Genomic DNA, 59,081 nt, shown 5'->3' with positions numbered 1-59,081 from the left:
CCATGTTTCCCACCATTGAAGAATAATTGTTATTATTTAATTGTTGGTACATTTCTAATACATTTTTATGCCTAAAGTTTAGTTTGGTTTTATCTCATTCAGTCATTCATTCAAGAAGCAATTTTTATTGTTCTTGTGCGCACACCATGTGTCAGACTGCTAGGTGCTGGGGAAATAGTGATGAGCTTTCAGATAAGCCGGGAAGGATAGATTAAACAAGAAATTACCATCCTGGTGAATGGCTACAAAAGCAAAGAAAGGGGAGACTCCACCCCTTACCCCCCTTTAGTGAGCACTTAGAATCATGAGTATCATGCAGTCCGGGGCCCGTGTATTCACCTGTTTTCGTCAGATCATCTTTCAGACCTGAAGTGACCTGTCTCACTTGTCTGTAATCTTACTGGGACATATGCTATCTGTTTCTCCCCCTAGTGTGGGTTCCTTAAAGGCCAGGGCCCCCCTCGCCTTACCTACCACTATAACCCCAGCTCCTGGGTCAGGCCTGCTTCTTAATAATGATGCCCAGCACATCCGTCTTGCCTGGCAAGCAGTTTGTTAATACATGCGGGTTACGTGTTGTGTTCCTCAGGGCTGTGATGAGTGGCCATGACATAGTCTGTCAGAGATTCAGTTCATAGTCACATTAGTCACATAGTCACATAGTCAGGAGAGTTCCCAGCGGGTACAGTACAGAGCTGCAGTTTTCCCCGCTGGTGTGCCATTTGCAGTCTTTGGAGAAGTTGCACCAGCTAACTTCCTCAGATTGGAGCCAGGCAGCCTTGTGCAACTATTCGTCAGTGCCCAGATTTTCATGCGTGCTGTCATCACCTGCTGGATGTGTTCTCTGCATTTTCCAGTGACAGGACCCAGCAGGACCTATAGTCCTGAGCGTGGATGTGTAGCCTCTACTGGGAGCAACTGCCCACCTTCCTGAAAAAGAACTGGTGGCTTCCCCCTCCTCCCAAGCCCAGAAGCAACACCTCAGATCCATGGGTTCCTCTTAGCTCTGCTCTCCGGCATTAGTGGGCAGGGATTGGAGACAGTTTTGTGAATGTTCAAGGGGGAGTGATCAAGAATGCTGGAATTGTTGGTGGGGGGAAGGGGACCAGGAGAAGATTCAAGAGGTGATAGCAAAATCCCGGGGTCTCATTCCCTTTAAGAAAGAGAGATGGATGGCAAGCAAGAAGTAGGGGTGTTTGGGAAGGATCACCCAGGCATGCAGTTGGTCAGCACTTTAATTACAGGTCTAAGGCGTTGGGTCACTAATGAGTCCTTGCTCACAGATGCTGAAATGTCTGCCTCTGAGCTGGCTTCCTGAGCATTCTCCTGGGCACCGTCTGGAAGCTCTGGAGAGGGAACCTGCCTACCCATCAACCACTTCAGTCCTGAGCCAGCAGGACTTCCAGCCTTCAAAGCACAGGTACCAGCCAGGTGCCCCTTTCCGTAGCTGGTAACTAGAGAGATGTTGCTGAGTGTGCTGCTTCAGGCCAAGACAATGGACTCTTTCAGGGAGGCTTTTGACTGATCTGAACCATCCTGTTCTGTGGAATGTACAACTGATGTACTCCGCCTATTTGAAGTAGGGGAGGAGCCCAGCTATACAGTGCTCTCTCTTGTAGGTTCTCAGCTGTTGTGTTGGAGCAAGTACAAAACCTTTTGGAGGCAAGGCAAGGTTGTCTTCCATGTCCTAAACCTCTTCCTCCCCCCCTCCCCCACCTCCCTTCCTCCCCTTCTGATGTTTCTGTCTTTGTACAACTATTTAGACGCTGTATTACTCCTGATGGAGTCAGTTTCAGAGCCACATGAAGCGTATTAGTCATTTGCACCGTCGTGTAAATAAGTTTATGTGAGTCCCTTAGTGTCTTTGTGTCTTGGGACTCAATAGCTGTATGTATTATTTGAGGCATTTGGGGCATATGGATGGGTATAGGAGGAATTTGGAGCTTGGGTAAAGTCCTTTACCTCTAAAATAATACCTAGGCTATGATTAGGAATTTAGGAATAGTCCCAGGTAATAGACACTTTTTTTTTTTTTTTTAATGCTTTTAGTCCTGCCTCTTTAACAGAAGAATGGACATTCTCAGACATTCTGGATAAGCTTAAACATCATTTTGAGTTGTTGGTAGAGGAACTAACGTTCCCCAAATTTCAAAAGATGAATGTCCCCGGTGTTTGAAAGAGCATGGCAGAGACAGTTACGCAGGATTTCACAGGTCACACAATTAGGACCTTGGGCTCTTTGAGGCTCATTGGGGTCTTGCGAATTGTAGGGTCCTGGAGTCCTTCTCCTGGTGCTGAAGCAATGTGGTGGTTTGGACAGAAGCTCTCTGAATGTCCTTTGGTTAGGAGACAGGTTTGCAGAGGTCAGGATCTGGCTGGTGCAGGCCACAAGTCTGTGATTCCTGTGAAATAGGCAGTTGGCCTTTGTCCTCGTTTCTGACTCAGAGCTTCTAAAATCCTTGGAATTTTCCTAAGTGGCAGGGGTGATAGGAGCATCTTTTGTTAATCAACCCCACTTTCAGTCAGACCCAAGTTTACACTAATAACATGACTCTTGGTCACATAGATAGTTACGGGGCTGGTTGCCAGTGGAAACAACTGTGGTGGAACTTTCATCCCCACTCCCGCTGACCTGGATTGCAGAGAAGGGCTGAAGATGGAAGTAATCACTGGAGCCAGCGACTGAGCAGCCCATGTACTGACCCCTCCATTCACTGACAGAGACTCTGCACAGCAGCTTTCTGTTGCAGGTTGCGGAGCATTGAGGGCATGGAATGTCTGGACATCTCCCTCCACCCCAGCTCTGTGCAGTGCTTCCATTTGACTGTTTCCCAGTTGTATCTTTAAAATAAACCAGTAATAGTAAAATGTTTGCCCAGGGTTTGTGAGGCATTCTAGGAAATTGTCAAACCTGAGTGGGGATAGCCAGTTGGTCACAAGTACAAGCACAACCTGGGATTTAGAGCTCATATCTGAAGCTGGGGCAGTCTTGTCACCTGAGTCCTTTATCTGTGGGGTCTGCGCTGACTCCAGGTAGTTTAGTTTCAGAATTGAATTTCATTTTAAGACACCCAGTTGGTGTTAGGACTAGTTATCAGCAGTGTAAAAAATAGCCCATCCCTCAACCCAGAACTCGCTCATCTAGTGACACAAGGAGGTTGACTGTGGTGTGGAGAGAGTTGAGTCCCAGTCCGTGTCTTGTTTGTTAATTATGACCTTGAGTGAGGGAGAAGGAGGGCAAAGTGCTAAGAGTGGTCCTTTCTAAGTCCCTGAAAATAGCCTCCCTGTGGTGACCATGTTCTTCACAGAAGTTCTGATTTACTTCCGGAAGCCCTGTAGGTGGTGACCCACAGCTGTGGGATTGAGAGGAAGCCCACTGTGACCTACAGGCCCGGCAGCTGATTTCTTAGGGCTCATTACCTTGGTGGTGACACGGTCTCTTTGGAAAATCACCTTGTGTAATCAGCAGCTCGGCACAGCTCACTCTGTGACCTGGGAAGTTGGCATCAGCTGAGCGCACACCAAGGGTCAGGCAGGAAGGCCTCCTGGGTTCAGGCTGACACAATGGCAGCGTCACCAGGGCACTAAGAAGTCTTGAAGGAGCACAATTCTGTGTTCAGACTCATGCCAAGACTCCAGGTTTGTTCTGCAGACATTGTTCCACTCATGTCGGACTCCAGAGAGGCCTGGCTTCCAGGAATCCCAACTAGTTATTTAGTTTGTGTGGTCAGCCAGCATGCCTGGAGGAGTTGCTCAGAGTCTGTTGTTGCTGTTGCTTCTTTCTCAAGCCCCGCCCTCTCCTTCATGTGCGTGTCCTACCCTGCATTTTAAGTGTGCATGCAGACCGAGTAGGCTCTGTTTGAGGACTTGTGGGGTATTAGACATGTTCCGCCCAACTTATTTCTCCCAGAAGCTACAAGGCTGCGTTCACAACAGTCTAGTGAAAGGAATGTGGGTGAAGAAATAGGCTTCACCGTTGCTGGACCCTTCTCCCTCTTTGGGTTTCTTCACGAACTCTTAATCATTTTTCAGGCCTGGTCCAACCCAGTTGCCATTACAGAGTGTCTGACACCTTCTTCCTTCCCCAAGCAGAATTCATTTCCCCTTCCTTAGGTCTCATTGCATCTTTTAAAAATTCATCATAGTGTAGCTTTTGTTGTTGAGATATAATTCAGAGTATGCAAATTTTGACAAATAAGTATTTGTCAAATATATACAGTCATGCAACCTCCACCACAACCCAAAATTTCCCCACACACACAAATTTCCTCATACCCTTTTATAGTTAAACCCTCTCTTCACCCCCACCCCTGGCAATCTGATATCTCTCCCAGTGTTCTACCTTTGCAAGAATATCATGCAGATGAAATCATAAAGTGGGTATCCTTTTCAGTCTGGCTGCTGCCACTTTGCATGTGGCATTTGTTGTGTATATCAGTGTTCCTGCCTTTTCACTGCTGAGTACTCAAAGCTGCTCACCCATCGCTCTGCTTGGACCTCTTCCATGTATTCAGATATCTGGGTATTTTTCTGTCTCATTTTCTGGAGTGTAGTGATCTCCTCTAGGGGGTACAACTGTGCCTTTGGGCCTTGCATCCCCAGCCTGCACACAGAGTGCACTTGACAGAGTGTGGTGCTGGGGCAGTTGTGTGTCCACAGTGATCCTTGATCTTTGGCAGAGGGGTGGAGTGTCAGGACGGTCTGGAGGGCAGTAGAGCCCCTGCAGTAGCCAGGCCAGGCATGGGCTCTGGCTTTCTCTGCTGGTCCCTGCTCAGCCTCTGTGTTCAGCAGGTGAACTGGAAAGACACCCAGGGATGAGCAAGAAGCAGGCTTCTCATAAGCCATTCCTGCCCTCAATTTGGTGTTTGTGAGGGGTGGGGTGCCAGCATTTGCTGAAGGGTTCTCAGTGGATCCCCCGAATCTGCCTTCCAGGACTCCATGTCTTGAATTTGTGGGAGTGTGTTCCAGGTGTGTGCCTGTCTCTTTCCTCCTAAGCCCTCGTTGGGCCTTCTTTTCACTGAGTCACAGCTGCACTGGTTAGTTAAAAATAGACCTAGGACTCTCTGCCCTGTGACGCTCTGCTCACCTCCGGCTGACTCTGGAATGCTTATGCACACATTTGGAGGAGCTTGAGGTCGGGGACAATTTCTATTCTGGGATCTTCTTGCCTTGACTCCTGAAGCAGTAAAGGTAAGATGGCAGTGGAAGAGTGAGGACCAGCACATGTCAGACAGACTCAGTGTGATGATGGCTCATTATTTGGGAGACCCTGGAGTTTAGCAGTTCCTATCATTTGCTGTAGTGACAGCAACTCAGTTATAAAGCCAGAGGGTTAGAAATCAGACTGGCCAGGGTTCAAGCTATGAGTCCACTCCTTGCTGGCCGTGACCATAGACAAGTTGCATGGCTGCTGTGAGTATCAGTCTCTCCTTCATATGTTATTTGCCTCACTGGGGTGATTGTTCCTGTGTGTAAAGTACCTAAGAGGCCCTCGTGTATGGCAGCTGCTACTACACCACCTTTATTCTTGTTGTGTTCCCACCAAACATTACTTGGCACTGGACGTCTAAGGAAAAAATTATAGATTCTGAAAGGACACGGGAGTCCAAATGCATCTTCTAGTGCTGCTCACACCTCCTCATCTTTATTGGTCTTCAGCCACTACTGTGTCCTTAAATTACTTCAACAGCTGCCCAAGTAGGACTGGTGACTTGAGCCTCACTAGCCATAACTGAGCTTAAAATAGAGTCATGTCCCTTGACTGTTACCGGGGGCTACGCAGGCCCCTGGCTGGCAGGCCAGGCTGTGTCTGCACCCAGGCTGAACTGGACTCTGGGCGGCTGGAAGCCACGGAACTCCCCTCCAGCGAGCTCATTCCACATGAGGCCAGCCAGGCTCTCCTTGATCCTGAAGCCTTGAGGGTATGTGTCCTCAGCCTCTTGCCCCACTGCTGCCCGCCCTGAGGTGACTGACCCTTCCTCAGAGAAGGGAGCCTGGGGTGGGTGTGAGGCTGGGTGTGGGGGAGCCAGGAGTCTAGTGGGAGCCAGCACCTTAGGCTTAGCAGACTGAAAGTGGGCTGGACTCTCTGGCCTTTGGTATAGGGGAATGAAGGGAGCCATTGAGAGGCATTTGTAACGATGGAAAGTGAGACGGGCCTGCCTAAGAAAGTGAAGTAGGAGAAGTGCTCAGGAAGAAAAGGACATTTATTTCTTTTTAAGCCCCAAATCAGGTCATTGTGTCTAAATATAAGTGTGTCAGAGCCAGCCAGCGTATGCCCACAGAGCAGAGGACCACACAGAAAGGTCAGGTCCTTCCCATTGAAAGAAAATGCCCAGGCAGGGCAACTTTGTGCCCAGGGCCGTGTTCCTTTGCTATCTTGACTGTGTCAGTGCCTGTTTCCTCCATGGCCTCCTCCTCCCCCACACAGGTGCCACCATGGAGTCTGACCTCTGTTGACTGAACCCAGGCAGACGGCTCACAGTCAAGGAAGGCGGCCTGCAGCCAGTCACCATGGCTTCCTCCAGCGCGGAGAACCAGCTCCAGAGAATCATCCGAGATTTGCAAGGTACGGTTAGCCTGCAGGACGTGCTGGGTTAGGTTTTGATGGAGTGGTAGCTGTGCTGTTGCTGTTGCCAGTTAAAATCCATTCCTTTCATTTTTCATTCTCACTGGGAGTAATTGGACCCCGTGGGACACATGTTGAAATATTTGGGATCAGGTGTCCTCCCTGGTACAGCTGAGAGAACTTGCTGGGCCCTTCTCTCAGGACATTGAAAAACAACTCTATAAACAAAATCAAATACCTCTTTCTGAGTCCAGGTCTAATTTCAGTTTGCGTGTATGTGTGTTTTCAAGTTACCTGTTAAGTCTTTGGCTGAATCACGCGCCTTTGGGCACTGAGTTGGCTCATTTGGGAAGGAATATTTTCCCTCCCTCTCAGCAGGATGATGAGATAACCCGTCTTACTTGTTTTGCTCTCTCACCTGGTCCCGACTGGCAGGTGGCCTGTTGCCTGCGACACACTCCAGTTCCAAGCCTGGCTGTAGCCCTGTCTCCCGGGACAAAGGCAGTGAGGGTACAAGCAAAAAGTGGCAGCCTTGGGGCAATTTTTCCTCTGGCTGCAGAGCCTAGGACCTGAGTTCACCCTTCCAGGTGATTCTCAAGGGTCAAAATTTTGGCAAGTTTTCCATCTCCTATAATTCCCCTGGCTGGTCTCAAAGCCTCTGGAGTGCCAGTGCATTTGCTGCGGCACAGCCTGAAAGTGACTGTTCCTCTGCAACGCAGAGACACAGTGACACTCTGGCTGACACTGAAGGCCCAGGTTCCTGATGCTTCAGAGTAATGGCCACCTGCAGCCTCTCCTGCCAAGGTCCATCTTGCCAGAGGCAGCCACAGTAGAGTCCTTATTCTAAAGGTCAACTCAGTAAGCTAAAAATCACTTTCTCAGGTTTATCTTCTATTAGATAGTACTTTGGACTTCTAATAACTATTATTTCCACGGTGTTCCATATGTGTCAGGCACTGCCATGCACATGTCTTGGGGATAGTAACCCAGAGAGTACTCACATTTGGTCCTGTGTGGTGGGAGCCATTATTTTTCCCATTTTGCAGATATGGGGGCAGGCACAGAGAGGAAGTGACTTCCCTAAGCTCACACATCAAGTCATGGTGCCAGTGTCTATGCTCTTTACATCAGTCTACTTTCAGCTGGAATATTAGGTGCTTTTATTATTATTATTATTAGTATTATTACTAGACACACACAGAGGCAGAGGAGTAAAATGACAGCCCCTGCAAATCTGAGTCTGCCACCAGCTTTCTGCGGTTTCGCACAGAATAAGTCATCTTTTGTAGACTTTGGTGTCTGAATCTGAAAGATGACCTTGGGGCCCAGAGGTCCTTACTGGGAAGGAAGACAGAGAGGAAAGAGAGGAGCTGCAGGTAGAGCTGATCCAGGGAGGAGGACAAGCATGGGCATGTGTTCAGTTGCCCCCCGTGTACCCCAAGTACTAACTGCACATGGTCATCTGAGGCTGTCAGCATGGCCTCTGCTGTGCCCACAGAGCACTTTGGTGGGAATTCTTCCAAGTTGGCACTTTCTCCAGACCCTTTCTTTCCTTTGTTGGTTACACTCTTAATAAGCATACAGCTATGAGAGTGGAGTGGATGGTGAGTTCCTTGTGCAGTTCTCAGCCTTCACACCTCTGTGGGACAGCCCTGATCTTCCTGGTGACAGCAGTCGTGAGGGCTCTGGAGTCAGGCAGGCTTGGGGTCAGCTCCCGGCTCTGCCTGTTAACCCTGGAAGGTGATGGACACGTGCCTCCATCTTCCAAGTGTCGTTGTTTCCTTCATGTGCTCGGTTTGATGATAACACCCACCTCTCAAGATTGTTGGGAGAAGAAAATACCTAATCATGGAAAGCTAAGCTTATTCATAAGTAATACATTTGGATTCTCAGAGATTAGAGTTGAAAATTTTCCTATTTCATATGCAAAGACTCCTTTCAAAATGTCAAAGAGATCCCAGATCATGTTGTGAACACTTACCCAGCCCGAGGTAAAGGAGGAAGGCTGATTGTCCTTCCCGCCTCTTGGTGCCAGCCAACAGCAGTCACTTGTTGGAAGAATCAGTCCCAAGAACCTCTTTTCCCTATTTGTTGACCTTTGCCCGAAGGGTCGGTGTTGATTAAATTTTGGCCAGAGCTCAGCTTCAGTGCAGGGCCGATCTGCTCTCTAACCATGGTGCCTAAGAGGAGAGCTTGGGGCTCCTCTTCAGTTTTTCTCCCCCTACCTTCCACCTTTCTTTCTCTCAAAGGATTGTCAGAGAAGATGTTTTGTCCAGCATGTTCCATCTCAGCTGGAAATATTTTTCCAATTATCCAAGACCAACTTTTAGCAGCCCCTCTAGTCCACAGCAGATACCCTGAGTAAGAGTCAAAGGCGGCTTTTTCCCCTTTCTTGCAAACAGAGATAAGTCATCATAGAACTTAAGAGATCACTTTGGCGTCAGAAAGCCCTTGAAAAAATCAAGGTTCTCATTCTGGCTGTTTGACACCCACAGTCTTTGACCAAGTGTGTTGACCTCAGTGTGAGTTCCTTATTTGTAAAATGGGGTGACAATAACAGACTTCACTTGCATTTTTTTCATATTTTAATAGCTCTAAAATTGTGACCATCTTAAAATAACTTATTAAAATCTTAGCTTTGTTAAAATAAGGCAAATCCTGCCTCATAATGCTGTATTGAATAAGAAAGACATGCAGAGGCCTGGCCCCTGATAGGCACTTAGTTAACAGAAGCAGGTATTGTATTGTTGTCTTTCTTGGAATTGTTATAATTTTGCACCTTGTGGGTCTTCTTGAAACTGGACTTACCTCTACTGAGCAGTAGGGTGAGAGTGAAGAACAACAAGAAACATGACCAGAATAAAGGGTAACGCTTTCTAGAAGTCAGTATTAAGTCAGTATGATCCATCCACAAAATAGTGTGTGCGAATAACAAGGCCTACCTGCTGGGCATGGAGGAGTGACCAAAACTGCGCCCATCCGTGAGCTGTGGTAAAGTTATCGTGTGCTCTAAGGGTTTTCCATACCGCCCACTGTGAACTTACATCACGTGGTGCACCTACAACTTTACATTGCTGAGGGTCTTTGTTGTCGTTAACCATGTACTCCTCATGCTTCCCAGGTTGCTCTGCTTCTCTCTTTGAGGGTAGTCTCCATCTGTTACCTGTGCCTGTTTGTTGTCTTAAAGATGCTGTGACAGAACTAAGAAGAGAATTTAAGGAAGCTGGGGAACCCATCACAGATGACAGCACCAGCTTGCATAAGTTTTCTTACAAACTTGAGTATCTCCTTCAAGTAAGTTATTCCTGTAAACTGTTTACATTTGCCCTGTTGTCTCTCGTTTCCCTCACGGTGACTCATTAGCATTCAGGATGTGATACAGAAAACCACATCCAGGCCACTAAGCCCTCTGGTTAGACTGAAGGTCAGAGCAGTCCCCAGCAGAAGCTCAAGTCTCCAAGTACAGTCCTCTGGGGATTTGGGCTGTTGTCCCTTACAATGGCTTTGGGAATCAAGAACATTCTTTTGAGTTCACTTCATCCTAAGACAGGTCACAAGCTCACTTAGCCGGAATCCTAACTTTGGGGTAGTTATGCCCTATGGAATCTCCAGACAGATATGGATATGTCTACACATCAATTATACATTTTTCCAAGATTGTGTGGGCTCGCTGATAATTATCCAAAGCCTGTTTTAGAGCCTGACTGCTCTAAATATGGTGCATAGACTAGCAGCATCAGCATCACTGTGGATATGTTAGGAATGTATTCCTGGCCTGCCAGATGCATATCTCTGGAGTCAGCCCAGAAAGTTTCTTTTAAGAGGTTCATAAGCAGGGGCCTCCCTGGTGGTGCAGCAGTTGAGCGCGGGGTTGCAAAGCTGCCCGCAGCTTCTGCAATGCCGATTCGATCCCCGGCCACCGGGCGAGGGTCCCACATGGCGCGCAGACCTCTCCTGATGCCCGCTGCTCCCCTCAGCAGTGTACTTCGGTCCTTCTGCCTGTTCTGCTCCCCACTCTGGCTCTGGTGAATTCTCTCACCCTCCCGCGCTTCTGACTGTACCCAGTGCTTGTATAAATAAATAAATCAATCTTTAAAAAAAAAAAAAAGAGGTTCATAAGCAGGGTAATGCTTATGTCTTCTTGAGTCAAGCACAGAGCTAGAGAACTCTGCAGGTGTGGATAAATACAGGCAACTACAATAGACAGGAAGGAAATGGACTAACATGTCAACTTGTTATGAGATGTTATCTTTGGGTGCCAGTATTAGGCATTTTAATTTTTCTTTTCTTTTTGGGGGGTGGTTATTCCTATTTCTTAATAACAATGTGTGCAGATATGTATATCTACTATGTGCATAGAAGGAAAAATGCTGTCAAAAGTTATGCTATAGAAAGATATTGCAGTATAAATTTGAACATCGTTAGTTTGCAGCATCACATCCCAGCACAAAGCATATAGGATGTGAGCCCAATGGAGGAGATACCACCAGTGTGTTGACAGACTCAACCTTTATATGCCTGTTGAACTGCTTTTCAGCTTTACATTGTAAAAATACCTGTGGATTTTTTTTCTATTAGACCAATTTGGTTTCAAATTTGACTTCACTCATAGATGACACTTAATTTGAGTTTATTGCCTGTGTATTAAAACAATACTGAAACTTGAGTAAGTAGGATAAAATATCATAACTCATTTCCCTAAGTTGAGAAAGTTAACACTCTCTATGTTGCCCTTAAGACTTTCATTTGTATGTTTTTAATGTGTTAATAGCAACTTTGGTGGCCTTCCACCCAACTCTAGCCACAGAGATCCCTTCAAGGGATAATCTTTTTGGGAAGCTGCTATTCCTAAATCTCACCAGTTGTATGACCGTAAGCCAGTAAACTCCTAGATTCAGTTTCCTCACCTGTAATTTAGAGATCAAAACACCCTCATTTGTCAATAAATAAAAATAATGCCAGTAAAGGGCCTTGCTGGGCAATTAAGAAGCCATTGTTCATATCATTGAAAAGAATGAATGAACAGCAGTGTTCTTCTCTCTGTCCCTTTCCCGGACTAGTTTGATCAGAAGGAGAAGGCCACTCTGCTGGGCACCAAGAAGGACTACTGGGATTACTTCTGTGCCTGCCTGGCCAAGGAGAAAGGAGCCAACGATGGAATCCGATTCGTCAAGTCGATTTCAGAGGTAGGTGAGATAACCATCAACCTCATATCTTCCTCTCAACTGCCTTTAAAGCATCTCTGGCAGCCAGAGGAAGGAAGGAAGGGAGGAAGTGAGGGTGTACAGATGGTGGAGAAGTGAAGGAGTCTAGTCCAGCAGTGTCCACTGTTGCTGTGAATCGAGCTCAGGCACATGATCTGAGGAGCGGTTCGATCTGACTGTGTGTTAGGCCACAACCCACACGCTGCCTGACAGGATAGGTTGTTCCCCGTGGCCTGCTCATGGTGCTCCTGGATGTGTGCAGCACAGGATGCTTCTACTTTGTAAGAAAGATCAGTTTCTTAGATAAAATTCCAGAGTCTGCTAGGCTGCTTTCCCTTTAGTTGGTGCAGGAAGCTTGCATTTGAAATGAAGAGAGTGATGTGGGATCTCAGGAGACGTTTCTTAAAATGCCAGCATCCTAAACAAACTCCTGTATTCAGTTCTGAGCCCCTTGAGTGGATGCCATGACTTTGCTGTTTCATAACACTGTGTAACAACACACACACACTGTCTCTATCACTCCTCCCACCCATGAATCTCTTTTTCTTATCAGCCTAGTCATCTGGGAGTGAAGAATTTTACCTATTAGGGAGCAAGTAAACCCCTAGATATGGACAGAAGTCCTAAAGGATTTGCACATTTTCACTATCTCATCAGTAGGCGTGCTGCTCGGCTGGCGTCCCACAAAGGCCAGAGTCACATGCTCCAGGAGTCCCCCCCACCTGTGCCAGCGGCAGTGGATGGGTTTCTTCTTACAGAGAATGATGGTTTCTTCTTTAATGTTCTGACTGCTTTTAATGTTCTGACACCGACATTGAGGGCCTGGTATTTTCCACCAGCTACACCATCTGACATCCGAGAAAGCAAAGAGCCTGACTCTGAAGTGTTTCTTTTGCAAATTTCTTTACCATCCATGCAGCAAATGTAGGTCTTGTGAGATCTTGCATGGTGGGACACTCAGGTCCTTGATGTTTTAATGCATCATAAATCTGGGGATGGTCCTCATTGTTGCCCTTCTCTCCATAAACCTAGGTCACCTTCTCCTCTTCCCTCCTCCTCGTCCCTCCAAGTAATGTCTTTAACTTCATGCCTTTTTGACAGCCAAAATCTGGAAATAAATTTCGTTTTAATCCTCATTTCCCAGGATTATGAAATATATACTTCTTGTTGTCTAGTTTCCTCTTCTTTTCTTATAATGCAGTTAGATTTTTAGACAATCAAGGTCAGGGAAACTGATTTCTATAAGCAAAAAGCACATACTCTGCTTGCACAAATACAGTTGGTTTCTTGGTGACAGGTCCAGACTCCCCTTCCCATAGGGTCCAGTTCATCTCTGTTGAAGACTCTGCTCTCTGGTGCTTCTTGGTGGAGTGACTGAGAACATCACAAGGCTGAATGGGCTGCTGTGTGGTAGGGTAACTAACAATTCAGTGGCGTCCAAGCCAACAAGCAAGAAGGCAAAAGTCAGTGGATAAGAAGCAGCCATATGGGCTAAAATGACTTCCCATTGGAACATATATGATGCTTTAGATGCTTAAAATATTAAGGAATTAGGTAATGAAAGCGGACCTACCATCTCAAAAAATACAGACAAAACAAGCTGTGCAGTATTGTTACTCATAGTAAGAAGGAACTACTGTTCTTTTCCCCAAAGGATGTTTAAAAATACCTTTTAAAATACATATCAAGACTCTACCTGGGCATCTCAAGATCAACTATCTGCAGACATGCCATCGTGGTTTGTGTAAAGCCAGTAACCTCATTACCAAAAACTTACTTGGAGAAATGTCTTATAGCCTGTATAGTTCATGGGGTTTCACACCTTTTTATTTTTCAAAGTTATTTCATATTGTGGTATTTAATTGAATCAGCAATAATAGGACATACAGCTCTAACCCAAAGGTTTTCTGTATCAGGATGTTTATGCCATCATAAATGTTTCAGTGCTTGCAACCATACCACATATTTCCTGTCTTAATCCAGTCTTAAGAGTAGGGGCATTTCTTACCATCTTTTGGCTAACCCATCGCTGCCCCTTCCCCCCACCACAACATAAACATTTCTGACCTTTGAGGTCACATTGAGAACATGGGTCTTTGCTTACCTGCTCAGGCTACAGCCTGATAGAACAGGTGCGTTTAGCGGGCTGAGCAGGTTTGAGTTTGTACCTGCTTATATTGAGCTTAAGAAACATGAGGATTTACAAACTGGTCTTGGGTGACTTCTGTGACTGTCTTTTTTATTCTGTCCAGCTTGGTAGCTGTGTGCCCACAGCTGGTAGAAGTCTGTTTTGGCATAATCTCTCGCCAGCATTTCCCACCTCCATCTCGAAAGGTTTCCAGAAGCCTCTTTAGAAGCCATGTTTTGGCACTATGGGAAGAGGTTTCAAAGACAGGCCGGTAACTGAACCCTCCTGTGCCACCACCTCAGACTTCCTGAAACAGAATCATGTCCATTCTTTCATTACCTCAGCATGACTAGCCCACTCCTCCTCTTACCACTGGGCACCTGACTGAATGCAGTGAGTGGCATGCTAGAAAAGAAACAAATCCAACCAGTAAAGCATTGACAACCATTTACTGATAGTTTCACAGGGACGCAAAGGAGAGCATTAAACATCCATCCAAACTTCTTTAAAGTGCCCCTTGCACACATCTGCCTTGCCCTCCTCTTTCTCCTCCCTTCCACAGGGCTCCAGCCAAACCCTTTAGACCTCTTCCCCTCTACCTATTCTCCCAACACCTTAAAAATGAGCCCAGGGCCTCCCTGGTGGCACAGGCAGTGGTTGAGTGCAGCGCTGTGGAGCTGTCCACAGCCTCTGCAGTGCCAGTTCAATCCCCGCCTGCTGCGGAGCAACCCACATGGCACGGCAGACCTCTCCTGTCTCACCCGCTGCTCCCCTCAGCATTGTATTTTGGTCGGTCTGCCTGTTCTGCTCTCCGCTCTGTCTCTGGTGAATGCTCTTGCCCTCCTGCACATCTGGCCTGTACCCGGGTTCTTGTATAAATAAATAAATCTTAAAAAAAAAAAAAAGAGCCCAGATGTTACTCAAACTGAAACCATCTCCTGCTCCTCTGGTCTGTGAGGAGGCCTTTGTTTACCTTCAAGTGTTAGTCTAATTAGTCCAAAATAAGTCAAATAGTTTCCTTTCTGACTCCAACCCAGAGATTATGATGACTCTGAGGAGGGAGAATTACATAATGGTAGAACCCAGAGATTTTTTTTTTTAATATTTTATTTTATATAATTCTTACATCATTTGTCATTTTTGCACAATGTATGAATTTTTCATTTTGGTTATATTCCCCATACAATTGCACCACCCCCCTTATTTTGACCCTAATCCTTTCTCTTCCCCCCTTCCCTTTAGTGTCTCTGGTTAATCGTTGCTTGTTGATTTTGATTTTTACTTTGTATTAATTAGTCTTTTTCCTGGTCCCTTAATTAGGTTTCCTAAATTCCTGCTATGAGTGAGACCATCTGGTATTTTTCTTTTTCTTTCTGACTTATTTCGCTGAGCATGATCCCTTGAAGCTCCACCCATGTTGCTGCAAACTGCATGTGTTTATCTTTTTTGATTGCTGAGTAATATTCCATGGTGTATATGTACCACATCTTCTTGATCCAGTCATCTATTTTGGGGCATTTGGGTTGTTTCCATAGCTTAGCTATTGTAAATAGTGCTGCTATAAACATAGGCATGCACGTACCCTTTGGAATTACTGTTTCTGTGTCATTTGGGTAAATACCTAGGAGTGGAATTGCTGGATCATATGGAAGCTCTATCTTTAGTAGGTCAAGAAATCTCCACACAGCTCTCCATAGTGCACTCCCACCAGCAGTGCAGGAGAGTTCCTTTTTCTCCACAACCTCGCCAACATTTGTTGTTGCTAGTGTTTTTAATATGTGCCATTCTCACTGGTGTAAGATGGTATCTCATGGTAGTTTTGATTTGCATTTCCCTGATGACAAGTGATGTTGAACATTTTTTCATATGCCTGTTGGCCATTTGCATTTCCTCTTTGGAGAAGTTTCTTTTTTGCTCTTCTCATTTTTTGACTGGATTATTTTCTTTGTTTTTGTTGAGTCTCATCAGCTCTTGTAGATTTTTGTCATCAGTCCTTTATCATTAGTGTTGTGTGCAAAAATGTTCTCCCAGTCGGTGGGGTTTCTCCTTGTTTTGGTTATTGTCACTTTTGCTGTGCAGAATCTCTTTAATTTGATGTAGTCCCAGCTATTTATCTTTGCTTTCACTATCACTGCTTTGGGTGATGTGTCTGTAAAGATGTCTTTAAGGTGCATGTCACGTAGTGTTTTGCCTATATTTCCTTCTATATATTTTATGGTTTCAGGTCTTATGTCTAGTTCTTTAATCCATTTTGAGTTGGTTTTTGTGCATGATGTGAGGTAGTGGTCAAGCTTCATTCTTTTGCATGTAGCGACCCAGTTTTCCCAGCACCATTTATTGAACAAACTTTCTTTGCTCCAGTGCATATTCTTTGCTCCTTTGTCAAATACTGGTTGTCCATAAATCTGTGGGTTTATTTCTGGATTTTCTATTTGGTTCCATTGGTCTGTGTGTCTGTTCTTGTTCCAGTACCATGCAGTTTTGATGATTATGGCTTTGTAGTATAGTTTGAAGTCTGGGAGTGTGATGCCTCCATTCTCTTCTTTTTTTTTTTTTCAGGAGAGCTTTGGCTATTTGGGGTTTTTGGTGATTCCATATGAATTTCATCAATAATTGTTCTATTTCTTTGAAGAATGTCATTGAAATTTTTATTGGAATAGCATTGAATCTGTAAATTGCTTTTGGTGGGATGGCCATTTTGATAATGTTAATTCTTCCAATCCATGAGCAGGAGAACCCAGAGATTTTTGAGAGCATCTCATGAAAATGTCCTCCTTGTCATGTTTGCTGGAGTCAACAGATTATTCTCAGATGGAGGCCTACAAGAAGTCCACTCACAAGAAGGCCTCCTTCTCTGGGGTGACATTAGCATTGTTTTCTGTCCTTTGAGGGACATGGGTAAAGCCACTGAGTAAGGTAGAATTGGGTGACTCTTTCTTCTCTGTGGAAGCCATCCGTGAGGCCAGTCTATAGTTGAGTTAAGATAACAGCTCTTCATATCTATATGATCTACTTTTTCCAGCTCCGGACATCTCTGGGAAAAGGAAGAGCATTTATTCGCTATTCCTTGGTACACCAGAGGTTGGCAGATACCTTACAGCAGTGCTTCATGAATGCCAAAGTGACCAGGTAAGGCTGTGACGGTTCTGGGGCTTACCCCATACCATTCAAGAATGAACTAGTGTCCCCTCATTAATAATAATGACAACTGCAGGAGCAATGCCTGTTTGTGTGACACCCTGGCGTAAGAAAACTCCTTCCACATCTGTCATCCTCTTCTACTTCTTCCTACCACAGCCTTTGATGTGTGTGGGTCAGGTAGCACTGAGTTTTTATAAGTGAAGAAAATGAGGCTCTCAGGGGCTAAAATGCCCTTCTTTAGGCGCCATCAATTCTAAGTCCTAGATTAGGAACTTGGATACAGGTCTCTTGACTGGTAATGCTATGTAGTTTCCCCTGGTGGATGGCATGGCCTTGGTCCTGGCATTAATGGACATACTCTCCTGGCTCTCTGGACCAGTGAGTTGCACACTTGGCCTCAGTAGAGTCACATGTGGGTTTTTTATGTGACTGAGCCTGGGGCTTCACCAGAGACCCCATCCCCCCACGTCAACATCTGCTGGGTGTGTCTGGCCTCCATGGAGACGGAATGGCAACTAGATTGGAGCTCCAGGGGCGCCCACATTGTCCCTGTGATCAGCCTTTGCCTGTGAGTGCTGGAGCCTGGGCAGGGTGGAGGAGGCATATCAGGGGGAGAGTAGAGCTCAGATAAGGAGCTGTGGCCCTGGTAGCTATCAGCTAAACCTCTCTGTGTTGTCCTGCACCCCTTTTCCAGCTCTGCCTCCCTTCTTCCTAGGGACTGTTTTTTGAGTTGATCAAATGAATCACTTCTGTATTTAAAAAACACTCCAGGGGAAAAATATTTTATTTCATTTTGTGACATGTAAGATTGATTTGCATAAAGATGTATTTCTCATGAACGTAACATTTGTGAGTTTGCATGATTTGAGAACCTTCGTACATTTTATTTGAAGATTATTTTGTTGTAGGTGATGTGTGGAAACCATCCTAAGAGCCTGACTTCCAATGTATCACACCTCACAGATATCAGCCAAATTGCTCTTTAATCTCATCAGCATTTTCATTTTCATTTTTAAATCTTACATGTGAAATGTGACAACCATTGCCTTGAAGTGCAACTCTTCATTCTTTGCCTTTTAAATGGGTGTCTGCACAGAAAAAATAGTGAGTTCAATGTCTTCTATTGAGTGAATTCTCTAAAAGGAGCAGAAGATTAAGTTGTCTTTCAAAAAGGAAGTGTTACTTTCCAAACTTCATCTGCCTTTCTTGGCAAGGTATTGAGATTTAAGGTCTCTCACTTCCCTTTGGGAATTAGAAACCATATAAATAATAATGAATAAGTAAGTATCTAGTTCATTTCAGTCATTTCCTTGAAGAAGAGTACACTTGTGTGAGAGTTATGACTTCAACAGTGAAAAAGAGATTGGTGTATGTCTTTAATTAATTTAGTAACCTGAGTTAGAATGAGGCAGAGCCATACGGGGAGGACTGGCTGAATTCATTCTTTCCTTATCTTATTTACCCTTGTAATTAATACCTTTTTATGTATTTCTGCAGTGACTGGTACTATGCAAGAAGCCCTTTTCTGAAGCCAAAACAGAGCTCTGACATTGTGGGCCAACTCTATGAGCTGACTGATGTCCAATTTGACCTGGCGTCAAGGGGCTACGACTTGGATGCTGCCTGGCCAACCTTTGCCAGGTACTTTGAAGAATTGCTTGGTTTAAAAGATAGGGGATAGGGCCTCCCCTGATGGTGCAGCAGTTGAGCGCTGGGCTGCAAAGCTGCCCGCAGCCTCTGCAGTGCCGGTTCAATCCCCGGCCACCGGCGAGGGTCCTACATGGCGCACAGACCTCTCCTGCAGTGCCCACTGCTCCCCTCAGCAGTGTATTTCGTCAGTCTGCATGTTCTGTTCCCTGCTCTGGCTCTGGTGAATTCTCTCACCCTCCTGCGCTTCTGACTGTACTCAGTGCTTGTATAAATAAATAAATAAATAAATCTTTAAAAAAAAAAAGATAGGGGAGAAAAAATAAATAAATAAATAAATAAATAAAAGATAGGGGATAGAGATGATTGAGGTTTCCACTTAAGGCAATTTTGCTTGCTCAGTAAATTGAGTAAAGCATTATAACTTTTACGTCTGCTAATATTATAGACTTTATTGAATCATGACTAATGATAACCTCTGACGGCTCCAACCTTAAACTAACCTAACTGGCCAGGTGGTCCAAGTCAGTGGAAATGCATATACAAAAAGATTTTTTTAAGTGTATTCAGGGTCTTGGTGTGGGCATGGGGGGAGGAGCAAGTGGGCTTTTTCCCATTTGTGTTCTTACAGAGTTATCATGGAGGCCTTCCTGGAGTAAGAGGAAGAAAAGCTAGAGCACATCCACATAAGGGCTACTGGAAGGGTTGCAGTATTTTCATTTCTTGCACCACTGTGGCATTTGTATGCCATGCAGCTGGAGCCTCACGCCCATCCCAGGAGGGAGAGGCAGAGCAGGCCTGCTCTCAAAGCGGCGGGGTTTGCTCAAAGACACACAGCTAGTAGGCAGCAGTGTCAGGGCACCAGACTCAAGTTAAACTACAGTCTAGTGTTCTTTGTTTTGTCTTGCTTTCTTGGAGAAAGTGGTTTTAATTTCAATGTTCATATTTTTTATTAAGATATATTTCCTATGTAGAGAGACGTACTGAACAGAATGACAAGCCATAGGCCAACCACCAGGATTTAATAGCCAACATTTTATCATACTTACTTCACATGTCCTTTTAAAAACTTTTAATTTCGAAATCATTTCAGAATTACAAAAATGTTGCAAAAAATAGTACTCATCTATTCTTCACGTCGGCTCTCTAGTCATCAATATTTCACTACAACTCTTTTGTCATTCTTTCTCTGTGTATATGTTGGTGTATTTTCTAAGCCATTTGAGAATATGTTACAGTTAAAACACCTAAGTATTTCATTATGCATGTCTTAAAATTAAGGACATCCTCTTACATAACCTCACTACAATTAGTAAAATCAGGAAATTAACGTTGATACAGTCAATATTGCTGTCTAATCTATAGACTTTATGCAAATTTTAAGAGCTATCCCATAAAAATCTTTTATAATCCAGGATACAATCAGGAAACTGTTAATTGGATTTAATGTTGTCATCGACATGTGTCTCTGGTCCTCTTAATTTGGAACAGTTATTTTCTTAGTACAGGCCAGTTATTTTATAAGATGTTCCTTAGGTTGAGTTCATCTAGTGTTTCCTTATTACTAGCTTCAGGTCAGCATTGCTGTGAGGCAGACGTACATGCTGTGTCTTCCTCAACCCAGTCCTATCCAGGGACACGTGGTGGTGTTCATCTGTGTCACCTCCAGCAAGGTTAACTGAGGTCGTTTGGTTAAGGTGGTGTTTGCCAAGCCTTTTGAAAAGAGACCTTTGTAACTAAGATGTATCTTATGGGAAGAAGATACTTGAGATTAAGTTATTATCTTCTTTCTTGCCTGAATCAATGACTAATGTCTTTGTTGCCAAAGTGATTTTCTAAATCCACATTATTCCTTCTTCACTAGTAGTTGTCATTGTATTATATAGAAGATCTTTTCTTTATTCCTTGTTTGTTTATTAATTGATGTTAGTATTGATTCAGTGATAGTATTCTGTCTGCGTGATTACTTATTTTGAAACTTGTCTCATATTTGGTTAGTTCAAGTTATTCTTGTGGTGGGTTTTTTGTTTTGTCTAACTTTCTTTTTTTTTAAGAAATAAAATATAAATCCAAGTAAAACCTCACCCTACTGCCATCCTTCTCCCTCTCCCCCCTTACTAGAAGTAATTACAGCCCTGTACTTGATGCATTATTGTCAAATATTTTTGTTTTACTGCATGTGCATCTGAATATTTTTTAATTTTGTGTATACATTTAAATTTGTGGATGTTGAATTAAGAGATAGTTATCCTTTTGCAACATGCTTTTATTCTCCCACATTATTTTTGAGATTTTTATCTGTGTTATCACATGGACTCACAGAGATGGAGAGTAGGGCTGGCAAACCATAGCCCTTGGGGCTGTGTGTGACACAGCTTCACCCGCTCTTTTACAAACTGCTCTCGGCTATTTTCATGCAGCAGTCTCAGAGCTTAGTTGTTGTGACAAACACCTAAGAGAGGAAGCCCAAAATTTTACTACCATTACAAGAAAAAGATCACCAACCCAAGGGTGTAGAATATTCTGTTGTGGGATTAAATCACAATATATCTGGTTCCCTTAGGTGGTTTCTTTTGTTCTACCAGTGCTGCCTGGAATTTCACCCTGTCTCTTTTTTGCAAACACAAGGCCATCTTTAGAGTAGATACTAAGAATTTGCTTGCTGGTAAAGATGAACAAGTTTTCAATTGACACAATTCTAATTTAAGGAAAAGATTCTGGTTTAGTGAAAATTTGTTTGCTTTGCAATGTTCCTACTAAAGGAGAATGGTCAGAGAAGCCTGGGTGTTTAGACCAGTGCTGCCAAGCAGGCTGTCTGCAGTGAGCGACATGCTCCACATCTGTGCCGCCAGTCACATGAGTGGGAAGCAGGTCTTCCAGCCACATCCCGTGTGTCTAATAACCAGTGGTGACCGGGAGCTCCTAAGCACCGTGCCACCTTTATTGACCAGATTGAGCCTCACTTAGACAGGCACCAAAAGCTCAAGGAAGCTTAAACCAAAATTTGGGAAATGTTATGTCAGTTTTTTTTTTTTTTTCTTTTTTCTTTTGGCAGCAGGAGGAAAGTCGTGGTGTTTAAACTTTGCATTAGTGTCCATCTGCTCCGACCAACATAAATGTGCTCTTTGGTAGAAACTGTTGGGTCTTGCCTTCTTGCTGGGAGGGTCTTTGTCCCCTTCCACTTGGTTAGCAGGTGGCCACCAACATCTCCCTGAGTGGTTATGCCAGTGTATTTCCTGCTATGATACAGGCATGTCTGTTCTGTGGCTTCACAGGAGGACAATGGCAGGCGGCCCCTCTGCCTACATGTGGAAACCCCCCAGCCGGAGCTCCAGCATGAGCAGTCTGGTGAGCAGCTACCTGCAGGTAATGGCAGAAAGGCCAGGGATTTCCTGACTGTAGTGTCGAGAAGGCTCAGGGCAGCAACTCAGGGCAGTGTTTTCAGCACCTCTTCCAGCCAGAGCAGGGTAGCCCCTCAGTGACAGCAATTGTTCCTAGAGTCCATATCCTTACATCAAATAGAATTTTAGCCTTCTAAAAACTAAATTCTTTTAAAAGCTTTTCACGTATTTAAAAACAAATCAGCTTATCATGGTGGCGAAATCCTGTCTGTCTCCACTCAGCTGTGTGACCCCAGGGAGGTGGCTTGCACTCTTGAAGTCTTCAGTGCACTCATTCATAAAATGAGGACCCTAAAATCATTCCAGCTCCTAAAGTGGTTGTAGGGGCTGAGGAGGGCGCTCATGTCCAGGGCTTCAGGGCTTGACTTGGATAAGTGCTCAGTAAATTTACTGGGGAAGGTTAGTTTTATAAGAAATGTGAGTGTGTCATAGGTGTATATATAGCTTTGTGGGGAAGAACACTAAATCAGCAAAACAAAAAAACTGATCAATGTAAGAAGCATTAAGAATAGAAAATAGATGAACTCTATAGTTTGTCCAGGCTGCCATGTAGCTTCATCTCCAAACCACTGGTTTTCCCTCACCAGACTCAGGAGATGGCCTCCAGCTTTGACCTGAACAGTCCCTTAAATAATGAGGCGCTGGAGGGCTTTGACGAGATGCGTCTGGAGCTGGACCAGTTGGAGGTGCGGGAGAAGCATCTGCAGGAGCAGATGCAGCAGCTGGACAGAGAGAACAAGGAGCTGAGGGCAACTGTCAGCTTGCAGGGAGAGCAGCTGCAGATGGAAAAGGAGAGGGTTCGTGCTGCCTCTGAGGACAACGCACGCCTCACTTCCATGCTGACTGAACTCCAGAAACAATGGGAGGTCTCCCAGGTTGCACAGAACACGGTGAAGGAGCTGCAGAAGTGCCTGCAGGCCCTGGAGCTGGGAGCAGCAGAGAGGGAGGAGGATTACCAGTCAACCCTGCAGCGGCTGGAGTCCCTGCTGCAGCCGCTGGCTCAGGAGCTTGAGGCCACACGGGATTCACTGGGCAGGAAGACCCGGCAGTTAGCGAATGTCCCAGAGCAGCTGGGCTCAGCTGAGCAGAAGTTAGATATGGCACTGGACACAAAGGAGCAGCAAGACCTCATTCCCAGTGACTCAGCCCTGGAGGTCCAGAAACTGGGGCACAAGCTTCAACCCCTAGAAGGACTGAGCACCAAGGCCGGGGAGCTCCATCTGCAGCAGAGTGCCCAGCTGGAACAGCTGACCAAGGAGCTACAGCTGAAGGAGGAGGCCCGGGCTAGCTTGGAGTGTCTGGTAAAGGAGATGGCCCCTCTCCAGGAGGAGCTAGCTGGGAAGGGGCAGGAGGCAGCTCAGCTCCAGCAACAGCTACAGGAGTCACAGGCCCACTCGAGCTCACTGGAGGAAGAGCTGGCAGAGATGAGGCGGCAAGAGCAGCAGCGGCGGGAGGAAAAGGAGCTGCTGGAGCAAGAGGCCAGGGCTCTGACACGGCAGCTGCAACTCCTGGAGACCCAGCTCGCACAGGTGAGCCAGCATGTGAGTGACCTGGAGGAGCAGAAGAAGCAGCTCATCCAGGACAAAGACCACCTCAGTCAGAAGGTGGGGACTCTAGAGCGGCTTGCTGGGCAGCCAGGCCCAGATCTGCCCACGGCAGGTGGGAAGAGTGAGGTTCTGGACCCCCTAAACTCTACTCTACAACATGCCTGCCAGAAGCCAGAGGAGGAGCAGAGGGGCCTGCAGGAGGGACAGATGGACGATACTAAGATGCAAGGGAGTGACCAAGAGGAGAAGCTCCAGCAAGCCAACAGGGAGCTGGAGAAGGAGCTGCAGAATGTGACTGGCCGCAACCAGCTCCTGGAGGACAAGCTGCAGGCCCTGCAGGCTGAATACCAGGCGCTGCAGCAGCGGGAGGCAGCCATCCAGGGCTCCCTGTCCTCCCTGGAGTCACAGCAGGCCAGTATCCGGCACATGGGTGACCAGATGGAGGCAAGCCTCCTGGCTGTGAAGAAGGCCAAAGAGACCATGAAGGCCCGTGTGGCAGAGAAGGAGGCCGCCCTGCAGAGCAAGGAGACAGAGTGCCAGCAGCTGCGGGAGCAGGTGGAGCAGTGTCGGCAGCTAGCAGAGGCCCGGGAAGGGGAGCTCAGGGCGCTTGAGAGCCAGTGTCACCAGCAGACCCAGCTGATCGAGACCCTCACAGCAGAAAAGGGCCAACAGGTGCTCGACCCACCTCAAGACAGCGCATCCCACGAGCTAGCAACCCAGCTGGCCCTGTCTCAGGCGCAGGTGGAAGTCCACCATGGGGAGGCTCAGCGACTGCAGGCTAAGGTGCTCGACCTCCAGACCAGGCTCCAGGCAGCACTGGGTGACCAGGAGAAGGTGCAGAGCCAGCTGAGTGTGACTGAGGCAGCTCTGAGGGACCACAAGGTCCTCGTGCAGCAGCTGAAAGAGCAGAACGAAGCCCTCAACAGGGCCCATGTCCAGGAGCTTCTGCAGTGCTCAGAGCGTGAAGGGGCGCTCCAGGAGGAGAGGGCTGATGAGGCCCAGCAGAGGGAGGACGAGCTCCAGGCCCTGCGTGAGGAGCTCTCCCAGGCGAAATGCAGCTCCCAGGAAGCCCAGGTGGAACACGCTGAGCTGCAGGAGCAGCTCCACCGGGCCAACACAGACACTGCTGAGCTCGGGATCCAGGTCTGCGCACTGACTGCAGAGAAGCAGCAGTTGGAGGGGACGCTGGCCTGCACTGTCCAGGAGCTCCAGGCTACCAAAGAGGCCACCTCAAGGGAGCGAGAAGTCTTAGAAAGCCAAATGGCAGGGCTGCAGCGAGAGAAGAAGAGCTTGCAGGAGAAGCTAAAGGTGGCCGAGGAAGCAGCCTGCTCACTGCCTGGCCTGCAGGCCCAGCTAGCCCAGGCCAAACAGCAGGCCCAGAGCCTGGAGTCTGCACACCAGGACCTTGACACCCTCAAGTTCCAGCTGAGCACAGAGATCATGGACTACCAGAGCAGACTTAAGGTAATCCTGGCCTTGACTGTCTGGCCTCTTGAGGCCTGGTGGGTATATGAGAGTGCAAGATGCACCTTCCTCCATGTGCCACATGAGGGCCCAAGTGTGACTGGGGGGCTGGTCCCATCCTGGTATAGTTTATCCCATCCTTCCCACTGCAGGGACATGTCAGGTGCACAGTGTAAATTCAGGATCTCTGTAGACAAGTTCGCAGTGCCCACCCAGAATTTTTTTTTTTTTTATTTCCAGCCAACACTTAGCTGGATGTTTACAAATTCAGTTTGAGGGCTTCTTTTGAAATCTCACAAGATCTTAAAGCCTATACTTTCATTTATCTCAAGACATCAGTTAGCAGGAGCTGGGTGGCGGCCACCCACTTTGAAGGAGGCCCGTAGCTAGTATTTTTCTTACACTCGTGTATATACTCACCAAGCCCCTCTGCACAAGTGAGTTTGAGAGACCTGCCCAGGTCTCCATACATCTCTGCAGGATGCCAACAGGTCCTGACTGTCTCAAGTGCTGTCTCTGGGTTCTCTGTCCCTTTTGGTGCTAGCCTGGTCACAGAGGCAGGAAACTCAGTTTTCACAAAGCCCTTGAGATAAAGGAGCTGACGAGAAGAGCAGTTACCATGTGCCCGTGACAGTGCACAAAGAAAGTTAAGCGTGATTATGGAGGACACGGGCAGGTGTCCATGGCGCTCCAGTTTTCAGTGCTTGTCATTTATCTGCTGGCATCTCAGACTGCTCTTGACCCTCCACTCCTAGGCAACTGCAGCATTTCCACAGATGTGCCTCCCATCCCATCATCTGCCTGTTTGGCTCATTGGACCCCTTTTTCCTGCAGAAATTTAAATAATTAATTTGGGGATCAAGCCAAGTCTTTTCGTAAACTTGAAAGTATTTTGTTGCCAATGAAACCCAAAGTTTATTGAGTTGGGGGTAGAGGAGACAGGCTTGTATTACCAACTTGGGGTTATAGAGCTGTGGGAATCTCACATCCAGGACCCCACTTTTACAATCCGTTTGTCATCCTTGCCAGGCTTCCAGTGAAGAGTGCAGGAGTCTCAGGGACCAGCTTGAGCAACAAGGCCTTCAGCTTAGGACAGCTGAGGAGACTGTGGGGAAGCTGAAGGTAGGTTGTGCTGTGCGTCAAGAGCACCCCTGTGTGAGCCCTGATCTGAGGCTGGGAGACTGGCAGTTTCCACTCCCAGGGTGGGGGCCTCTCTCCCAGAGTTTCTGGGCCCCTTGAAGTTAAGAACAAAAAAATGAAAGCCCCTCCCTCCAGTTAGAGGTGACTCGGCCAGATCGGGCAGAGCACAACTTCCCTTTATAGCATCTTGCACAGCTCTCGCAAGTTGACTGTCCTCTCCTTGATGTCCTGTTCAGGCTGCGCAGGCAGATATGAGAGAGAAGCTGAGCTGCACTAACAACCACCTCTCAGAGTGTCAGGCCACTGTGCTGAAGAAGGATGAGGAAGGGGCAGCCCTGCGCAAAAACCTGGACAGGTTAGTCACCCTTTGTACCTGCAGAGCCAGAAGTATAGTTTTCAGGAAGCGGGTGTTTGGTGCAGTCATTTAGAAAGTCAGTTACTCACATTAAGTTCCAGACATCCTTTTGCAACCAAAACCACTCAGAAAGCGCTTCTGTGAGAAGCAAGCCCCAGAGAACCTGGCCACAGGCCCTATCAGCAGCCGCAGAACTTTTTTCCTAAATCCATTTCCTTATCTCTGGCAGACCATGTTTCAGTTCAAAAACTTCATGGGTCAGAAAAACCTACATGAAATGAAAATTGGGGTATCATAATGGTAATACTAACAGCAAACATTTTAATAATGCCTAAAATGGAGCTGGCACTATTTTGAATACCTTGCATCTCTTTCCTCATTTAATCCCCCCAACAGTCTTGTGAAGATGGCATTATTATTTTTCCCCATTTTAAATGTGAAGAAGATGGGACTCAGTGAAGTTAAGTCACTTTCCCAAAGTCAGACAAAGTGGAACCCAAACCATTTGGCTCCAGAATCTCTTTTCTTAACAAATACTAAGAAAAGAGAGCTTGGGGTTTTTGTTTTGTTTTGTTTTAGTGGACTGGTGAGTGTGTGCATGTTTTCCCCACCATGGAGGTTTGACTTGAACTCTTCCTCACTACCTCTGAGAAGTGAGGCAGCGGGATTAGGTGTGGGGTTCTCCCAAGCTCATCGAGTGAGTGAACGAGTGTGTCTTCCTGTGGACTCTGGCGCTGTCTGAAGGGTGCATCATGCTGCCACCCTTTCATCATGACTTTTGATCTGGTGGCCAGCCTCCTGGCTGCCCCACACCTCCTCCTCCTCAGGCTCGGGTGCTACTTGGAGTTGTGAGCATGAGTCAAACATCTGGTGATGGGGACAAGGTAGTCCTGCAGTGCCTGATTAAAACAGGTTTAGCAGAAGAAGGGAGGCATGTGTGCCCTCAGCAAAGGGAGGCATGCCAGGTAATCCTGAAGCTTTAAATTTACTACCCATCCCTCCCCTCCTACCATCCACCTTCTAGGCCCAGGTCCAGGCTCCATGGAAAATCCATAGCATGTTGGATGTTCAGTAATCTGGGTATATATTTCTTCTTATCTGACTCTTCTAGAGTCCTGTAGGGCCCCAACTGCCTTTAGCCAGGTCATGTTTTCATCATAATTTAAAAAGAGAGAACCAGCCTCCTAACTTGGTGGTATTTTTACCACCAAGTATTTTAATACTGTAACAGTGGTTATTTGTAAGATCTCTGAGCAGTTGTTTTAGCTGCTCAGCATTGCAGAATCCATCTGTCCAGGATTGGAGTGTGTGTGTGTGTGTGTGTGTGTGTGTCTGCACACATGCATGTCCAACTATGAGATCATTTGAATTGACAGTGTCTCAAAAATAACCTCCTGATAACCTGGCCGGGCTGGTTAAATAGAACTTAATTCATCTCTGCAGAGCCTCCTGTATAACAGAGGTTTTACGAATGTCTCAGTGGACCTTGGGGTGTAGAGCTCATCCTTGGAAAGCCACTACCTTAGGGCATTGAGCTAAAAATGAGTGGACCAGGATAGAAAGACAGAGTGGTTCAGCTCCCAAACAGAGCATCCCAAACAGGATTCTTTAGGCCTTGGGGCTGTCAGGTAGAATACCTTGCAGTGCAAATTGAGTGCCTACTGTGTCCCCAGGGCCATGCTCCATGCGTGCAGTCGAAAAGATACATAAAAGACAGTGTGGTCGCCTCCAGGATGTAACACCTCTGCCATAGCCTGATACTTTTTCCTCTTGGAAATCCCCCATCACTAGCCATGAGCCTGACCCATCAGGCTCCTCTTGCCACCTCAGTCCCTGCCTAAGAGCCAAATATGCAGTTTCCCTCACCCTGGAGAGCTTGACCACCTGAGGGCCACCTGCTCTCCTGGAACAGCACTTGTATTTGGTGTCAGGAGGTGGTGTATGAAGAGTTGATGTGAGGGGATTTCTCCAAAACTAGGGGGCCCCACGCTAGAGGCCAGGGTCAGTCCCACGGCACAGGGGTAGCTGGAAATAGTGGATATTCAGCAAAACTAACTACTCCTCCATTAGGACCCAGAAGGAACTCGAAAAAGCCAAAACAAAAATCCAAGAGTATTATGAAAGACTCTGCCATGAGGTATCAAACCGGGAGAAGAATGACCAGAAGATGCTCGCTGACCTGGATGACCTCAACAGAACCAAGAAGTACCTGGAGGAACGGCTAATAGAGCTGCTCAGGTGAGTGTCGGGACAAACGGATGTCTGGGGCCTTCCCCCAAACTTGGTTTTCTTTGAAGAAACGCAGCTGTTCTTGAAAGGACTTATCAAGGGAAATGTCCTCCTTGTCTGCTATGCTGTTCTTCAGGGCCCACACGCACGTAAAAGGGCTGCATGGCCCTTGCCAGCCTTTGAAGAATGGGTTTCACTGTTCCCACCAGAGCTCAGCTGGTTTTGTGGTTTCATACTGCTTTGTAATTATTTTCAAAATCCGTGTGCTTAGCTACAAGTGACAGTAAATGATGTTTGATATCAGAGGAGTTTCCCATTCCTTTGCACTTCTATCTTGAGTCTTGTTCTCCTTCTCCATCCCACTTTTCCCCATTATCAGGGGCCCCCAAACCCCACTGCCTGCAGACAGCTAATGTCAGTGTGTGAGCGGAACCAGAAAGGCACACTGAGAACCCAGGGCCAAGGCATGCTCTGTCCCTGCCAGTTGTTACCATGTCGAGCCCAGAGTTGCCAGATCACCTTGCTTCTTAAGAGAAGGTGGAAATCTAGATGTTTATGTGAAATTGTCCTGAAATGGTGGCCAAGTCTTTCAAAAAGTTTTAACATTTTCTTATGAAAATTTTCAAATGTACAAAAACAGAATAGCATAATGCACCCCTGTACATCTCTTCCGGCTTTATTCTTCAGCTTACAGCCAGTCTTGTTTCAGCCGGAGTCTCTCTTCCGCCTCCATTTCCTCTACTCCACCGCCTGCCATCATATCATTTCATCCTCAGGTATTTCAGCATATACCTCTCCAAGTCAAGGAGTCACCATCTTAAACAGCCATAATCTCATTACAATATTTGAATTAACTTTTTAATTCCTATAATCAAAGATCTAGTTAGTTTCAATTTTTTCCAGTTGCCTTATAATTTTTTTCAGGTCACAATCTAAATTAGATCCATACATTGCATGGTGATTAATCTTTTAGTCTGTCCCAGCCATCCTTTTCAATTGCTCTCTCTATTTTTTATACTTTTTGCAATTTACTGTTGAAGAAGCCAAGTCATTCATCTGTTAGCGTTCCCATAACCTGAATTTTGATTGTATCCCCGGAATGTTATTAAACAGGTTCTTCTAACCTTTTCATTTCCCATATATTGATAGGCAAAACTGGAGTAGTTCCTATAATGAATAAGGAGAGTGGTCCTCAGCCTGGCTGCATAGGAGAATCACTAGAGGGGCTATTAAAAAATACCCATGTCCAGAACAACTGAATTGGGATCTCTGGGAGTGGGGTCCAGCCATCAGTGAACCAGAACTGAGAACTACCGCTCTAGTAGAGGCCTTGTTCAGACTCAGGTTCAAAATTTTGGCAAGAATCCTTCATAAAGTGGTGTGTGGTTTTGGTCTTCTTTCAAGGTCCGTATAATGCAATGAAACTTCTCTTGGTGATGCTAGCATTATGAATAAGCAATGCCTAGATCTTCTAATTGAGGTTGCAAAATGGTGATACTAAAATATAACTAAGTTGGAAGCTTAAAAACTTTGCCCTCATGTCATCAATATACAAACTTGGAACTCAGAACATTTGTGACCTCTAAGCTCAGGCAGTTTCCCAAACTGAGGAAAACCCCAGGTCCTATCAGCACTCCCACATTCTTAGGGTGTTAGTACCTGACCTTTGGGTTAGAAAGGACAACCTGAGGACTAGCTGGGAGGACGATGTTGGTCAGAGAATGAGTCTTCCTTCTTCCTGATCATTTCAAGCATCCTTGAAAAATCAATTCCATGTTCTGGCCATTGTGCTTAAAGATCCATGTTTGGCTGGTCATGGAAACCACTTCTTTCAAGCCCTAAATGGCTCTGGTGTTTGTCATCAGAGATTGAGATGCTGCCACTTGGGGCCACATTAACCCTCAGGATGCTGGTTGGAGGAAAGAACAAATCTTTCCATGTAAAAAGCCATAAGCCCTGAGAGTGACCATTAGCAGCAGTGACCATTAGCAGCTTTCTCTGCACATCTTCCCTGGGGCATCGGGCATGTTCAGACATGCCAGATCTTTCTGAAAAGTCTCCCAGTCCTTTCAGGCTTGCTTTCTGGAGTGGCTGTACCATCTCTGAGGAGAAAAGAAGATTAACATCCCATCAGCTTTCCAGCCTGGGTCTTCTCCATTGATTGGTTTTCACTTGAAACAAACCATCGCAACTGAGAGGGCCCAAGAACATTTAAGAGTTGTGTGGACCGTACCTTCATGGTCCTCGGGTGCACAGCCACAGACTGCTGTGGGGTTGTTTCGGCATGGTACCCTTAAGCCCTCGGAGGCCAGACCCCTGGGTTGCGTGTGACCCTTGTTGGCAGTTCTTTGCAATTGCCAGTCTTACTCACATCAAGGGACTGCTCTGTGATTTACTCAGTCAAGGACCTAAATATTGGGAGGTTCCTGCTGAGTCCAGGGCTAATATGGGGTCACAGAAGGACCTAACATGGGGGCGAGGTAGCTCCAAGGTACACATAAGTTTCCCTTCTATTATCTTGGAAAATTTGGAGTCAGTCATTTGTAATGAAACAGGGATAGTTCTGTTGTTTTCATGAACTCTTTCTTCTCTTTTCCTAACATGGCTTTGTACCAGGGACAAGGATGCTCTTTGGCAAAAGTCAGATGCCCTGGAATTCCAACAGAAGCTCAGTGCTGAGGAGAGGGGACTTGGGGACATGGAGGTCAACCATTGCCTGGACTGCAAGCGGGAGTTCAGCTGGATGGTGCGGCGGCACCACTGCAGGTCAGCAGGTGGCTCAGGGGACAGCACCCACACCCGGCCAGAGCCAGCGGCTCCACATGAGGAATCCATGATTGGCACCATGCCTAACTGTCTAGGAAGAACATACTGCTATTTGATTTTAAGGAAGTCAGGCAGGGTCTCCCTGGTGGCCTAGGGGTTAAGTTTCAGTGCTGTCACCATGATGATGTGAGTTCGATCCCCAGCCAGGGAGCTACCCACATGATGCAGCAGACCTCTCCTGTCTCTCCTGCTGTTCCCTTCAGCAGTGTATTTCTGTTGTCTGCCTGTTCTGCTCCCCGCTCTGTCTCTGGTGAATCCTCTCACCCCCCACTTTCCTGGCCTGCATCCCAGTTCTTGTGTGCATAAATAAATCTTTAAAAAAGGGGGTGTTCAGCCATACTTCCTCTCCATGCTCTGGGGATCTTAGAAAACAAAGCTTTCTCCCATTAAGCTCACCAAAATGGCTTTATTGGAATCTTGTGAAATGGACCTTAAGGCCACACTCTAAAGCAGGGGTAGAGGCAGTAGGATGAGCCCAGTCCTGGTCCTGAGCAGATCACTCCAGACCCACGTCATGTTGTCCTCATGCGCCATGCTTCTTTCGTCCCAGGATATGTGGCCGCTTTTTCTGCTACTACTGCTGCAACAACTACATCGCCACCAAGCCCAGTGGCAAAAAGGAACGCTGCTGCCGAGCCTGCTTCCGGAAGTTCAGTGAAGGCACCGGCTCCCCTGACAGCACCAGCTCGGGCACTAGCCAGGGAGAACCCAGCCCTAAGCTGTCACCAGCCCAAGCTGGAACCCAGGCCACTGGAGGCCAAGGTCAGGCTCCTGCTACTACCCCTCAGTGCCTCCCTAGCCCTCCACCATTATACCACTGTTGGTTAGTTCAAAGGAACTAACATTTTACATTTTAAATGTAAACATTTAGTTCAACATTTTCCATACGTAGGTATTAAAGAGGTACTAAAAATGTGTTATTACTAATTTGAGACTTTCTTTTTGATGAAATTTAGATTGAAAGAGAATTGAAAAGGGAATGACTTTCTCCTGATATGATTCAGTGTTATTTAACTTGTGGTCTGAGTGCCTCTTAATTTGCATGCCACCAGCTGAACGCCACCCACACTTTGGAAAATGCTGTCTCCCAGAACCTTGGTTCCAGTGTCTGACACTCTGTTCCAGAGGAACCAAAGGACAGGAGTTGTGTCTGGAAACCACCACATTTTTCACTCTCTCATATAGCTCACATTCTCTCCCAGTGGCCAAGGAAGATGCATTCTTCTTGTCCTTTCACTTAGCCCAGCAAAAGTAGGATTTGCTACTTTTGCTCTGAGCATAGCCTAGAAGACCAGCCCAGGCTGTCATCCCTGGACTGGACTATGGAGGTAGGACACTAGACAGGCAGAGCTGAAATGACAGACATAAGTGTCATCTTTGGTCAACTATCTCTGCCTCCTCTGGCTGGTCACTCCTAGGACTCTGCCTGAATCTAGACCAGTCAACCTTTAGAAAAACTTACTCCTCTTTTGGTTATTAACTGGATCATCAGGAGTTTGGCAGGCCCTATTATTTATATTGTATACAAAGACCTGCTCATAGGTAGAGGAGTGTACTTTGTACAACTTTATTTTATCTCCTTTAAATCTTCTGCCCACTGTTTTGTTTGTTTCTAATATTGAAATCTGAGGGTCCTTATATATTCTGGATATAAGTTACTTATCGAATATGTATTTTATAATTATTTTCTTCCAATTTGTGGTTTGTCTTTTCATTTTCTTTCAAAGAACAGAAATATCTTTCAAAGAGTAAAAGTTTATAATTTTTATAAAGTCCACCCTATCAATTCTTTTTCTCTTACATATCCGTTATTTTCTTTTGGTATCATGTCTGTTTTTGCTTAACCCAAAGACACAGTGATCTCTTGTCTTCTCCCAGAAGTTTATAGTTTTAGGTTGCGTGTTTAGGTCCGTGATTCATTTTGAGTTAATTTTTATACAAGCTATGAGTAGAGATTAGTGTTTACATGTGATTGTCCAAGTATTCCAGTACCATTGGTTGAGAAGTCTATTCTTTTCCTGTTGAATTGCCTTTGTGCTCTTGTCAAAAATCAATTTTCCTGATATGTGTGGGTCTATTTTGGACTTTCAATTCCATTTGTTTATCTATGTGCCCTTTCACCAACGACACTGTTATAATTACTGTAGTTTTATAAGACAGTCTTAAAATCAGGCAGAGACAGTTCTCCACAATTTTGTTCTTTATCAATGAAGCGTTGGCTCTTTTAGGCTCTTTGCTTTTCCATATAGATTTTAGAATTAATTTTTCAGTTTCTACAAAAAAATCTTAGTCAAATTTTGATTGGAATTGCATTGACTTTCTAGATCAGTTTGGTAAAAATTAATATCGTAACATAATTTAGTCTTCTAATCCATGAACGTAGTATAGCGCTCCACTTATTTAGGTCTTCTTTGATTTTGATTAGTGGACATCATCTTGTATCCCTGATGCTTATTTTCTCTTCCCTCCTTTTCCTCTTCCTTCCCTCTGCCAGCCTTGGAAGGCAGGTTCAGGAGTATGGCTGTGTCTATGGAAAGAAACCAATTCCTGGCCCCTTTTTCAACCTGTTCTTCAGCCTCTGTTATGCAGATGTCAGACAAGAAGACAGACATTTCTTCTAACACCTGGTCCCAAGTAACAGGACCAGTTGAGAATTTATAGCTTATATGAACTGTCCTTCTTGCTTGCATAGCCCAAAAATCTTTTGCCCTGACTCACTGCCCTGACTCACTGGTGGGTGTTTATGACAACTGGATGGTGTCATCTCAGAGTACTGAGGTTACTTGTTTTGATTTCTGACATTTCCTGTGTCCTCATTTCTTCCTTTCTGTCCTTCTTACCACCACCCCCCATCATTTACTTCAGACCCATCTTCATATTTTCCTTGACATGTACAAGAGAGTGTGGGGTAGGTGACTGGCACGGGAGCATATATACAGCATCCTTTTACTGAGTGGTCCACCAAGTTGGACACAGTTCCCTGATTGGAAGTAAGTGATCACTGCAACTCCTTGCAGAGCGAGATTCCTTCCTACCCCCCAGTAGATTGGAGTGAAAATTGCAGATCAGATAGAACTCTGCTTTCAAAGCCATGAAATCATAGTCTGTGACTTGTGGAGCAAGGAGTCAACAGCACAGAAGTGTACTTACTGTTCTGTTAGATTATTTCTGATAAGGTTTCAGTGGGGCTTTTCCTTCTAAATAAGGAGCCTCAGAATATATAAGAAGTTGAAACCTCTTTAAGCTCACAACTAAGAGATTTAAGAGAAATCTCTGAAGTTATGCATTGGCTCATCTGTGGGCCCCTCTTCTGCTTCCTCCAGCACCAATAGCCATTTCTTTCACTTCTGGACAGAAGAGCTGTCAGTTGGGTGGAAATTTACGGTGTCCTGCCTAGCTGTGCTCCCTCACTCCCCCGAAGTTCCCTCCCCAACCTGTGCGTAACCATGCACTTCTCACTCTTAATCTGCCTACACAGATTGCAGGCCTCCAGATGATGCCCTGTTTGATATCATCACAGATGAGGAGTTGTGCCAAATCCAGGAATCTGGCTCTTCCTTGCCCGAAACACCCACTGAAACTGATTCTCTTGACCCAAATGTGGCTGAACAGTAAGTAGACGTCACCTTCATTTCCTCATTCGGTGCCTGGCCCTTGTGCACAAAGTGCCACTTTATTGAAATGCCAAGAGTTTATGCCGTGGAACCTATAGGAAAAGTTCAAGGTCCCCTTCATGGTGTCCTTGCTTAGTGTTTGTCAGCCCCTAGTATCTGGCTCAAGTGCAGTTTCTATAGCAAAGCACTGGCTGTTCAGAAGCTCAAGAAAGAATAACAGGTCCGGTTGTTTCCTGACCCACTCTTCCTCAAGTTAGCTCCTTCTGGGATGCCCAATTGCATTGAGATTGCTATTCTTTCCTACCCAGAATTCAGAGGAGCACCAGGGCTGACCTGTCAGATTGTTAAGTGAGGATTTCTGCCACAGAGGAGGAAATGTACTTAATCTTCATGAGGCTTGCAGCACTGGAGACTTTAGGCTTAAGTGTGTCTTCTCCACACTCCTATGGTCCCTACTAGGAAGTAACTGAACTTGCCGTGTTGTGGCCTCACGGGTGGGTAGAGTCTGAAGACAGCCCATGCTCATTATTGCTTGTGCGATTTTTGGGACTTACCTTTTCCTTTCTGGACCCCCAATCCACACACCCCAAAGGCTTCCCTGATGACGTCAGCTTGTGGTAGCTCTTCCCTGGTCCCCACCTCCCAATGGTACTCAGGGCATGCTCCATGCCATTAGCACTAAGCTACACTCTGCCATCATCACTGGCAACTCTTTACTTACCAGGCCTCAAATCCTAGCCAGGTGAGTAGGTAATAAGGAAAGTAGGACTGGGTATCTGAGGATTTGGGAGGGCAACCTTCCGCTGTAGCCTGAGTGACTAAGAAAGTGATGTACTTCAGCTCCCTCCTTCCCACTCCCCTCACCTTCCCCTTCCCAGTAGGAACAAAAACAGAAGGTGTTCTGAATGCTGATGAATATGGGATCTTTGTAGTCGAAATCAGGAAGTATTCCAGGGAAAGGAAACTGTGAGGAGTCAGCCCTGCACGCCAGTTAAGGGCTTAGTTGCTGAAGATGAACCCAAGTATCTCTGCTTAGCTTCTACCCATTGCTGGCTTCCCCTTCTGATAATACACTATATGGCAGTGAGAAGGCTGAGCCCCAGAAACAGACACCCTGGTCAGATCCCTGATCTGCCATGCCTTTGGGCACCACAGCTGCCTGAACTCAGTTTCCTCACCTCTCCGGAAGAGACAGGAACAGCACTCAGCCCCCTGGGGTTGTTAGGAGGGCTCGAGGGGAATGATGTATGGAAAGCATTGAACCCAGTGCCTGGCACTTGAGAAGCTTTCGGTATTGGTGGTGGCTTGCATGCTTTTTGGCCCTGCGTAGTGATGTCCAAGGCAGAGCATGCATGTGCCCCTCTGTGCCTAGGTCCTTGCCCCTGGTGGCTCAGTCATCTTCTCCAAGGAAATCACACCAGATGCTCGCATGGCACTCACCCCCAGAGTTTAAGTTTCCAAACTCTCCCTGACTCACAGCACATCTTTGCTGGTAATTGCTGTAGAACCGCTGCTTCACAATGAGAGTGTGCTGGGAAACTGTGCAGGTTTGTTACCAACCAGGAGGCTGATGCCTGGTGTCTCAAAATCAAAATGAGAACAGGATATGGTGATATAGGTTAAGTTAGGTTAACCCAGCATTTCCACTGAGTACAGAGCTCATGCTTAGGTTAACCCAGCATTTCCACTGAATACAGAGCTGCGTGGTACACACAGCCCATCCCTGCATGAAAGCTTTTCTAGCCAACATTTGGGGGCAGAGAAAGAGGCTGCTCATAGATGCCTCGCTGTAGCTCTGCCAGGTAAGCTTTGGTGGGTTTTAATCTCTCTGAACTAATTTTCCCATCTGAAAAGTAAGGTTGAGAGTGCTAGGCATTCTACAAAACAGTATTGGTAGTTACCATGGGCCGTGAAGGACTGGGCACATGAAAAGGGATGCTTCCTTGAGAACCCCTTGGAGGAGCAGGCTGGAGTGAGCACCCTGAAATTCCTGAGCCCTGTGTTATTTTCTCTGCCCCCCACTCCCTGCCACAAGGAGCAGCAGCAGGTTTTCCTCTCCTGCTGCACCATTTCCTCACTCCAGAATGATAACTGGGCTTCTGGCTTCTAGCCCTGGAAGCAGGGTCTCCCTGAATTCATATCTCAGCTTATGTGGCCATTTGTAGCGTCTATGAGGCCAGAACCCACCTGCTCAACTCCCCGTCCCCCAGCAAGTGTTGGGGATCTGTTGGGGAGGGAGCATGTTTCTCTACTCTCGAATTCTGAGGCCACACCCAGCATAGCCTGGAGTCAGCCAGGTCCACACCCAGCCTGGCCACCCTCTCTCTAGTCCTGCCTCTGCTCCCCAGGCCTTTCACATCATGTCCTCCTGTGAACAGAGGGGAGAATCAGAGAAGAGCAGTTCTAAGGTTGGGAACTTACACTTAATGGGGCTGTTGAGTGCATGGGATCCCTCTGTAACTACATGTGTGCACCAGTGTCTATTCCCAAAAATAGTTTATCTCCAGGGAAGGGGTTGGGAAAATGATAATCTTACCCCTTCCCCCTCCCCCAGGTGTAGCAGGTAAGGGCCCAGAGCGTGACTGTGGAGGCAGAGGGGATGAAGGAAGACAGCCGAGCCAGGGGGCAGGGCTTCCTAAGCTGTGGAAGGGCCAGTGTAAAACCCTTTGAGTAAGCCTGGAGGGAGAGGACACGCAGCAGGCCCGGGATGGGGCCCAACTTCACATGCTTCTGGTCTTGTTTGCCCTTCTCAGCCAGATGGGCACCTGGTCAGGGAGAACTCAGAGGTCTCTGCAGCTGCCCCCCTGTTGGTGTGTCCTGGTAGTGCCCAGGCTGGCCCTCAGAGTGCACTGGCTGTGCCTCACCAATGTGCTAGCATGGGGGGCTGTCACTGGCCATTGGGGTGGATAGTGGAGTGTGCTCAGGGGTGCACACAGGTGGAACTGTCACTGAACCAATGTCTCAGGGAACCCAGAACCCAGCTTTTCCCATCACCCCACACTGTTTCCCTCCATGAGAACATGTGGAGATGCTGCAGAGTCCTGGCTTCCTGGCTTTTCACTTCTTTCCAGTTTGAGCCTCTACCTCTTGGCCTGAGGTACTGTCAGGGAAGCCAGGGAAGGCCCGCTGTCAGAAATGCTCAGCATCAGGAGGAATGGACAAGGGGAGGTGACAGAAACTCCTTAAAGCCAGTTGGAGAAAGGTGAACGTCAGCCATGTCACCATGAAAAGGGCACTTTTTGTTGTTGAAGGATACCCGCAGGGGTCCAGGCAGCCCAGGCACAGTGAAGCATCCATTTAGGCACATCTATGAGAGAGTAGGCAGGACCATGTGGGCCTTGCCAGGCCTGGCCCATGCTCCACTAGGTCAGGGTGCGTGTGCCATGCCATACACATTTGGAGGGCACTGAGCAAACCCTCCCAAGCTCGCCAGTTCACAGTCAGCGGCAGGTGGTTTCCACTTTGTGGTGCTGTCCTGTAAGAAATAGTAATACCTGCTGCCATTTTGGAACCCTCTACCCATAAACTCAAACTGTCCTCACTGTTTTACATGTACTATCTTCAGTCCTCAGCCAGTTCTGGCAGGTGCATACTATTATGGTCCATATTTCACCAAAACAAAAGCACGTAAGAGATCACCACCTAGTCCTCCTAACTAGCGAGGGGCAGAGTGGATGCATGCTGGGCTGTCTGGACCACAAAGCCACATGCTCCACCAGTTCTGGCCCACCTCCGTGTGTGCTCTCTTTGCCTGTAGCTAACTGGTTCTCCATTTTCGTGATTGATTTTGAGGCATAAGCCAAAAAAGCAACTATAAACCTGTTGGGCAGAGTGCTGGGATTTAATAAATACACACAAGCCTCTGACATTTAAAACTCAACCTCCTCCTGTGACCACATTATAGAGGTTAAACAAATGTACCTCACATTTTGGGCAGGAGGTTGGATGCCGCAGTGAATCACTGTCATCACTGGTATATTCCATTTCCTTGACAGAACTGTGTCCTCAAAGTATGTATTTTAATGTTTTCCTGTGCTCTGAGCCCACAAGTAATCATTTTTGGTATATTCTAGGCAGGCTGCATTAAAATAGAATGTGCCTAAGGATAAAAGATTAAAGGATAAAGTAGACTTTTCAAAAGTTTTATTTCTTAGTCATGAAAATCAGATGCTCTTTGATGTGTGTATGTTTTATACACTTACATGTGACTTATGTGTGTGTCAGGCATTGGATAATTCAAATTTTACATGAGTAAATCCACCAAAGAACCCATTTCAGAAGTACTGCTTAGAATGGTCAGAGTCTTAAACTCTGCTTTGCACATGTACATTTTTTAGCAGTCTCTGGACCACTGGAATTCTCAGCCAACTCTGATTGGTTCTGGCTCATTCATATATCCTGGTGCTATTCCTTCTAGGTTTAATCAAAGAGAATATAAACATGAACCTGTATCAGCCAAGCCCCAAGGTAAGGCAGAACCTCTTCTCACCTCTGCCAGGTGCCTAGTGATTGAAGTCTGAACGTTGTGCCAGCACTGGTTTTCATGGCTGCTCTCATCTCTCTTGCTTTCCATTAGCCACAAGAAGCTCTTGAACCTGGGAGCCCAGAGTGTCCCTGCCATCAGCAGCACTGTTGGCTGTGTCCCCTCCTCAGATTGCAGCCCTGGCCCCAGTAAAGGAGAACCTGATGTCCTAGGAGTCCCACATCATTCCCTGATTCTTGGGGAAAGAGGAAGCAAAGCCTTTGACAGTTTCTAGCTGCCCTATTGAGCTTTAGGCCCAGGTGTTGAGGAAGAAAACAAAATAAGGTGTCAAACCTGAGCAAACAGAGTATATATGTCTAAGAAGTTCATTCTGCACCAACTGCAACATTTGATTCCTTCTCCAATGGCAATGTACAAGCTATAGACAAAGCCTCCCTCATGGCATGCAGAGGACTCAGCCATACTCCTGTAAATTGCTGAGCAGCTTTCCAGACCCTGAGGACTACAATTGGAACATGCTAGTCACTTCTGCATTGTGGGAGGCAGAACAAGTCTTAGAAGTGTCCTCAGAAGACTTCCATTGACTTGAGGGCCCCAAGTAAGGGCAGCCAATATCTTTCACAAGTTTCCAGAAGTTCTTCCGAAACTTCACGCCAACAAAAGCATACAGCACAGGGTTAAGGCAGGCCCGCAGGTAGGCAATGGCCTCCGTCACTGTGATGGCATAGTCAAAGCTGATCATGGTTTCATACTCCCAGCTCGTGCTGCCGATGAGCTTTGCAAGATTGTAGGGAGTCTGGGTGAGCAAGAACACAGATACCACCAGGAAGATGATCTTTAGAGACTTGTGCTTCTGGAAGCCTCGGACATGAAGCAGGGTCTTGATTATGACTGAGTAGCAGACTATCATGGCAAGCAATGGCAGGAAGAACCCCAGTGTCATCTGAGTGGCAAGAATCACAGTAAAAATTTCCTCGTCATTATTCCTACAGATAGACCTGTCTAAGTGCAGGACATTGCCATAGATGACCTGTGGCAAGGAAGCCAGCAGGGAGACCACCCAGACAGTCAAGCAGATGGCCTTACCCCAGGTCATCCGCTTGGCCTGCTCATTATAAGCCTTAGTGGCCCGAACCACTGCAATAAAGCGGTCCACAGTGATGCAGGTGAGCATGAGCATGGATGTATAAAAGTTCAAGGTATAGATACCCAGCAGGGTTTTGCACATGATGTTGCCAAAGACCCACTCATGGATGCTTGCATAGGCCCAGAAGGGCAGAGTGCAGACAAACAGCAGGTCAGCCAGTGGCAAGTTCATTAGGAACATGTCCGTTAGACTCTTCCGCTTTTGGTAGAAGATGTGTATAACCAGCACCAGGAAGTTCCCCGCCAGGCCACAGATGAACACCACCACATACATGCAAGGCACAAAGAACTTGCGGAACTGCTGGAAGTGTATGTCCTCCTGGATGCTGTCATTGGAATCGCTGTAGAAATTTTCCTCCACAATGTCTGTGTGGATCTCAGCCATGGTGTCTCTGCCGATGAACACATAGAATCAAAACATAGGAATTATATTTGAGGTTGAGGGTGACACCAGCTGTCTTCTCATTGTCCTGTCACCCTATTTGGGGGGCAAATAGTCTCCTAAACCGACCTGTTATTCTGCTCAGTGATGGCATGGTCTACTGGAGATAGCCAGTTTTGACAGAAAGTGGCTCAGGTCTGTTAAAGGGCTCATTATTAGCTCTAAAATTCTCAGGATCTCACCCACCTGGGAGAGAACACTTAATTGGACCCACATACATCTGTAAAATCTGATGTTAAATAGTCTTGAAAGCAAAGGTCACTGTGTGAAGTGGGCCAGTGCACTTTTGGAAAAACAGTGCTGTTCTTTGATGGGAAGGGCCTGTCCTCACCTCCCCTCGCCCCAGCAGTTGCCCCCCCCCCCAATCCAGCCCCACTTTCTGTTCAGTCAAACCCCTTCCAGGGGTGTCACCATCAAAGAGACTCCTGGAGACCAGGAGGTGTTTGGGGATGTCCAGCCCTTTTCTGCCTGGATGGGCATCTGTCCTGTTGTTTCTTGCCTCTATTTGCATAGATTTAAGATGAGTTATAGGGAAATAAAGTGTAGAAAAGCCTGGGGCTGCCCAGCACTTTGGCTAAGTTAGTTTCATGCCCAGGAACTGGGCAGTTCTCATACTCAAACTTGCTTTTACCATCTCTCACAATTTATGACCTTCCACCATCAGAACCTTCTTCCTGACGTTTTAATTCTCAGGAATCTCTAAGAGGTAGATTTCCCCAGAAAGGAACATGACTTTAGCTTCTATGATTAGCAAGTTAGGGCTGAGGGGTCGCCTTAAACAAATGGAAGACTTGGGTGGGCTCCTGCAGTGAACCTGGTAAGGCTTGTAGCAAAGATCAAAAAGCTGCCCTTTTAGCCTGGGGCTCCCCATCTTTCAAGGCTGCCGTTTCCCTCCAGTCTTTATCTCTGCCTGCAACCCTGATGAGGACCAGAGACAGGTGATGGCATTTGTGGCATGGGAGCAAGGGCAGCTATGGCAACATTGGCCTTGGTGTGCCAGGCCATCTTTGCCATAGATCTACGGATCCTCACTGTGCCATGGCTCATTGCCAGCTACCTGGTGGCACCCAGAAAATGTTTTTAGAACAGGTATTTGGTTTAGCAAAGTCAAAATATTAACTAGTCAGACCAGGGCATAGAAAAGAAGAGATCCTCTTGGAGACTTTTCCTGCTGACTGGAAACAGTGTCAGCCCTGGTGCTGTCTCCTCTCTTTCCTGAGGGCTAAGTACCCTTTCTCTCCAGGGAAGGACCTTGCCTTTGGAGTAAGACTACTCAGTGAAAAGTGCCTGCTACTAGATGACACAATGTTAGATTTCTAGGGTAATGGGCCAGCCACTCACCATCACACCGCCCAGTTAGGGTTAGGCCCCCCCAGTTAAGTAGGTCAGGTGATGGTCTGTGTGTTACTGCTTCGCACAGGGACAAAAGCATTTTCTTTTATCATTTAGAATATGAAGCTGGCTGCTTTGCTTTCCTGAAAAGTAATGCCAAATCTCCATTATTGTTGACTTATCCTTGACTTTAAAAAAAAAATCCTCCTGTTAGAGCTATTGCTGTTAGAGCTGTTTACATATTACATGTCTCCTTGAAAGACCTATACAAACTCATTTGTAGTAATGATACACTTCAGGATAATGGCAGCTCGTTGGGACTGCACAATGGTGTAAAAAGAATATTAAAAATGACTTTCCATCTAGAAATGTTAAAACCATTCATTTCTTTATCTTCTATAACCAAAATTCTAGGTTGATTTCTGGAAATTAAAAAAAGTAATATATACAACTTTGGAAATAGTGTAAATATCTGACAATAAGTAATGAATTACAATTCAGACATAAAAGAGAAAGTGACTGAAGTATTTAGGAAGTGCCTGTTTTGGAAAATCCAGGACATTTCATTTGCTCAAGTTTGAGTACAAAGTAAATACCAGTTCCCCCCAACCCCGTCTAAAAGTGGAACGTTCCTATTTGGTATGATTTGGCAGGTTATTTGGGGGGATATGGAAATGCTATTACTGTGAATTTATATGGAAATTTTTTAGCATTCCCAGATGCAAAAACAATAACCCACTAACTCATACCAATTTGGTACATTCTACTTTTGGGAGAAAAACTGTATGCAACAGTACTATAGGCTGTTATTATTATAATAAATAGAGGGGCAAAATGATGCAAAACTGATGATGTAAAAGTCATGATTGTTACCCTCCTTTGGTCTTGATTCTCAATCATCTTTGATCATAATCCCCTTTGAGAATCTAATAAAAGCCATATCACTTTCCCTCAGTGATAATGTGCACACACACCTGCAATTCTGGTGCATCATGACCCCTTCAGATTCCTCTGCCACATATCCTATGGGCCCTAATTTAAGAATCCATGATAAACTGTGTTTTTTACTATATTATTTGATATTGAAAAACAACCAATTTTCATCAGCAGTTCGCCTCTCACTGCTGAAATTAGGGGTAACTTATTTCCTTTCCTCAATATTTCCATATTTCAAGGTTTCTACAGAGGTTTATGGGCTTATATTGAGAAGAGTAAACAATAAACTACATTCACTGCCTCTTGTAAAATATAAAAGAAACAGAAGAAAAATAGGAAGAGAGATCGCGCAGCGAACAGATACAGCCAGGGACAAGACTCTTCTCTCCCAGGAGAGTGTGTTCATGCTGTTGCTACCAGTTCCAATAACTTACACCCTCATACCGTGTGCCCAGGGCTGCAGTAATAACTTACTCTTTCTCTTGGCAGCCAATGCAGAGATGGAATTCAAACCAAGAGTAGTTGAGCTCTAAAGCCTGTACATTTGGCAACACAGTGTGCGGCAGGTAGCCGTTGGAACCCCTTTTACCTGGTAATATCCCCCAGCCTCTCAACTCTCAAGGGCAGGAAATGACTCACCAGCAGAGATAGTGCTCTGTCGTCTGTTGCAGATATGAGCTTGCCCACAGCAGAAAGAGCTGCCTATATTTCCACTGAGTATTTGTAAGAGCTCTCGATTGGTTATTAACAAAGACCCAGCCCTACCCCCCGCCCCCGTCTTGCAGATTAGAATCAATGTGATCAGCGTGCACCTGTGTAGTTTAGGGATCAAAGATATGAAAGAGTGACTCTGATACTCCACATCCCCTGCATCCCGACTGGGGCCTTAATTCATGGAGATCTGAGGGAGGGGGCAGAAAGTAGATTTGACTCTGAGGCATTTGTATCTTAAAATTATTTCACTCACTGAGCATGGGATGTCTTTGGAACATATTAGCTCTGGACCGATGCAGAGTCCATGCTGTGGCTGAGCTCTGTGTATGCATGTAGCTCCAACATATGGGGCGGCCTCGCCTCCAGTCCTCACAGCAGTCTTGCAAAGCAGGTATTACCCCCATGTCATTGATGTAAAACCCGAGGGCCATAACCACATAGCAGCTCCACGTGCAGGCAGTTAATAACTGGCATTTTCTGCATTTAAACCCAGGTCTCTGATATTGTCAGGCCAGTGGACCAGATAGTGTCCAGATGATGGGTCTGCCAGAAGACCCAATGCATCCCCACCACCTAAATCCACACCACTGGAGCACCTTGGGAGGCTGTGCTTATCAGCTGGAATCATCTGGTTTTCTGAGACTGCCCTTTCTGTTTCTGAAACTGTGCAGATATTGAACACCTTAATCACAGAACACTTCTGGTCGTTGGTCTCCAAAAAAAAATTGATAGTCTAGGAAATGATGCCTGGAAGGCAAGAATTGGAGGAATGTCTGCCTTGTCACATGACCCCAATACCTCCTCTGTGGAAAAGGTACTAAGTAGAATTGAGGGCTCCTTTTCTGCTCTCTGTCACCAGTCACCTTGATTCTGTACTCCCAAGCATGCTTCCCCCAGGACTGGTGATCTGTGCCCCACTTGCTAAGCAAGCCTTCCTAAGGGCAGGGTGTCGAGCACTGGACTCAGGGACTGAGTCCCAAGACCTAGAGAGTAATACTCAGCTTTGCTAGAAGCGTGGCCCCATGCCTCCTATCTACAGTCGAGTAATTCCTGTCACTTCCAGATGATAAGCATAAAACTAGAGAGATGAGCTTACTTGCCCAAGAGCGTCCATGTTACCAGGAGTTACCCAGGATCTGTCTAACTGCAAAGTCTGTGCTCCCTGTATTAATCTTTCTTAGTATGAGAGCTATCCCAGGGATCTGAAGACCTCTAGTGGGTTTTCAAGTCTCTTTTTTTTTTTTTTTTAATGAAATAGTTCAAACTGTCCTTTCTATTGATCTGTTACAAGTGAGTAAAGTGTTCGCTGAGGGCAGGAAGCATGAGGCTGTGTAGAATATGTACCTCTAGAAGAATGGATGGCTCGATAGTTGAATGGATGGGTGGATGCAGGGACTGATGGGCGAATGAACAGATGAACTGGCATATACTGAAGGGGAGATAAGCCAAAGCATCCATCCTTCTGAAAGCGATTTCTCAGGGCCAGATGGCCTGTAGAGTTACCTTGTCTGATATTTTGGAATTTTTAAACTTTGAGAGATGAGTTTTCCCCAGGGAGAAGTCAGCTATCATCGGAATTGGGTCCCAGGTCAGTGTCTGTGACTGTGTACATGCATGTGCTTGCTGGGGGCGGGGGCGGCGATAATGTTTATTTGTGACAGCATGACTGTGTTTGTCTTAATTGTGCTCCAATCGAAAGTTCTCCAATGGAAACTTGCAACTAAGTTGTAGGCACTGAGCCACTCATGATGTGGGGGCCAGAATTTTATTTCAACTGCTCTACAGAGTGCCTTTTTTTTTTTTTTTGGAAAATTTGTTTTTATACAAGAACTGGGGTACAGGCCAGATGCGTGGGAGGGTGAGAGGATTCACCAGAGACAGAGCGGGGAACAGAACAGGCAGACTGAAGAAATACACTGCTGGGGGGAGCAGTGGGAGAGACAGGAGAGGTCTGCTTCGCCATACAGGATTCTCGCCAGCCAGCCGGGATCAGACTGGCGCTGCACAGGCTGCGGACAGCTTCTCAGTGTGGCACTCGATCACCTGTGCCACCAAGGGGGCCCCAGAGTGCCTTTTCTTGGGGCCAATTTGTAGTGTTCATTGTTCAAGGGTGTTACTTTTCTTTGAAACAAAACTCTACACTTGGCAAATACCCAGTCATGTCTTGGATTTCTTCAGGAATACTTAAACATTTTCTAAAGAGAGTTGGGGGGAGAAAGGAAGTAGGCTCTGGAGTCAGACTGTTCACCTGCACAGGCCTCCTGAACTGACCTTTCGAGCCTGGGCCCTAGAAAGGATGTCCATTCCAGGACCCAGTGATGAGAGAGTGCTGCTACTCAGAGCAGAGTCTAACTGCCAGGCATGGGCAGGGAATGGTGGAAGATAAGATAAAAATATTTCAGAAAATGGCCTAAGCAGCTGGCTGCAAGTGAGGGGGCGCGGCTTGCTCTGCAGGGCCCCGGATGCTGGTTGTGAGTTTGTGCATATAGGTTTGCGTGTTGGTGTCAGACCTTAGATACTAGGTAATCAGAAATCAAGATAACAGAATTGCTTTTCTTCATTTGCTTTTTTGGCAAAAGAGAGCCAGTGACTCAAAGAAAAACTACTAGGAATTTAATAGTCAGAACCACAGTGGATAAGGTCCACAGCAGACTCAGGCCAGCCTTCCAAACCCCCCGCTGAGCACAGCCTTCTGCGCTGTGACCACATCCTGTACCTGCGCTATCCCGCACCATCACCACTGGCCTGTGACTGGTACAACCAAGGAGCCAAACTCTTAGTGTTTTTTTAAATTTGTTGAAATTAAATGTAAGTGTCTTATCTGAGACTAGGGGCTGCTGTCTTTAGTCATAACTAAAGACTTCCCAGTTCCCAGGAGACTGACCATGGCTAGAAGCTGACCTGAGAGATGGTAGGAAGTTGTGGGTCAGTGAAGTTGTGGGTCACTTTGCTCACTGTGTCGGGCTTAGCAAGGCCAAGGCATAGATGGTGTGCTCTGGAGAAAACATCAGCCAGTGACTCAGGCCACAGGCGCTTTCTAGCACCCACTCCTTCCTCAGCCCGTCTCAGCAATCAGTCTGCTCAGGTTGGCTGCAGGGTTGAGGTTGTACAATAGTAAATGAAAAGGGAGCTAAGGCATTTTGATTTGTGAGAACAGGGTAATCGAGATTTCAGCAGCCCGAGGGACCCCCTCGTCCAGACAGGTGTGGTCACCTGGACAGCACTGCCAGATGCTTCCTCAGGATCCAACTTGTTCCTGGTCAACACTTTATTCTTTCTTGGGTATAAGTGGAGCCTTGGTCACGTCTTCTGTTGGGAGCATTTGGGCCATTACACCACCTTCCCCTGAGGCACAAAGGCATTGCTTGAGCATAGGCGATGTGCACAGCAGGTGCCAGGGATGGTGAGGCCGCCACCCCAGAGGGGCAGGCCAGTGGACAGATGCGCATGCTCAGCAGGAACAGTGATGGGCCATCATCGCACAAGGCACTGCTCAGCACAAGGCCCCCCCAGCCAGAGCAAGGTGGGAGGAAGGTCACTCGGGGTAGTGAGTTTATCTCATCTTTTCTGAGAAAAATATCAATAGCAAGGAAGGGAAAGGGCTCTGGTAGAGGGTGCCCTCTAGTGGCCTCTTTGTTTCCTGACTTCGCAGACATTTTTAATCCTGTGACATCCTCTAGCAGAGCTGCCTGGACCTTTCCTCCCTGGACCTTTCTGGATGTCTCTGTGTAGACATAAAGTCAAAACAAGAACCTCATAAATACTTAGCCTCACACCATGCAAGGTGTAGCATCTGGTGTGGCCTCTGGGATTGAAGGACTTCCCATGCATTCTGAGGTTGACTATGTGGAGCCAAGACTGTGGGTATCGGGGTGCTGGGAGCTGAATATCTTCTTCTTTATGGCATTTCAGAGACACCACATCAAACTCACTGACCCCTGAGGACACAGAGGACGTGCCTGGGGGACAGGATGCTGAAATCTGCTTGCTGAAGTCCGGGGAACTGATGTAAGTGACAGGTCGCTGAGCCAGGTGGTCAGTGTAACATTTGGGGAAGAGCAGCAGCCCAGGGGAGCCCTGGCCCTCAGTGCCAGAGGCGGAGAGCACCCCGAGTGCTGCCTTGGCCTGATGGTGGCTGTCAGCTTGTGTTTGTTTTGTTTTTTGTTATGATTTATACAGTCAAAACCCCCTTTATAGTAAGACATTCCTGTGAGAAGATGCACCTCTTTTCCAGAACGGACCCCTCTCCTACCTACTCTCATAGTCTTCAATATGATAACTATTGGAAGGGTCTTTTGTACCATAATTAGAAATAAAGCTTAAATTAACAAATAAAAAAAATGTTACATGGAATTAAATCTTCACAAAGGTAAACGACTTACATCAGAGTTGTTCTTTAGAACTTTTGGTGTTTTTTTAAGTGTTGATTACTCTTTCATTAGCATAGTTTTTGGAGGAGTATTTCCACCTAGCTCCTCGGATTTGGAGACAAATAGAATTTCAGCTCCAACACTTGCTGGCTGTGTAGTTTGAGACAAGTTACCTAACCTAACCAAGTTTCTGCTCCTGTGTTAAAAAGGACAATAATGTGTTTTTTTTTTTTTTTCAGGCAAATTTAGTGTAGCAGAAAGGTAGTGGCCTTGGGTCAGAGCTGTGTGGGTGTTGATCAGATTTCTTAGTCTTTTTGAAACCTCACCTTCCTCATGAGTGACCAGGTGCATCCTGCTTCCGCATGTGGCTGCTGTGATGCTACCTGAGGCCGGCAGACGGAAGCCTGGCGCACAGTGACACCACCTTCCAGTTTCACAGTCGAGATGATGAGACTTGCCCAAGACCACTCCGTTCTTTTTCTCTGTTGTTATGCCCAGGGGCATAACAGGGAAGCACACATTGTCTAATGTGTGCTGTGTCCTATGTCCCAGCACATAGGACATTGGACAGTCACTGGACAGATGTGGTCGGTCTCTCATTCACTGACACTGAATGTGCCTCCATAGCTGCATGGTGCATGACGGAATGCCACCCAGTCAAGATACACAGCCTCAGACTTCCCCGTCAGTGTCAAGTTCATCCTCCACTGTAGCGCTCACTCAGTCAGGAGGCCAGATGGTTGTTCTTGTTTGTGGCTGAAGAAACAGGCTTAAGAGAAGTTAAGTGCTATAGCAAATAAGAAGCAGGGCAGGGTACCAGCACCCAGGTCCTCTTGCTCTATGCGTCACATTCTGCACATCACATCACACTCAGGGTCGTGCAAGGGACCCTGAAATCAGAGAAACTTGTCACTAAACGCACTGGACTTTTGAAAGAGGCTCTTATTCACGTAGGAAGTTAGAATCAGGGACACACCCCAAGAAGCTTATCTCCGCAAGGGCACCCCACCACCCCTGCACTATAAAGAGTCTGAGACGCGTCTATTTAAGATCAGGGTGCCTGCTTGGAATCCTGCAGCAGCCCCAGATTTGCACTGAGAAGAGGACAAGTTTTCCAATAAGTGTGCTTTTGCTGTTGCTGATAGTTAAGAGAGGGGCGGGAAACTGGAAAGAGAAAGGGGATAAAGAAAGACAGCTGAGCTTCAGGACAGCTTCAGGGGAACTAGTGAAAGCCGAGTGCTCAGCACTGACTTCCTGTCCCCCAGGGGCACGGAGCAGCTCAGGCAGCCTCAGCTCTGACTAGCTCACAGGTGCCGCACCAGCTCCACTTAGGCCAGGATTGTATTCGGTATAGTTTCACTCCCTGTTCCCAGGGCCTAGAACTCCTCCTGGCATGTGGTAAATGCTCAGCTCATCTGTGGGGATGAGCTGTGCTGCCTGTCTTCTCCCATAATTCAGCAAGTTGGTCAAGGTTACGAATTCCTTTCTTCCCAAGAGCTTCAAGGTCTCTAGCCACCTCTGAGCCACACTTGGTCTATTTGAGCAAGTCCCTCTCTGATTTGTATTTTAGGATAAAATTACCCCTCACAGTAGAAGAGATTGTCAACTTCGGGGAGGGCAACAGGGAGCTGTTTGTGAGGTCCAGTACCTACAGCATCATCCCCATCACTGTGGTGGAGGCAGGCCTCACCATCAGCTGGGTCTTCTCCTCCGACCCAAAGAGCATCTCCTTCAGTGTGGTCTTCCAGGAGGCAGAGGACACCCCGCTGGATCAGTGTAAGGTAAGCCCGGCTCCACACCGCGAGCTCCTTGTTCACACATCCGGGTATTTGGATGGACTTTTCCTAGAGCAGAGCCATGACCATCCTACCTCCTCCTGGGCAAGCCTGATCTAGACAGTCTGGGCTCCCAGCATGAGAGGAACACAGAGAAACCATGTGGGAATACCCTCTGGGCTACATCACACAGCAGGCAAAGCTCCTGGGTTTGTCTAGCTTCGGGATGGAAAGACCCAGAGGCTGAGAGTCTCAAATATCTAGAATTGTCTGCTGCTGGGATAGATTGGGAGGTGATACTCAGAAGAATACAAATACATGACTCAATGCAAGGATCATTTTTCAGCAGAGCTGTGCAGGGCAAGAATGGGTCCTTACAGGAGGTGGTGGCCCCTCTGCTTCTCACAATTGAGGGTTTTCAGTATCTCACCACAAACATTATCAGTAGAAACAGCCAGAATGATGACTAAGACCATCATTCTCAACCTTGCTACATGTTATAAGTACCTGGGAGGCTCCTGAGGCTACTCCGCAGGCCGGTAAATCAGAATTTCCACGAGTGGCACCCAGCCACCCCTAGGTGATTCCAGGAAAGACAAGGTTGAGAACCGCTGGTCTAGACGCAGGGAGTAGAACCCAGAGCACAGGAGGACAGGACTCCATGTGGGGCTGACTGGTATGGAAGGCCCTATGCCTGGGGTCTGAATTCCATGCCTGAATCTCTGCAAGGAGAGGGGAGGGGAATATTGGAGGGAGAACTGGTTTGGGTAAAAATTGGAGTTGCCTTTGAATCATTGCGAATGAAAGGAATGGTAAAGACAGACATGCTGGACCTGCTCTTATAGTGAATCCTGGGCTGTTAATATAGTTGCAGAGTTTCCATTCTCCGAGCGTGAGAAGAGTCAAGATCAAATAAAGAATACCAGTTTGTGTGACTTCTGTGAGGTCTTTGCATTCGTGTCCACTAATCTGTCACTAATTATATGGTCCCCTGGGTGCCTGTGAAGGGCTCGCCTTGAGGAAGGAAAAGGCATGGAACTTGGGGGCCTGGTGGGTGGGGCACACAGCAGTTGCCCCTCCTGTTCTAGGGTCCTCTTAGGGGAACATGTGTCCATTTGGGTCTATTCTTCTGCCCTGTCTGCCCTGTTGGTGTCTCCTTGTAGAGATTGCTTTGTCATTTCTGTCCTCAAATTCACTTCTAAAATTTCATGCTAACCGGCTTGAGGTAGCCTTATTCATTTTTATTTGAAAACTGCTGTGTGCCTCTTTTCCTTTCAGTGAATTATTGCCGGGCCACATGCCTAGTTTGGAGCCTTTCCATCCAGCAGATCCTGGAGCTTTTGGTCTGAGAATGTGTTTAGGCTGAGGCTGCCAACTGGGCACAGGGAGGGTGTTGTCTCTCTGTGAGGCAGGTCTTAGTCCCATTTGCATATGAGGAAACTGAGCCCAAGGAAACTTGCTTGGCCGTAGTTATGTGCACAGCAGCTTAACCAGGATGCCTGTCAGCTGTTCACTAACAAATAGCTGCCCTGCCAGGAACTTGCCTGCCACCTCCGCCTTGCCATTCACCCTTATATTCCCAAGGTACACCAAGCACCTCACACTATATCCTCCCAGATTAGATGCTGGTGAATGTTCGTGGAGGGAAGGAGGTAACTAAATCAAGTGACCAGGCCTTTGCCATTCCACCTGCTCACTTGTGGCTGAGCCGTGGGTCACTTCCCTAGCTCCTTACCAAATCTTCATGACCCTTGAGATGTGTGTGGTTCCTCCCAGGAATCAGAAACTCCATGGTCTGGAGAAGCCTTCCTTAGCTGCAGTTCCAGGTCGCCTTCTGGGGGCTAGGAGTATCCTTGTCTTTCCCATAGTGGACATCAGGGGGCAGAGTGATCCCATCTACAGGGAGAATGAGGCAGGTTCCTTCTGCTTTCACAGGTCCTCTGTCACCAGCCAGCTGTGGGAGGCAGCTGTTATTTCTGCTTCACATCCCCCAAATAGACATCAGCTTAGAGAACCTGTTGCCAGTACATGTCCTCAACATCTGTCCCAGGGACTCCCTGCGTGAGCTCTTACCAGCCTGGGGCTTATAGGCAACAGCAGGATGAGGTGCCGATGGTGGCCCTGAGGTTTCCTGATTGTGGAGGTGCAGAGACCAGGAACGGCACTGCACGCGGGCAGCCTGTTCACAACCATTTGTTGAGCTTCTGCTGTATACTGGGCTCCGTGAGACCTCCTGGGGTTGGAGAGAGAGGAGACAACATGGGGTCTGCCTTTGAGGAGCTCACGGTGCAACTGGAAAGAGACCACAGTAAATAGACAACTGTGATTCCAGGTGGTGGTGTCTTGGTGGGGTGTGCAGGCACTGTGGGTGCACCTGGGGAGGCAATAATCAAGGAGGCCCCATGGACCAAACTCGTAGAAGTAGTCATGTGGGTGAGAACGGGGGTGTGGGTTAGAGAAGCATCCAGCAGAGGGAGCAGCACGGCGGAAGACCAGCCCCTCCAATAGCTCCTGTCACTCTCCTCACCCTAGACCTCTCAACCTCTGTGACGCTTTTATCTGCTTTTCCTCCCAGGTCCTCATTCCCACAACCCGATGCAATTCCCACAAGGAGAGCATCCAGGGCCAGCTCAAGGTCCGCACCCCCGGCATCTACATGCTCATCTTCGACAACACCTTTTCCAGGTAGGGCCACCTCATTCATCGGCATCCAGATGAACCCACCTGCCTCAACCTAGGTGGGCGTTAAGAAGAGATTATTTAATTGTCAGTAATTTATTACTAATAATTCTTTGATTTTCGACCCCTATATTATGGTGTTCCAGTGCCTTTTATCAGTTGTACAACACACAGGCCTGTGCTTACAGAACCTTAGCACGTGCCATGTGTGTTCTGACGAGGGCGCGGCAGCGGCGTGTGCCCTCTCTGGAGGCACCGTACCAGGCCCTGCACTGCAGGGCTTGGGGAGCAGGAGAGTGGATTTAGGGACATAAGGCTGGAGAGACAGCGAGGGAAGGAAGCAAGACAGAGAATCAACATGGGAGAAGCATCCACCTTGAGTCAGGGCCCTTCTGTGAGAAGATACGGGAGAGTAGTGAGGGCTGCCTCTTTTACAAGACCTGCCTGATCAGCAGCCAGCCACTTCCTCTCTGAATGGGGCTCTGGGTTAGCGGCCACAGCCCACTTGGCTTTTAGCAGAATAAATCAATAAGAGACTCTAGAGGAAAGCTGTGCCAGCCCCCGCCACTACTTCCAGGCTTGGAGTCCCCGGGGCTTGTGGCCAGCAGTGTCAACCAAAGGAAGGGTTAGAAGGATGTGCCTCCCGCCTTGCCCCTCCCCGCCCTTCCCCTCTACACTCCCAGGCCTCCAATTATCACTGGAGGCGGCCATGGTTCTGTGACATACCCAGGTCATCTCGGCCTACGAGAGTCCAAAACCATGGATGACAAAACAGATTTAGATGCCCAGTCAGAAGAAATCCATTTCACCTCCACAACTTACCTCCTCTCACCACCTTCTCCATCTACCCCATCCCCTGTTCAGCCCAGACCACCTGGACCCCCAAGGCCCCGGCCCCTTCAGAGCAGCAAGGCAGCAGGAGAGACTCAGCATGGGACTGCACGGGTGTGCTACTCCCTGTTCCTGGCAGAGCCCATGGTGATGTCCCAAGACTCCCTGACCCCTTGCAGAAATGGGGGTGGGGAGCCTGAGGGGTGCAGGACTCCTACCCCCTCTTCCAGCCAGCAGCCAGCACACGCCTAACCAGGTCATTGCAACTGCCACAGAGGCCCCAGCAGTGGCTGCTGCCCCTCAGGCTTCCCGCTCTCAAAGTAACACCCTCCTTTTCATTTCTGTTCCCTCAGGTTTGTCTCCAAGAAAGTATTTTATCGCTTGACAGTTGACCGGCCTATAATCTATGATGGAAGTGATTTCCTGTAGCCTCAAGCACCCAGATTTTAATACTTTCACATTATCCACAGGAAACACTACTCTTCCTCAATTATCATATAAAGCACTAAAGAAAGAAAGAAAGAAAATTAAAAAAGAAGCAGCAGCAATAGCTCTGAAGCTGATCGACAGCACCTGTGGGAGCAGCCCTCCAGCTGCCCCCTGAGCTGCGTTGCCCCGAAGCACTGTGAACTCTGCACTAACTACGCACCAGCACTCTTAGCCCCATGGCCTTTAAGGGCTCGAGCAACATTTCTATTGATCAGGAACCCAACTGTCCTAACACCCAAAGGGACACTCTGCCAAAAGTTTACAAACTGAGGAGACTATTGGCCTCTTGGGGCATACTTGGTTACAGGTCTCTTGTAGAGAGTTTTGTAGGCCAGAGAGGATTCCAACTTCTGCCAGTGGAGAGAGATGTTCTCTTCTGCCCGGCTGGGCATCCTGGGTGACTGGGCGCCTCAGCCTGCATGCCCTGGCCAGACCCTCTGAGGCCCTGATGCTCCCATGAGAGGAAGCCAGAGGGCCACTGTGAGTCAGGGCACCAGGACACCCTCCCAAGATCCCCGTCAGCCTCTCTGCCATGCTCCTGGCCTTCCCTGCCCCAGGTGGTTGCAGGCTGCTCCAGAACTCAGCAGTTTTGGAAGGACATCTAAGCTGCACTTCTTGGCCCTTCTGTCTGGGCAATCCTGTCCATAAGTCGAGCCGTTCACACCACCAGGCCTCTCAGCTACTCAGAACGTCACCCTGAAAATCAGAACTGAAAATAACCCAGGAAACAGAGCCCCCCATTGGACTGAGGGCTTGCTGTGGTGGTCTGTGTACAGCAGGCTGAAACCCAAGTGATGGCTGACATCAGTGCCATGGCCAAAAATCAGGCTCGTGCATCAGCATTGGGGTCTCCCTCCTGGGCTGTTGGCCTGTCTTCACTTATATAAATAAGAGCTTCTGTTTCACCTGCTGATAATGTTTACTAATTACCATAATCAGGGTAAGAACCACTTTGAAAAATTAGGACCTAACAAAAGTCTTTGGTGACAAGTGTAAACAGGCATAATTCATGAATCTGGTCTTTGGTCACTTGTTGGTGCCCATGGCCCACCTGCCAGATTCCCCAGTATCCAACTTACCTTCCTCCTGCTGCTCATCCTGTACCTGACACCAGGAGACATCTAGCCTTGGGGCAGATGAAGCCTTCCTTTTCTGGACAAGGTGATGATCTTCCTGTTCTTGTCTCTTCTGTTCTGTCCCTTTTCTTCTCCCACCACAGAGAGCTCACCTGTGATGGACTCTTTGGGCCTTGTTCCCAGAGGCCAGCCACCTGTAGCCGCCAGTGAGCAGGGCATCGGATGGAGCAGCCCACTTTGGTGGCCTGAGGACAAGTGTAGGACGGGGTATCTGAGAACCCAAGTACCAGACCTAGCTGCTCCTTCAGCTAGCCTGTGGCCAAGTTAGATCACCTCAAGACTTTGTCTGACTGTTGTTGACAACTTGAGACCGGGTCAGAGACCCCCAGGTCAAAGCAAGCACAAACCCCATACCCACCATGCCCCAGGGGAGAGGACTCTCTTGGGGCAGGGGCAGGAGGAAATAACCCCTGCAGGGGACTCAGACCTTTTGCCTAAAAAGGAGATTTATGTACCTGTCCGTTTAGCTGGGGCCTAGGGAATGGTGAACAGAACCTTCCAGATAGGTTAGCCAAGAGAAAAGCTGGACCTCTCGTGTTCTTCTTCCTTAGAGTAGCCACCTCTGCCAGAAAGCCATCAGCATCTCTAGCACCTCCTGAAGGTTCTCTACTGAAACAGAAACCATTCAGGTGATCCGAGACTGTAGCAGTGCTTGTCTTCATAAGCCTGTCACACAGCCTGAGGATTCTTCCAGAGCAAAGTGTCTACCCTCCCTTGTGGAAAGGATTATCAGAAGTAGCTGATTGACCACATGAAGGAAACTAACAATTTAAAGAACCCAGAGCAAAGCAGTCTAGAGTCTTGTTTCGAGTGGCTAGCATTCTTAGGATACCATCAGACTCTGGCCAAGCTAGTGGCCTTCTGCTGGTGTCACCACCATCATCTACAGCCAGAACCAACATTTAGTAAGTAGGTGATATGTTTCCTGTGAAAGGCCTGGGACATTCTATCAGACATCACTTGGCTCCTGGGAAGCCAACCCAGAAGCACTTCTCCAGTAGAGCAGGTGTCCCTGGTGGTTTGCACCTGATCACAGACTGCAGTTGTGCACAAAGACCTTTGTCGTATTCAGAGGACCGCTCGGTCCCCAGTGGTCACAGCCTGCCGCTGTGGCTTGTTTACTCTGTGGTGGACGGCCCTTGTCCTCGCTCCTCTGCTGTGTGAGCTCCAGCTTGCTGTGCATGAGGCCGCCAGGGAACACCTGGGCCTGTTTTGCTATAGCCTGTAGACATAGCTTTAGTCTTATTTTAAATAGGTTCCCGTCTTTACTGAGATTTGGGGCTTAGGGAGACTTTAAAAGTTGCAAACAACCATGGAAAACAGCTATTGAAAATGATAGTCTACCAACCAGTAGACTGAATTACACTAGAAATCAACAGGAAGGAAATATCCTTCCCAGATTATGCTTTTTAAAAAAACAGCAGCCCCTTGATGGCCCAACTCTGAATAACAGTCAGTTCCTGTTTGTATTGATACCAGCCGCCTTGATTACCACTGCCCCAGAAATCACTAATCAGCCTCACCCAAGAGCACAGCTCTGCCGGGCACACACACCCTCAACAGGGCTTCTGGGAGAAAGTGTGACCTCGACAAAGTTCTGCTGACTTGAGCCCACCGGACCCCAGGTGGACTGGGACAACAGCAGGCCAAGAAATCACCTAGCAGGAATCTGGTACTGAAAAATCCCACCAAGTTGGAACGTAAAAATGAAAAGCCACATGATACAACTCAAGAAATGAAGGGGGCAGTCTTACTGAAAATTTTCACTTGTCACCTAAGGTGGTGAAGCCATTCTAGACTTAGGAAAGGAACTCACACTTCAGGGTGACATCTCAGAGTCTGTTTTAAATGCTAACATGATGGTTACATATCCACTGGGGCAATTTTATAGGAGTTTCCTTTTCTAAACCCCACTTTGGAAACTGCCCATGTGAGCACACTCCCCTGGCTCAGAGGTGTTGCAAATCAGCAGAGATGACTCCCTGCTGCTACTCAGAACCCAGGGCTGCCTGCACAGAGACTGCCGAGTCAGTCATCCACGTTTACAAAACACCCAAGCAAGGGGCACTTGATTGAGACCCCTGAATCACTTTATTGTGAGTCTTCCAAGCAAAGAGGAAGATTGGATTAATACTTTTCCCCTCTTAAGCACTTTTTTGAAATATTAGGGTATATCTTTAAATTTCAGGGGGCATTGCTGATAAAAAAGCTTCTGTGGGACTTTACCACGTGTTCTCCAGAGATGGCTCAGCCCCTAGGGGCTGCTGAGTGACACCCAAGCCTCCTTTGGCTGGCTGCAAAATCAGAATTGCACTTTAATTGACTAATCCTCAGTTCTTGTGGCCTTAGGGATAGTGGGTCCGAGAGCTCATTTCATTCTTATCTGCCAAAGAATTACCAGAAGCACATCAAATGCCAGCACCCCACCTGCAAAGTGGGGTTGAGAAACTTTTGTTTCCCAAAATATATTCCTTTGTAGTGTCTACTGCGCCATTTGGAAATGTTTTTAACCTTAGGATTTTAAATAAAGCCAACACTACGACATTGACAGTAGCGTTGTCTTTCATTCCGTGGAGACGTAATCCAGTGGTGGAGTTGCCCAGCCCCGGGCCAGAGTGAAGGTTGTGCTGCCCTACTGGGAGGTGGCGCATCCTCTGGTGCCATCACTTTTCAGAAGGACTCAGGCCAGCAGATCTTCCCGGAGGTTACCTGGTGGCCTGGTCTCTGGATACATCCCAAGCTGCTGAGTCCGGTGTCCAGACCTGCCTGCTCCGATGTGTTGGTCCAGTCCACGCCATCACCAGATGAGCTCCGTCAGCTCCGCTGTCTCCTGTCCTGCCATGGTGTTCCCCGAGCACCTTCTGATCTACCAGAAAAGTGGGGTGAGGGAAAGGTCATGGGTGACCGAGAACCGTGATTAGTCAGCATGTGGTATAAAGCTGAGCAAGACTCATGCCAAGGCAGCTAGTAGAGGGAGGGCCCCTGCCCCACCACCACTGCGCACTGCCCTTGCTGGGTCAGCACAGAGCCTGGACACAGGCGACGCGCCCATGCCCAGTCAGACCTGGAGAGCGAGATTGAAATCCACCTCGCAGCCCACATCTGGGATGGCAGACTCCTTTCTCGTCTGCCCTGCTGCCTTCCACTTTCCTTCCTCCTCCAGACTTCCTCCTTCAGGTGTGATTTCCCTTGTAATCGGTTACTCGGAAATAAGTCACACTTCAGTGCAACCGTGCTCGCTTTTGAGGGCAAGGACTGTCATTCATCGACATCGCTCCCCTCCCCTCGCCTCCACAGCGTCGAGCACTATGCCAGAGACGAGATTACTCAACAATCACTGGATCCCTGGGGCCTGATGGGCCCCAGTAACTCCTCTCTGGTCAGCTCTAAGTCCATCAACAAACCCATTAGCCAACTTGGCCAGGGACGGGGCACCTGAAACTCCATGGCAGAGAAAGGCAAAGGGCAAGCCTGCAGGAGGAGGTTA

General features: G+C 47.2%; 2 protein-coding genes across 6 annotated transcripts; one reads left to right on the top strand and one right to left on the bottom strand.

The window, feature by feature from the left end:
- The first annotated feature begins 6,454 nt into the window (after positions 1–6,454).
- FYCO1 (FYVE and coiled-coil domain autophagy adaptor 1) lies at positions 6,455–58,164 on the top strand. 5 transcript variants are annotated; one of them, XM_037527751.2, is made up of 17 exons: positions 6,455–6,565; positions 9,753–9,859; positions 11,626–11,751; positions 16,920–17,026; positions 18,536–18,679; positions 21,961–22,033; positions 22,674–25,097; positions 26,127–26,219; positions 26,474–26,592; positions 28,663–28,830; positions 31,438–31,587; positions 32,198–32,409; positions 35,126–35,258; positions 48,227–48,322; positions 50,255–50,465; positions 53,035–53,144; positions 54,323–58,164. In XM_037527751.2, the coding sequence occupies exons 1-17, from the start codon at positions 6,511–6,513 to the stop codon at positions 54,396–54,398; spliced, it is 4,404 nt and encodes a 1,467-aa protein (XP_037383648.1). In that variant the 5' UTR covers positions 6,455–6,510; the 3' UTR covers positions 54,399–58,164. The 5 variants fall into 5 exon arrangements, with proteins under 5 accessions (XP_037383648.1, XP_037383639.1, XP_037383666.1 ...); XM_037527742.2 differs by having other exon boundaries at positions 21,961–22,051; XM_037527769.2 differs by lacking the exons at positions 48,227–48,322; positions 50,255–50,465; positions 53,035–53,144; positions 54,323–58,164 and adding exons at positions 39,679–39,728; positions 39,838–43,718 and having other exon boundaries at positions 21,961–22,051.
- Positions 39,403–44,278, bottom strand: CXCR6 (C-X-C motif chemokine receptor 6). Its single transcript, XM_037527782.2, has 2 exons — positions 44,240–44,278; positions 39,403–41,282 (listed from the first exon to the last, which is right to left on the bottom strand). The coding sequence occupies exon 2, from the start codon at positions 41,273–41,275 to the stop codon at positions 40,247–40,249; it is 1,029 nt and encodes a 342-aa protein (XP_037383679.1). The 5' UTR covers positions 41,276–41,282; positions 44,240–44,278; the 3' UTR covers positions 39,403–40,246.
- Positions 58,165–59,081: the final 917 nt, after the last annotated feature.

The sequence above is a fragment of the Talpa occidentalis genome, unplaced genomic scaffold (assembly GCF_014898055.3).
Source record: "Talpa occidentalis isolate TD23 unplaced genomic scaffold, MPIMG_talOcc4v2.1 talOcc4.10, whole genome shotgun sequence".
NCBI lineage: Eukaryota > Metazoa > Chordata > Mammalia > Eulipotyphla > Talpidae > Talpa > Talpa occidentalis.
The sequence above is the reverse complement of the archived record's forward strand: the minus strand, read 5'-3'. Positions and strand labels throughout refer to the sequence as shown.

What these genes read in the sequence shown, in the direction of transcription:
- CXCR6 (XM_037527782.2), bottom strand. Translation starts at nt 41,275, where the DNA reads ATGGCTGAGATCCACACAGACATTGTGGAGGAAAATTTCTACAGCGAT.
- FYCO1 (XM_037527742.2), top strand. Translation starts at nt 6,511, where the DNA reads ATGGCTTCCTCCAGCGCGGAGAACCAGCTCCAGAGAATCATCCGAGAT. An exon ending in GCCTGGCCAACCTTTGCCAG is followed by an intron (nt 18,680 to 21,960) that starts GTACTTTGAAGA and finishes GTGGCTTCACAG; the next exon opens with GAGGACAATGGCAGGCGGCC. An exon ending in TGGTGAGCAGCTACCTGCAG is followed by an intron (nt 22,052 to 22,673) that starts GTAATGGCAGAA and finishes TTCCCTCACCAG; the next exon opens with ACTCAGGAGATGGCCTCCAG.